Here is a 72,089-nt window from a genome sequence, read left to right on the forward strand (position 1 = left end):
GTATTTTGATGTATATTTGTTATGTAAGACATAACCTAACCCGCCTAAGCAGATAAAACCAAGGGAAGAAACTGGTTCTAATATATTTTATAATTACTTAAGTTTTCCCTTCACTTATATGACGCGGTACGTAAAGTAAATGAAATAATTGAAAGTAAAAACAATAAACCTTCAACATTTTATCGGCAACAATACGAGAAAGCACTTAAAAAACTTAGTGGTGCTTAAATAAGTTAGAACTCGCAACCTTCTTAGGATATCCACTTTATATATATATGATGTTTATGAAATAGAATATTTTGGCTGCTTTTTTATTATCTATTTTTTATAAATTTATTTAATGAAGGTAGATTATATCACACTATACCTGTGCTCGATAAAATGTATACAACAAACATCGCGATACTCACACAAGACAAATACAAATACAACGCATACATACATCCTCTGCTTAGAGTGTGGAGTGTCTATTGAAATCTGTCCGGGGTGAGGAAAATCCGATCAGGGGGAAAGGGGGTAAGTGGCCATTCTGTTTCTACTACTATTATGTACTCTGTATTTATTCTATTGTTAATTACTATGATAAATACGACCTTACGTTAGTTCATCATATAAATTCTACATAAAATAGTTCTATTGGCATTTTAGCTGACATACTACCAGGATCGTTCTTCAGACGATAATATTAAGCTTTTTTATTGGAATAAGTCGGCGGACGAGCATATGGGCCACCTGATGGTAATTGGTATCCATTACCCTTAGACAATGACGCTGTAAGAAATATTAAATATTCCTAACATCGTCAATGCGCCACCAACCTTGGGAACTAATATGCTATGTCCCTTGTGCCTGTAGTTACACTGGCTCACTCATCCTTCAAAACGGAACACAACAATACTGCGTTCTGTTGTTTAGCGGTAGAATATCTGATAAGTGGGTGGTACCTACCCAGGCGGGCTTGCACAAAGCCCTTCCACCGAGTACTTTTATATATCTGATGTATCTATTATATTCATGCATAAAACGAACATATTGCAAATATAGGATATAAAAATTTGAGTAGTCTATATACCAAGTGACACGGTTGATCGTATAAATAAAATAAAGACGTCGATCATCAATAGGTAAATCCTCAAGTATCAACCTGTTAGTTTGGGAGACAAATATTTTACATGATATGTAATATATATTAGTATACAAAATCAAAATACTCTCATATTCAAGTAAATTGAGATAGTTTAGAATCGAAATGCATGTATTGAATTAAATGTAAAGCTAACATTTTGAAAAGATTCTACCAAGGAGTACCAAGAAAAACCCAGTAATTACTATTTTCCACCATACAATTGCAGTTTACATAAATCCTGTAGAAAAAATAGACTGAATATTAGTACGGAGTTATTTTGATATAGTTTGTATATTTGTACAATATAATCATCTCTTAAGTAAAGGTGCTGCTATTATGGTTAGTTTTTTTTTTATTATTTAATAACTTGTGGATATAAAATAAGTAGACAACAAAATATAGATAATATCACAAACATTACATTCACCATTGAGATCAAACAAGTATTCTGATATTTTTTATGTTGGTAACATTTTAAAGTATATAAAATCGATATAAGATTTAAGCCTTCCTAAAAATGAACGTAACAATAGCCAAAGAAAAAATAAGCGATTCCATCGCTAGGCGACCCGTATATCGAAGGCTTAACGATTCTACAGATAGCAGACCTATTTGTGTATGGCGTATTTAGTGGCCGGTCAATGACCAGTGTCTGTGGGTACCTTGCACTATTTATGATCGTCTATGACGACCATAAATACTTGCCAAATATATTACAATTATAATTTCATATTATTTTAAAAATTTGATAATATAAAATACAGTATCATTCCTTTTAACTAGGTCTTATAAAAAAGTATAGGGTAGAGTATATATAATATACGGCATAGTACTCAGTACAAGATTATATTTATTATTTCATATGATTTAAAAAGGGGGGGCGGAATTAGTGTTTATTGATTCCCAGGCAGGTTACATAAAATGTTATTGTACTTACTGACTCTTTAGTAAACTTCCTCTTGAATTAAAATGGTGACAAATGGTATCTAACTGACTTTGTTGTTGGTTTTGCTCGGTAGTATCTAATTTCCGCTTAACTTATAACAGCCGGTGTAACATAATGTCCTTCGTCACATACGAAGATTGTTGGTACAACATTAATAAAAAATCACGTCTTTATTATGTTGTTTTTTTATTGCTGTTATAAATAGATAAACTGTATTGTTCTTAAACATTTCACATACAATTTTAATGCAAGATTAAAATAAGCTAAGTACGTCAGTGAAGTGACCTGTGACGCTTACTGTGGCTGGTCAATATACGGTACCAGCGCGTGCCAGGCACCGGCTAGGGTAGCTGGCTTTGTAGGCAGTAGCAATATTAAAAAAAATAGTTTCCATAACATTGCGTGTACGTTATAAAATAATTAATTATTATAATAAGGTTGAGGTTATATATTCATTTTTATTCATAGTATGTGTCATTTGTTGTGTTAAGTCACGATTCACGATCGAGCTAATTACTTGCAGGTTATTATTAATAAAAAAAAGTATTATAATTCCATAGACATAGGACACGTTTTATAATCTATTAATGTGTTAATATATAAAGTTGAAACGACAATTTCACTTCTGGGCATCATGTCATGTCTAATGGCACTAAAATATATACATAAATAGATACAATTGTTATACCGTTTAAATATTGCTGTTATTCCTTTTTTGCATATATCTTACAATCATTTTGTTATTACTTGTGCTGTCTAATCATGAATATTGTATCAGTCCACCTCTGGTTTTTACATCGCCAGTCTTGGACATTTATAAACACAGAAAAGCATTGCTTTTCTTGGCTATACTTAACATGGTTTTGAAATATGTGGGAAAAGTGTAGTAGTGTAGTGTTTTTTGTAACATTTACAGTTACATAGTGTAAGTGTCCTACTGTATGAAGCCTTACACTTGGACAATAAGTCTCTTAATAGACGATCCAATGTGTTCTTCAGCATTCGATAAGACAGACGTCAAAAAAACTAAACAAATGAGCCAACTCTATTATCATGGTGTGCGTGACTGCTACGCGTAACAGTCGTCATTCTTTACGCAAACTAGTTGCGTGTTCTTAGTGGCCAGTTCACAGCCACTATTTTTTTTACGGGTTCACAGATTATACAGAATAAACACAGACACAAAAAATAATCAAAGACTGGACCCATGATACACATAAATAAGCATGTGAACACTCAGTGGTGTTGAACCTACAAACTTTGCCTTAGATCTCCGACCCAACTGTATTACCTGGATACATTGTCGATACTAACATTTTCAACATTGTATAACAATCGTAATCATTAATATTCCTTGATACAGGATAAAAAAATAACAATTGAAAAGCGTACTCAGAAAACAAACCGTGACATTTAGAACCTCAAGCCATAGTTCAAGCTCATTATATTAAAAACATAGTCGCAACTAACAATTATAGAATAACAATGTGCATCCAGACAGACAAATTTATAGGCTAGATGGAATATTATACAAATAATGTTTCGCAATGATGAGTCAGTCTGAGAATACGGCATACGTGTGGGAGTAGTCGGATGCAATGCGAAGTCATTTAATATGCTAATTTGGCATTTATAATCCATAGATCAATGGGGGTCAGTTCCCATCATTGTGTTTTTCTTATTATTAATTATATTTAAAAAATATATTTATTGGGCGCAATACAATTTAAAAATAGAATTTATACATAACAAGTTACGAAATTATAAACAGAATTCGTTCTTTTTTAAATCTTTATTTAAAAAAATCAACGAGGTTTCATATTTTTGATTGTACATACAAATACGATTTATACAGGAAAATTGTATAAGTAGAGTAATGTTGAAATAATTATTTTTTATTACTTTTAGTTTATTTTTTATTATTTCATCGCCACTTCTATTTGGCAATGAATGTTTATTCAATACAATTTATCGTTTTAACGTTGGCGGTAACGCATTAGCTACCGTGCCCTGAGAAACCTAACTTTGAAATATACTGGGGTCATACAATGTGAATTATCTCGGTAAATAATTTACTAGAGATCTTGTAGCTACGCCAGTTTAATACTAAATAATACCACGCCTTCCCGGAAGATTGTAAAGTCTAAGTATTTCTATTCTAAGTATTTCTATATTTTTTATTTTATTTTATAATAGAGACTATGAGAGCTTAAAAATATGTTGAATCTAAATAATAATATTACGCTGTAGTAAAAATGACCGTGTATCCTGAATCGTGAAATGATAACAAGACGGCTTGCTGTAATTCCTTGTGGAGTAAATGTTACTAAAACTTACTAAACTTTTTTTATGTTACATTCAATGATTAGTTACAAATTTATCCGGCAGAGATGAGTCTATGAGTTTAACTTCACCGTCAAATCAGTACAAAAAAAAATATAATTTATAGGTTACTATGAAAACTATTTTTGTTTCCTTAGAGTGTATTAATTTCTATAATAAATCATTGTTATGTAGAACGTCTGCAGATGGATCTACTGAGATTATCTCCTGCGTGTTTGTAGTACCAGGATGACATAAAACGGCCGAAGTCCTTTCAAATTATGACCGTTCTAATTATACCCCCTCAGTGGCGACCCACCCTAACGTTCCTAATTTATTTTCGTCATAGACCAATTCAAAACATAAGTGGCTTAAAAAGATTCGGAAATATTGATTTTTTTTAAGCCTTTGTTTCATTACATTTAAAGTTTAATCATTTTTATAAATAAAGTATATCATACAAGATTACATAGATGTTAAAACAGGTTTGTAAATACTATACTTTGATACAGGACATATACATTTAATTGTAGTAGTGTTCATGTATTGATATGCAGATTAATATAACTGTGTATCATATTTATATAATACTGAGATTTTTGCTGGGTGGCAACATTTGTCAAATGATTTTAAAAACAAGTTATATTGTACCGTCAAAGTTATTATATATACAAATTTATTATGTATTAATGTATGAAAAAGACATACATATTTACACATTTCAAAAAGTACTGCAGAACAAATACTGTGGACTATTTTGCGAAAATATTTCAGTTAAAACAAGCTATGACAAGAATAGCCTTGTATGGTGATTACTTGAAAGTTATAGGAAATAAAATATTTATTGCGTCTACATTTGGTTAATTCTTAACGTATTTGTAACTAAAAATCAGGTTAAGTTACATTATAGTAAAATAAAAGCAGCGAGGGATGTTTCTATTTAAAAACCTTGTAACCAAATATCGTATATTGTAAAATTTTTGTTTACGCTAATTTAGTTCTTCCGAAAAGGGAATATAGACTATATTCATAAGACGTAAATGTGTTAATATCTACATGTACCTTGGCGACATCAGTTTCTGTCGGACACATGTGTGTCCTTGAAAAGGGAGTTGCATAAGTTAATCTATTTAAAGATGATGGCATTCCAAAACGTTCCTTAAGAACTGTGCTATCTATAAGATGTGTGTTTATTTATTCGCTAACAACAAGCGTTATACAGTGCTACATACACATAAAGGTATATATGTTATAGCTAAAATTGATGTTATGTCTTGAATTACATTCTACGATGACAATGTTACAAATAGTATAACTGTACGGTAGTCGGTAATTCAATCTTTTCCTGATAATGTATCTGTGGAGACATTATTTTAAAAAAAGTTACGACAAATCCGATACTTTCTTTTTGACGTTTCGTGTATGAATTCGAACGATTTTCTGTATCCTGTCGCCACATCTGTCGCGCTACAAAAAATATTCGTCGCGACATTCAATTATAAAATTAAAATTTAAATACTCTTAGAAACATAAAACTAAAAAGATTCCGTTAGTTAATATGAATGTGGTTAAAAGGGAGACTTTAAGATTTTACTTAAATTTCAGTGTTGCGAAAAACAAATGCCCAAAACTATTTTCAATAATAAAATACGTTGTCAGGAATGAAATATTTTTGTGACAATTAAGTATCCATACTAATATTATGGAAAGGTAAAATTGTTTATTTATATCTAAGGGTTATCTCAAGAACTTGGTCCAATTAATGTTTTTACTATTAAGTAGATAATTTCATTATCACATTACAGTTGCACAACGTCTGTCCCTATGTATGCTTAGATCCTTAAAATTACGTTACGGATTTTGATGCGGTTTATTTTAATAGAAAGACTTAAAATTTTAGAAGTCTTTAAGGTAGCTAATATATTTTATAGAGAAATCATAATCCTAAGTAAGGAATCAAAATAATGTACTCAGCGACTAATATTATTAGTAGCATTATACCGTACCATAGATTGTGTCGAATCAATTATATGACGACTACAAGTACATGTCAAGTATCCTGAAATATTACAACTAATTTTATCCAGCTTGACTGACCCATTAGAGCTAACATTTTACGTATATTTACATATGTGTTATTTTATCTAAAGATGTTATTTGTGTTATTAAAACAGATTAATGAACATTTCTGTATTACAAATCACATAACCTTTTACAATTATAATATGTCAATATATTTATGATATATTACATTTTAAACGAAATTAATCATTAAATTTACCTTAAAATTGATTACAAGCTTTTTTTTAAGCTCAAGCAATATCTTCATGTTCCGACTGCGAAACGAACCTCCGAGAGGGTTCGTTTAGCGCCCCCGCTTTTCACGCCGTCTAGTGACGAGTAGCGTCCCGATGCCACACATGGGAATCATCTATGTATCACTAACCATCCCCTTCACATACTCAACATATCCCTACATATGAGCGAGATGAGCATACATTGATTATTACCCTGTATTTTCCACTAGAGAAAACGGATAACCCTATCCATCTCTATTTTCCCCCAAACCGCGTTAACTTTAGAAAGAGACATAAATATTTCAAGCATAGCTTCGATGGATTTAAAATGACCGTAGTTGTCCGATTATTATTTTTGCCCAGCCTTCTTAAATATGTTTTGACAAAATTTTCTTTCCACGGATCTGTATTTTAGATAAAACAACTTGATAACATTTTTCTTACAGTATAACTTATATTACATTAACTGGTTAATACGAGTCAATTTTACTAATTTATTTAATATAAAAAAGCATATTTGCTCAAACAATGATATAAATATAATTAAAATACAATTCAAAAACAAACAATCGAAGTTTAAAACAAAATACAACCTGGTCGCAAATAAAGCGTGAAAAGTTAAAAATTTCAATAATCGAACGCCATTCTGTAAGTCGGCGAAGTCAGTTCGGAAACAATTATGAAAAAGTTCTTTTTCGTCGCCCGTTCGCGCCAGTCAAGTCTCGACTGTCATAAAACTTATTAAAGTCAAGGACCGCCGAGATAAGTTCCTCGTCTTAAGTAAAATAACGCGGTAAAAAATGCGCTCAGAAAGTTGTAAGAGTGAGAGTGAAATATCTCGGGTAACTACGTGTTGCTTTTAGCGATGGAACTATTTATACCGTTTTAATATTTATGCGCCAGATTTTACTAGGTTCTTTTTAGGTTGTTTGATTTCAAACCAAAAATATATACGTTGGTAATGATTTTGAAATACATCTTTAGCCCATATATTACAAAGATATTTATTAATATTAACATGTATGTAATTATATTGACATGCTAAGGTTTAAATATGATCGTTAGTGGATACGTAACCGTATAAAGAACAGTCTTCATTACGTAGCAATCGCTTCGTAGCGTTACGCTACGAGCGACAACTAACGAAAAAAATTCAGATTAAAATTTTCTATATATGACTGTGATTAATGCTCATGCTAATAATTATCGTTGAGAAATTTTCATTATGTAATATTAAAGAATAGTTTATTTTCTAATTTGTATGTGCTAAATATTAAAAAATCACATTATCATAAAACAAAATAGACTTCAGAAGTTGATATGAAAATAATGATGTTACAGTCATGTGTGATAGAGTTCAAATTTGTTTCACCTGAAAGTTGTCTTAATCCTTTTTGAAACTTAACCTTTATGAAAAGCGTTCATGAGCGGAGACTGACCGTGCGACACGGTCCATTCAATTAAAAATTCCATCTCCTAATCGAGTCATGAAATATGCAAGCAAATATTATCCCTTTTCTTTTGTACGCGCTGCATCTTCGCCCCACCCGCGCACGCACACCGACGCACGGCACTTATGATTTATGACTATCCCTTTCACTCCCACGCTTCGCGAATAGGGGGCGCGCAATGGCATCTCTGTCAAACAGCCGAGGCGGTGGCGACCGCGAGTAACCCCTGGCTACTTGGTACGGACTCGCACGCGCCGTCGTCGGCCGGCCGAGCGAGACGGCGCGAGTTGTGGACACGAGGCCGCGGAGCCCTCGCGCAAAGGGACACAGGACAGACGTTCTCGGACATCGGGCGAGAGCGGGCGGCCGGCCGCGCACCTGCCTCGCACCGCTCCGCACGCGACATACTACATCGCGAGACGCTACGATAATCACAAACAATATAGACTCTATATTTAAATAAAATTATCTCGTTTTATTTTAGTTCTGCAAATTTTATCGCTATTCAGAAACTAAATTTGGACTTTCTAAGAAGAAGTTTTCTCATTATTTTTCGGTAGAGACAGTGGTGAAAAACGGACTATCAAGTGTAAAAATATTTATGAACAAATTTTGAGGAAGTGCTAACGTATGTTTATTTTTCTGAATTACAAGATCGCAGTTTGTTCGGATAGATTAGATAGAGCACTGAGACGTTCATTCAAGTGTTGATAAGACCTTATGACCAGGCGAATATTGTAAGTAAATATTGGAAACTGTGAACTGATTCATCGCAGCATGAAAAGAAAAAAGTAAGAATAGTAAATGTTTCGATTAAATTAGTCATGATGAAGAAATTAGAGAGATGACTAAAATAATGATTTTATTTAAATGCCGTCGGACTTTTATTGAGGATTACTGTATGACACCTCGACCTTCCTTATCGGAACTGTTTTGAGAATAGGACGGACGATAAGTCGCCGGACCGACGGCGGCACATGTGAAGTGCGCTAACATACTGATAGCGAGATATTAAGATAAAAATTCTAAGGATAAAAGAAGTTGTTGAAGGTCTAAAAATAGGTGACCAAATCAAGATGAGAATCAAGATGCCAGCTGTACGCATCGCGCAAGGTAAGGTCCTAAATATTACTGGTAACATGATAACAAGGTACAAAAAACTTTGTCGACCTGACTGTATACTTATCTTCACGTCAATTTAAAGGCTTTCGTTCATGAATATTATAGTTAGTCTTCTCTTAATATATTCTCATATGTAAAAATTGTCTAAACAATTAGGAACGTAGTGATAGATCCAATATTTTATGAGTACACAACATTTAACAGTTACTACAGAATTATTTTTAAATTAAAAAAAATCATAGTAGGTAATAGGTTTATCATGAAACATGCATCTTTTTAAATTTACGTAATTTTCGACTGATTAAAACAAAAGAAAATTCTCGTGAATTGTTCGTAAAACATCTCATTAGCAAAAAAATCATCATCTCCTTACACACACATCAACAGACTCTATTCAAAGCGAAGCTACTCAATACCCCAGCGGAGTGTAAATATTTGCTTAAGACCGTGGTCAGTCATAGTCCGAGGAAAATGTATGGCAATATTTTTTTTTAAAACCGACAATGTTTATGCACGTAAAAAATAATGCAAATTTTGTATAAGACTGTTACATTTTTTGTGTGTATGACTCTATCTAACTTATTTTAAATAGTAAGGAGTATGTAATCATGTAGGTATTTTCCGTTTTCTTTTTATTTTATATATGTAACCACGATAGTGTGAAAAAGTCATAAAGACTATTACAATCATGATAACATAAATTTAATGATGTCACAGTTAAAAGTCGATAATTTTTATACATAACGTAAAAAAAAGTTTTAAAAATAAAAAGGCTTCATTTATACCTATTAAAAATATAATAATAACACTCACATATAATTTACAAGATTAATTATAATCATATAATGTAACTACCTAACGGTATTATAATTATCAATTAATATTTTGTACTTGAAATTCAACTTACGAAAGACATGATATCAATTACAACTATTATAATATTACGATATAAAGCGTAGTTAACATATTTCTTTTAAGTAAATTAATAATCGAATCCACACAAAACAGTAGATATAACTTAGTATATAAGTCAGGTTAATTAACGTCGTTTAAAATCCCAGTCATATTATTTTATTACAAATCTCTTTACAAATATCATATCTTTGATTTTCTCCTTTTTCTTCTCTGTCTGACAAATTCTTTATCTCTTTCATTTATGTATTCGTCGTCCAATATTAATATACATAATTCATATGACAAACGCAAGTAATCTTGAACTAAAGCTAAAAAAGGACTATTCTAAAAATATGTACAAAATACATTTTAAAAAAAAGATCTATGAAAAAGGAATTAAAAATATTAATTTACCCATATAATGAGAATATATATAATTAAATATAAAATATCTTAAAACTGTTTCATTAATGAAATGGCATGTCTACTTATTGTTCTAGCTACATACTTTCCCACTGGCCAAGAGCTAGTTTGATTTAATTACGTATTTTATTCAAATGCAAGTCCGAAATGTTCTCATGTTTTAGTTTAGTTTCAAAAGAATAGCCATTTGACATATTTGGAATTATTATGATAGACCGGTGAGAATTATGGAAATTTTAACTAATTTTTTGTTGTACCGGAGATTTAATGTAACTCGACTGTACGAAAGATAACGCTCTATTTCAATAAAATCGTAGAGAATACGGACACACGCGTATATAATCAAAGAAAATATAAAGCTATAAAATTTGCGATTAAAACTGTATGGAAGTAAGCAATCATTCAATGCATGCGTGTGCGCACTTAAGCGCACTGATTCTTCTCAAGCCTAGTGTTATCGCACACATGGGCAATTAGTGCAAGTTGACCGGAGGCGACAGGCCAATGCGATTGGTCGGTGGCAGCGTGACGTCATCGACGTCTGCGGCCTTCGCGCCCGATTGGTCGACACGCGTCATTTCGTCGATGACACGTTTGTTCTTATTTTGAACGTAAGAGGTCTGAGGTACTTGCTTTTTGTTATACGTAACAATGGTAGCCCCCTTTGTAAAAATGTGTACGAGCGCGCGATATACTGCACTAACGATATTTTTATTTTAATTCAGCCTCACTAGTCACACCTAATTGATGGATTAAGCATTAATAACTGTTACTTTAGGTACACGCTATAAAGCAAGAGAGACAACGGTCACAGATTAAAAATGCACGGCACCAAAAAGTTTTAACACAATCTCAATTACGGAACTGAAACTGTCTCAAACCTTTTTGGTTTTTAGGCCCTCCTCAAAAGTGTGAATTGGGGAATCGTCAAATTACTTTATCAGGTGCGAGGCTAGACGGCCTGAGGAAAACGTCGACTAAACTTTTGAAAAGTTTTAAAAATCCAAGTTAACTTTGCCCGCGCTTCCACTCCGACTGTAAATAAAATATTAACTCGCTCACCGATTTGTTTTTGAACGAACGTATACAACTAATTGACACGGGCTTTTGTCCCCTTAATAACTTTTTAATTGATACTATGTTTTAGCCGTTTGATTATTATAAAAAAGTAATTGCAGTAAATCGATACTTGACCTTAATACTTAATCTCAGATTGCATTTCTAAAATACTTTTGCCTCATTTTATTCATTGTTTTGTTTTCAATTGTTTATTTTTTTTTTATCGAAAATGAGCGGATGGTACATAAAAGGGCCGATGTCAATTTAAAACATTGCCTATATCTTGTCTTTTGCCGCTTAGCGATTCAATATGTCTTCATTAAGCGAATATCGAAGCATCGCATTTGCAAGCGGAACACTCAATCTTGATCCTTGTCCAAGAATTATAGCTGTAACAATGGTCTTAATACTTCGATCTAATTCTTGCTTGTTACTCAAAATTTGTAACGATATATATACCTTTATATATTTAAAAAAAAATTCAATACAATCTTAATTTTAAAAAAGCATTGAACTATATTGCATGTAATGAATAAAACAAAAAGTGACCAACTTTCTAAAATTGTTATTACTTAACAATATTTATCAATAGGTTTTATCAAATCTAACACAATTAACTGAATTAGCGTAAATTACGAGATAACAAAAGATTTTCATAATTGTTAAATGTCCATTTTGATGGCACGCCCTGCATAATTATCCTTGCAATCGTGAGAAAGAAACAGCCTCCACAAATGCTAACCAAGACCGATTCCAATAAATTGAATTCGTCAAATGAACGTATAAATTCGCCAATTGACATCATCCGTCCATTAGAGAAGAATAAAAATAGAGAAAAACTCTCTCTTTCGTTGGATTCGGATAATTTATTTAGATGAGTACAAGCAGTTGATATTTAAATTATGGGAATAAAGTTAATTTAGTATTTAGAATAATGTTATAGCGGACGGCGGCCACCCGTTCGGAGTAACCAACTGGACCGGCAAGTGGTTTTTCTCTTTTTAGATGTCCGTATCGATCGGCGTTTTTGCGATTCTTAAGATAAAGATGTATGGATTAACATATGTTATATCAGCGGAGGTCCAGAGCATATTTAAATTGGATTTATTAGTCCGTCCCTATTAAATGATTCAACGTTGGGGGTATTTAAGGGAGTGATACGGTATTTTAAATTAGTACGGGATACACAATTGTGTCGTGGACAACATCCAGCTTTCTTTTTGAAGATGCAAAGCAAACAATCCGTTCTGGAAGAGGAGATTGGACAAAAGGATTATTTTTTTTCAACAATACAAGTTGCATTACAAACAATGGAAACAGTAGCCAAACATCTTTTTTTTTGTGTTCAAGGTGTTGAACTAAATATAATCTTTTAAGAAATATGTAAAGGAGACAATTATGTTTCAAATAGACTTATCAAGTACCAGTAATCTTTGTTGTTTATTGATGTTTACTGTCGTTAATGGGATTTGATCACAATGGAATTATACTTATTATCTTTTCTTTATGTTCATATTATATTATATCATATTTTCAATATCGTATCGTGCAATTTGTTTTAAATTACTGGCGCAAGACTAAAGTATTCTAAAGCCATTTTAATAGCGAGACAAATAAAACAACGGACTTTGTGGAGTTTCATTCAATTTTTTAATTCAATTCATAAAGAAATTCAATTCAGTCTTCATTGTGAACCAAATTTCCTTTGACCAATGTCCGCCCATTAGGCTCTATTACGTCTAGTAAAATAAATACTCGGTTAAACACAATGGGATAAAAAATGTTCATAACAAGAATTAATTTATTGTAAGCCACGATCAATAGACGGCGAGTGGGTGGACAGTTTCTCAAGAGTCCATCTTTGTCAGGCTTTGATACCAATTTGTTAGTGTCGACGGTTCAACGCCAGCGATTTAAACTTTGGTAGGTGTAGGATTTTCGGCTTATAAAGGTTCAGGTATTATGAAAGACCTGATAGTATCTGTACATGTTCTGCAAACAGTTGTGATAGAACGATTACAGAAGAGTTTAAAATAAACAAAGTTATATCAATTATGATGAATAGCATAACACTGATGCCCAAACAAAAGGTGAAAAGATCGTATCGAGATTCAGAATACAGGTTGACAATGGTCTCGAATTCGATAGAGGCACCTGAACCTCTAATATTTTCCCATGGTCAACCTTCGATAAACACCTTCACAAAAAATCATACCTTTGACAAACAATTGGTCAAAGAGATTTTTTTTTTTCAAACAGGCTCAGAAGTTCGCACCCACATGGTCGAATATCGATAATATTGTAACAATAACGAATGGGGTCGGTTTCCATAGAGTTAGGCAAAATAACTATTGTATACTATTATAAGAATCCTTTCATCGTTTCTTGTGGAAAAGGGTTTAGGAGTGTCACTTTCTATTATTGTTGGTGTACTTTTTCTGTATGGTTATTTTTGTTATTTAGATTAACAATTGTTTATTAATAAAATGATTAAGATAGGCTCAACATTAATAACAGATTAATAGACGTATGCCTATAGTAATCTTCGATTTTGGTCTGAAAGCATTAAGACATATAGGCTCTATATGATGCAATTGATGAAAACAAAATCATTATTTCTATGGAAAACTTTGCAATAATTAGATTAACAGCATATAACTTACTTACATAACATTATAAGACGATTTATCTTCGTCAGTTAACTTAATATATAAATGATTTTTTTTTTTTCGAAAACATACCTTACGCCTTAAATATTTCATTTCTATAAAACATCTTAGATCGAACACATTTTGATTGACACGAAGATTGCAGTGTATCACGTTCTACCTGATCCTTTATAGAATTCGTCCCGACCTGTCTGTTCCGTGACCATTGTCCAACTGCCTTTGATTCGGCTAAACTTCGATTTGGTTTTTTTAAATGCCTACACGTCAGAATGGACAAACGCGGCTTTTAATAGAGCGCAGCGGTCGTAATGTATTGAATTACATCCAGTCCGCGGTCTTTTTTGCCAATATTTATCCCGTTTGCTATGATGATGAATACGATGTATTTAAAATAATAAGAATTTATTTACTATTTTAAATAATCCGTTGAAATTAAGGGGAAATTATTTAAATACATCGTTAGAGATTCAAAGAATGAGAATGTGTTAAGAATGCATTCATTTTGCAGTGCATCAAATCAGATATGATGTTTCAAAGTCTCGAAAGGCTTATTGTTTCTTGTAAAGATATTAAGTGGGTGTTAAAAATCATAAGATAGTCAAAGGATTGAAAGATAGCGATGTTCGCTTATGATTTATATTGTGTATTGCATTGTGTCGGAAGGTTTGTAGGCGTTTTGCTAGATTTATAATAGCTTGCCCTTTCCTTTAACTAAATACGTTGTTTAGTGAGAATTCAATAAGACTTACGCCGTTATTATATCGAACTGAGTATTGTCATAAACACTCGCGTGTATTTCAATCGTTTATTTGATATGTCTATTTGTTTTTTATATTCCTTTTATAAATTTAATAAAGTTTAAAGAATTCCAAATAAATTAATATTAATAATATTTTTCATCATATATCAAACTTGATACTGACATAACGTTTGTTTAATACTAAATTGTAATAAGACATTTTGTTATTCATTATACCATTGAAAGGAAAAGTAGCCCTATTCTGTAAAATCAAATTTGACGCTCACCGCAGAACTCGAACGTGAAATGACGTAAATTGATACGCAAAGTTAACTTAAGATATATAATATTTAAATAATCAATTATTGTACATGATTTTATTAGAAAATGGAATCACCGTGAATAGGTACAGATATTGTGTATACGTGATATACGAGTATACGTGAGATTGGAAGTGAGTTCTTACAGAATAGTTCTGCAGTCCGGACAATGTAGACCATAACATCGTATAGACACGCCAACGCATTCTAGGTGTCACAGCGGTTTGCGATTGCATTTCCGGACGAACGGTTGATGTGTATAAAGTCGTATCTGCATACAACGCTGGGAGCTTTCCCATACCGGGCAGTTCGTGACCGCTTGCCTTGTTAACGCGATGACCTGAGCCGAGATTATGCACTTACATCCGTTTGAATGATGACTGCTTAATTGAGGTCATGTGAATTGTGTACGCTCACTGTAAACAAAGCGTGATTTTTTTGCAATCCGCCATAAATGTAAAAGCGTAGAGAGCGCTATGATTAATTAGTTCCTTTATACCGCAGCGGAACATTGTTATAAACTTTATATTTTATATATTGTTTTAAATTTAGAACTATAAAATATAAATAGTAGACAAATATAAATGTAACTGCATACTAATAGATTAAAATTATAAAAGTACTATACGTCAAGATTAAAAAAAACTATTCTAGTAACAGCTAGAATACTCTCATAATTATAATAATAAAAAAAATTATAAGATAAATAATTAGAGAACAGGGCGTTAATTTCACATTCGATTAAACAAAGCACTCGCAACCACAAAGCATGCAAGTGCAATATCCTACGATTTGCTCCACTATGTTATTTAAGTAATGTAAATTAGACTCTATATTTTGATCATTACGGTTCGTTTTACAAATACAGGAGTGTCTAAGTAAAGACGAGCACAATAAATTTGATGGCGGCCGCAAAGATCGGTTTTCTTCCGATCAGCAGATAACCGCCGAGTGACCCGTGCGAGCCGTGGCCCATTGTCTACTATAGTTCAAACGTCAGTAAGAAACGATTAGAGTTGGATTAGGAGTAGATTCCCCATTGTGCACGGCTAGGTTAATGTCAGAGGTATAGGTACTTAGTACTTAGTACATACCACGAAAGCTTTGTGAACAATTACAAAAAGAATGATTTATTTTTTTATAAAATTCATATTTTTAATCTATATTTATAAATAATTTTAAATATAGATTAAGAATCTTCTAAATCTAAAGACTTCTTTTTTTATGAAATAAATAATCATTACAGTTTCAATTTCAATAAAAAAAGGCATTTAAATGATTTATTTAAAATATGCCATATCTATTTATACCTAGTTCTATGTCTACGTGTAAGCTATTAACACAATGTGATTTAATCTAACTGCAGATTAACAAACACTTAATTGGTTTTAACAACGAGCACCGGCTTAGCAAATTTGTAAAAAAAATACCTAGAAAAGTAACATTTACATTTAATAAGAGACCTAATATTTTAGGAATCAAACATTTTTTAATACGATTTTTTAAAAAAAATTTTACGATTTTACCGTAACTTTTTTTAAATTAAATAAAAGAAAATCCACCACACACATTGGAGGAAATTGAAGGAATAAGCTCCAAGCTACATCCTCAAAAGTGTAGGAAGCCTCTATTCAGTGGCATATAAAAAGAAAAACAAAAAAAAAAATTTGGAACACTACTTCATATTATAGAAAAAAAATCTGCCGAGTGTCCTCCTGCTTTTCTCTCACGCTGTCTGCGATTTTTTGTTCCATTAGTTGACATACAACCCTTTGGATTCCATCAATACACACAATAGGACGAACACTGCCCACAATAGATTCTTGACCAGATTTTAAGAATACGTGTGTGAATTTAACAATCATTCACGGTGCTTCCGTTTTCGCTTTAATCTAAAACATACATACATGTACATATTAGATCACATATGTACATCCAATGTACAAAATTACCAATTGTCCTTCGATATAAATATAACATGACTACTATCATAATATGACATAAGTTTTCAATTTTAGAACATAATAAAGAATAACCATCGCAAATACGCAAGGCGTAAAAAATATCACACAACCAAAATAGTTTAACGATTACCATCAAAACAAAAGAAGAGAACCGCGAAGCGTCCACTCCCGCGCAACATGCGTTATTGTCCGATTCTATAATTACCGAACGGAACACCGCAGCCACCTGTTTCGTTTTCACACGACCAGGTAATCCGTAAACTTATCTCGGACAACGGTCCGTAACTGTATCCTTTTTTGTTCTTCCTGCATTGTCACGTGATGAAACTGTGATTTGTTTATGAGGTTATGTATTGTTATTAAATTTTCAGTAGTTGCAGTTTTCACTTTTATTTTATTTTGAACTATCGTCGTGTTTCAGTTGTGTGTATAACTATTAGTTTGATGCATATAATTTTCCGTTATAAAATATAAACACTAATGAGCAACTGACAATAATGTAACATTTAGCAATCTAGTTATAAAATCGTGTTAAAAAGTATGATTTTTTGGAATTAGTATTACATATTAATGTTAATGATTATTGCTGTCAATAAAAGGTATTTGTTAATTAGGTATATATCGAATGATTTTAAGCGACTAAGATTCTAATGTTAAACTGCTTGGTATATTTTAAAAATCAAATGCATCCCTAATACCACATCCTAAATAAACGGCCGAAAAATCAAAGCTGATAGTTCTGATACTTTATTAGCAGTGCGAGTAAATATACAAAAATTATTCCTCTATTGCGTAACCTAACATCACACGCAATTTGTCGCGGTCGTAGGAAAATTGAATTATTGTATTGTTTATCACATCCCCTGTTATTTGTGCCTACCAGATGTACACTTAACGTCAATCTTCCATGTTTGTTTACCTAGAAATAGCAAACATTCTGTTCATTCTGCTACTGGGGTCACTACGCTCACGTTTTGATCACGATTCGGTTATCATAATTTCATTACAACGATAAAGACAATTTCCTAAAAAGAATAATAAAATTATTGAGATTATTTAGCGAATAAAATGTTGTTCGAATTGATAAGCGACGGTTACGGCTCGTTTAAAATATTATAAAGTTTTTTTCTTTCTTTGATTAATAAAAATCATATCGCTAAAGAGATCATTCGAATATCATCACACGAACTATTACGTTTACAATAGTTAAGACATTTAAATCAGTTGTTTAAATAAATAATATATAATTCATCAGTTAAATGTTCCAAAAATATGAATTGATTCAAAAGATAGGTCAGTTTCACACAAAAACCGAATCGAACCAATAATTCATGCTAAATATAACGTGGAACAATTACAAGTCAACCATCAATTCAGATTCCGAATAATGTTCATTCACAAAAATCCATTTTCGCAGTGACATGCGCTTTTTGCTATTCAAATGGGGGACAGTTGTATTTTTTCTATATGAAACTTTCGCCGTGGTCTCTTAGTCTGGGTGCAGCAGACGATTACGCATATTTTTGCTCACACGTTATTAGGGGTGGCGTGTGTGAAAAAAAATTTACTATTATAAATAAAAGGAGCCCAACAAAGGGATGGAAGAGCGATCGGGGTCACTAGGAAACGGCGGTTTTGATACGGGTTTTTTTTTACCTGGCGGTCTGGGGGTTTTTTAATAACATTTTGGGACTCAAATCGTTTTAACTAGCCAGTCAGTCTGTGTTCATCTGCGAAGATGAACACATGCTTTATGACTTCAAGGAGACTTGAAGTACTTACTACAGTGGCCAGTGGTCGTTCGGACTTATAAGATTTTAAGTTTAGTTTTGAGTTTACGTTTGCGGACTACTACAGAAATTTATTGAAGTGAACTTAAAGTGAAATTATCAAGAAAATGGATTTGTCGTCAAGGAGTAAGTCAAGATTTTTCGACTCTGGAATCTTCTTGAGACGTAAAGGTATTTTAGTTTTCCTATCTTATGATAAAATAGATAGAAAGCTCTCTCGACCATGTCTTGTTCAATCAGTGTATCGTAATTCATCAATTTACATACATGAGTCGATGAATCGAAGTTAATATAGATAGAGGGGTAGCTATAAATGAGGCAATAACCAATGTTGAAGACAAATTGGAAAGTAATAAGGCAGTGAAAATGATATCTGTCCCGAAACATATCTCTGTATGAATCTGAGCGAATCTGAAGCCATTTATATTAACATATAAATGAGTAAGTAAGTGGACTGTTCGTCGTAGGATAGTTTATAGATCGAAAGTTTTAGTGTATTGGTCATAAAATAAAATTTCTTTCTGCCATTCATCGACAATTTTCTTCGTGATTCCACGGAATATTTTTAGTACCTATTATAATTTCTCAGTGATTTTCTATTAATGTATCTGTGTGAGTTTATACTCATGTACACATATGTATATATGCATATGTGTAGACTAAATTATATCGACTCTAAAGAGCTTGAGGCTCATAACATAATAAAAACACGATTAAATTATCATTACGGTCCATTCAAGATTGATTACGTTCAAATAAAATAGGATATATATAATAACAGATAGGATGTTTGTTAAGTAGAATATGTTACTACAAATTATACAATATACCTAGACAATAAGATTCCGCAATTTTTTATAACTATGCCTATCAATATATAAACATGTAAATAAAACATGGCTAATTAGGACGTATTATTGGATATAATACTATGTACGAAGTTTAATAATACACATTTTTTGTATTTATAATTGATTTGCAGGATAAGTAATAAATTAATTACCTATATGATTTAATTGGTTGAAAACAGTCTACTGAGTTAATTGCTTGTTTTTCTTGGTATAATCAACATTATTTATAAATTGCTTAGATAGTGATGTTTTTCTAATTGTAGCCTAAATATTATACATTCGTTTGTGATATGAGATGAATACTTATTTCTTAAATTATATGAGGAAAAGTCAGATGCTAATGTTAACGCAGTAATAGCGCACGCATGCCAAGAAAGCAAGAAACCTCAGCACTTTATCAACATAAAGCGATATTTAAAAGTGTATTTTAGATATGTGCCTCGGCTGCATTGACCGCAAATATCTAGCTAGAGGGTCGTTTGTCAAAATAATGTCCGCTATGGCGTAGCGGGCGAGCGGACGAGTTCTAGAAATGCGGTCAGCTATATTACTCGATCACTTATTTTTATTAAATTTTACAATATAATTTTAGAGAATTAGCATTACGTACACACTTCTTCAAATCACTTATTAATATATTTATTTATTTCATTTTTAACCATCGTCATACAAATTTGTATTATAATTCAATTTACATTAAAAATATATCTGTTTAAAAGGCTTAATAAAGAGATATGAAGAGTTTTTAGAATCTATTGATCACGAGGATTCGTTTTGTTAAGAACAGTCACCGTTTAAATAATATATTTTCAGCATCGACAATTTTTAGCACCGTTCAGGTTTTCTCTTTCACAGAAATATATATGTCATCGAAATAACCTTAAAAATGCTTTAAAACGAAACAGCTTGCCAAGTCCGAATGACTACCATTTTACTCGCAGTGCTTTTGTACAGTATATCTGTAAACACGGTTAAGTTCTTAAGACCTTAAGAATAAGGTCCATTTTAATGTAAATAAATTCTTTTTGGTCCTCCGTACATCCTACAAGGGTTGGTTGTCTGGCAAGGCTCCCGACCGGACGTCGCTATGTAACCCTACTTTTATTGCTTTCGGAAAAACTGTATCTCTTGTTTCCATACTTGCGGGAAATTGTACCCATTAAGCAAAACATAAAAAAGGTGTTTCAAAAATATCCATTATTTCTTAAAATTACAAAACGCTAAACAAAAAGCAAAAAATAAAATATTTGTCAAATACGAAAAAAAAAATCCTAATACATTTTATTAAAATAGTTCGATCGTTTTAATTTTTCATACATTCAATTAGGTACGTCATTAAAATAACGAAAACATTTAAATTAAATTATCAATTACATAAAACGAGACATAATTCTTCTTAAGTATTAAATACTTTCCTATTGGTTGTTAAAATTTACCACCGACGCACACATAGACACATTGATATATGAGAACACACAGATAGCACTCGAAGTAATAGATACAGTTGGTGCCAATAATTAGAGTCGGGCAGTTAACGGCAGCGTTCCGAAATTAAGATTTTTCCCATAAATGCCCGTTGCCTGGCTAAACTGCCGCGCCAAGGATTAGGGGTTAAGCGCCGCTTAACTGGTGAGTCGTAGTCACGTAACTATGTCGATACTAATATTAATATTAGTTACTATTCATTTAATTGTTCTATATGTTTGGTTTATGGAAGTAATACTATTTCATTATATAACATGTTGTGCTTTGTTTAAATGGAAAATTGTTTAATAAATTCAATTTTTATGATAAATTAAATTTATACTCTTCATAAATATATATTTCATGGTATTTGAAAGACAAATAAAACATGTTTGAAAAGTATTCAAATATTACAAATATAAATAATGACTTATTACCATTTATATAAAAACCATAAGAATATCACGTGTCTTACGTTTAAAGTTTAAAAGTAGCAGTATCTTAGAATAATATAGGTATTTAAATTAAAAGCAATCAAAAAATTAAATAAAGAACATCCTAATACTTCATAACTTTAATTTTCATAAATTGACTAAAGCTGTTCTCTAAAAACCGACCTTTGGTTTTTTTATCGATAATTTTCCAAGGTTTTTCGTTTCTCACAGTGAATGCGGTCACAACACTAGTTATATAGTAAGTATGGGAGGTATGAGTCCGGTGTGGCGTTTTTATTGACACTTGTGCCGTGACAAACAACTAGATTCTTAAGACACTGGAGTATTACACTGAAAATGGACCCATATAACTGATTGATACGATAAATAACCTTATATTAAAGCGTAAATATTCTTAACTGTATTGAAAATACGTATTACTTTCGTGAACAAGTGCAGTATAATGTTACAATTTTTAATTTATTTTGAACCGATATTATTCCAAAATACTAGGATAATTTTTCAATTTTTTGGTCCAATATATTTCTATTAAGGGCTGTCCATCTCCCAAGGCGAAGTATCGTGTTACACACCTACCGCAAAAAATGTAAAAAAAAAGAATAAAATTCAAATCCCTCTAACGAACAGGCCAATACTCAGGAGGGCTCTGTTTTCTTACGGTAATTCCCAATGTTCACCAGTATTGGATATCAGTAACACGATTACTGACCCGGTCCTAATTCAATCACTATGGTCGACTTTTTTCCTTAGGACGAATACCTGTCAGTAGCAGCCGAAATCATAATTCATTTACGAGATTAAAAAAAAAGTTATCAGCAAAAACATCAATATTTTCTTAATTTAAAAAAAGAACAAATATATCTGATAGAACATCTTATTTTAATAAATTGTATTATCGTTATCACGTTCATTTTTTTATGCTAGCTCATATAATTTTTACTTGGAGATGTCATTTAATAGAAAGACATTTTGACACTGGCCACCGATCCCTTTAGTTCCCTTAGGCCGAAAAAAACAAGATGGAGATAATCAGACGTTTTTGTCGCTCAGAATTACGTCGGATAATTTGATTAGCTATCGGTGGGCGAGAAGCGTACCCTTAAGAGGTAATCCTATTTTATAGGTACGCCTCTTTAATTTGATAGTCTTTAGCTGTTTTTATGTTACCTTCTGAATTGTTTTGTATTTTTTTTTATTGATTGATATCGCCGTTCGGCTTATTTATTTGTTAACTTATAAGATACAAGATAAAATATAATAGTGTTTCAATTGACTAAAGTAATAAAAAAAACGCCATATAAAAAACAGCTATGTTGACAAACATAATTAAAATTATGCATATTCTTTTTTTTAAATAAAATAAATATTTGGAACATCATTGAGGTTCTATATTATATTGGTATATAGGAAAATAATCTATCGTAGCTATAATTATAAGCGTAAAAAGGGTGAGTAGCCATTCTAGTGAGATCATTAGCGCTCTGTTGGTTTAGCCCGCCTTACGCCTCAATGGACAAACCTGGGCGTGGTGTTTACTATGGTCCTGACAGTGGCCCTGCTTATACCTTACCTATAATTATAAACATTTAATGAAAAGAAAGGCTTATGTGTGAGTAAGGGCGACTCGAGCTGATGACGTCATTAACGCTCTGATAATTCTGACCTTATTACACGTCAATAACTAGCGAAGATTGATGTTACATATGAGTTTCAAAGTGACCTAACTGTTTATAATGTTTTTTTTTTTTTTTTTAAATATACAACCTTATTTTTTATTCTCTATAATTTTTTTAATATTTCAAACGTTTCGGATGGAACACCAGTAAACTCTTATTTCATCTATAATACGAAAATGAAAATTATATAATAAACTAGCAACACCAGCCAAACGTTCTACCCGTATAATATATTAAATGACATGGGAATCGGTTGCACTGTAGAGAAATTGATGTGTTGCAACGCCATCTAGTGGCGAAATACAAAAAAATGGTAGCTTTATCTAAAAAAATATATATACTTAGGTACGGTAGCATTCATAGTTATAACCAATCAACGTTGTCGAAGTCATTTAATACAACAAAGAGGTATATAAATAAGATTCAAATGACGGTAGCATTTTGCGTTGGGTTAATTGTTCTTAATTTGAAAAATAGAACTTGTTCCAAACATAAACTTTTATACAACTCATAAATATATACCTATTCTTAATCTGTGTATAATAAATAAATCTCCGATCAGTTGAAGCTGCAATAAGCCAAGTTGGTGTGTAAACATTCAAAAAGGCACGATGGAACCAAAACAAATTTTATTAAACAATTTAATAAGAGTAAAACAAGCTGAATGAAGCGAATCGGAATTTGCCGACAAGGTTTTATTTATAAAGGCCTTTGAACTGGATGTCCATTTCCGACAACTTGAACCATTGAATGAGGAGTTGTCAAAGACTATGATGTCAAAATTTATGCTTTGAAATATAAATAAGGCCTAAATTATTAAAATGAGTTTTTAGTTTTTAATAGTTTTAGTGCCTTCATTACTTTTGTTCTTCATGAGAACTCTCTGATCATGTTCCAGTTCAACATATAAAGTGACAGTGGTGTGTGAAAAATATTATCTTATTCTAAATTTAAATAAATTTTGGCTGTTATATTAGAACCTCTTTGGAGTGAATTATTTATTTTTGTTAAGAAAGAAAATAATTTCTCATTAACAACGATGAACGTAGGTAGGTACGTATGTGATGCTTGAATAGAAGAGTTGCATTCGAAATTTAAATTACAATATCCTTTGAAGAGAAAAACTAATATAATCTCTTAATTTCACTAAAATTGGCTTTAACTTGAATCATTATTGATAGTAATATCGAAACTGGAATTCGTAATAGACTTATTCTGAAACGCACGCAAATTACAGGGGCAAAGTAGTAACAATAACATTTGAATAGGACTCCATCGAGAATTGTAATAGAGTGTATGGAAACTAATGCTGGCTCCTGTCGAAACTTATAATAACTCCCTATTACAATCCCACCCCCGCAGAATTCGATAGCTTGTATTTTTATTTCGAGTTATTGTGGTGAAAAACGTTTGATTTCTATGGTCACAATGGGGTAGCTTCATCCCCTGCCAATTAATATCGGACACGGTGGTCGCGTTGTGTCTAAGTTGGACATATTTTTTTGTTCTTTGTCAAGTTATGGATAGGCCTATCAATCTTCCATCTTGCATTATGTGACCTACATTTTGTATTGCTCTATATACATATAAATTTCATAATATATGAGTAAATATATATAAATTTAAAAAAATATTAAGGCTCCATGTTTTTGACATAATCATAACTGATTTTTTACTTCCCGTTTGGAAATCGTTTTAATGGTTATATTTTTAGAAATTCTCACGTTTTGAGTTTGCTAGAGAAATGTTTCTGATGCAAAAAGGTTTCACCGCGTCACGTGTACTGAGTCGTGCCCGTTTAAAAAAAGAATATTAACCTTATATGAAATAAAAAGTTAATTTTGCATCTTAAGTCTTGGTTATTAATGATCTCATTTCATTTAATCTGATTAAAATCAAGTGCAGTCTTATATAACATATCAAATTGCGCTTAAACTATTTTTTCTGAGTATAATATCCAGTCATCGCTGTGATACTTTTAACTTGAACAACGTTCAGCAAATAAATTAGTGAAAAACAGTCGTGTCGCAGGAACGAAATGTAATTAATAATTAATGCGACGACGGTCGTCTCGTAACTTCTAAAACACAAGTTACTCGCACGGTGACCTTTTCTGTGGCGAAAAAACAATGCACAGATGTAACTGTCATGCCGATGTGGTAACGAGCTAATTTAAACTTTTCGGTGTGTCCCTTTGAAGGGTGGTTCCCCCTACGTCGTCACCTGAGGCGTTCGGCTAGACTAGACACGAGTTTTCAATAAATCACTGCTACCGAACGTTCTTGTCTATGCCTACATCTGAACAAACAAAAAACCAAAGTTGCTCTATGCCCCTTACTGTCTTCTTAGCCTTAGTAAATATCTGACATAAATAATATTGCAAAGTTTTAATATGATATGTATTTAAATATTATTTTCAAAATATACAATATTTCGTTTCGTTTTCTCGCAACTGAACTTTTAATTTGAAAAACTGAGTCATTATAATGAAAAATGAACGTATGCAGTAAAACATCTTGCACCTCTCTATGATTTTTGCGGATTACTACTAAAAGAAACAAATACATCAATACAAATTTCTTTTTTTCAATCAAACAGTTCTAAATTATATCTATAACATATATCGAAATATCATTTCTTTAGAATAGAAGAAAATCATACAATAATTGTCTCAAAGGGAGAATCATTGAGGAGCAATATAAGTATGTACAGCTATTTACTATTAATATGAAAATACATACGCAGTTCAATAGAGTAGATGAAATAAATCATTACAAATCAAATAGTGGGTGTAAAGTCCATAGCGCATGTGGTGACCACTGTCCAGTCGCGTGCGGGGGTGTGGCTACCTGCTTCGCTTTACGCTACCCTACACGGCCTATACAGCCGATACCGTTCGATTTGATAGGCGATTATCTGGCCATGTGTGAGATAAGGTTCGGTCAACTTAAACACTACAATTGCATACTTAACAGTTATTTTTTCGTGACCAAAGTTCTTTCCTTATATTTAAGTTATCGTTCAGTGTGGACTAATCTAATTCTAAATAAATAAATTAGGTTTTGTTAATAATTTAGTTTCAATTCAAATGTAATTCTTATTATTTGAAATGACAGAACGGAAGGAAAGTCAGAAGTTCGAAGAGGAAACGATTAAAAAACACAACCATTTGCCACGAGCCATGGCTGCCTAAATAAATTAAGTAAAAAAAAATCTACAACGACATGAAACATTTACATAATAAACCCCCTAAACAAACTAGGTAGGACATTGTAAACAGAGCGGTCGAATCATGTAGTTTTTTCGCTATATTAATTTAGTACTCCGGTTACAATCGACCCCTGTACATTATTCCGTAAGAAAGCACGGCCTACTTTCCTCACAAAGAGATTGAAGGAAAAATAATAATAAAAGCGTACGGAATGTAAGGGAGTCTGCATAGTACTTATGTAAAATTAGCTCGTACGGCTTTGATGTGCCGACCAATTGTGTGAGTCTTGAATATGAAAGTGCCTTTATAATTCTCGGGCGTCGATGCCGGTGTCGGCTTATTTATTAGGCAATTAAAGAGCTATGTGCTCCGTATGTAATGGGCGGTTTAGTACATAAACGTCGCGTTACAACAAGACGGGAGGTTCGAGTGAGCTTCGCGGTGACAGTTACGCGATGAAGTTACATTCAGTACTCAAATAAAAATAACATATTTTATAATCATTGTATTAAAGGAAACCTTAATATTAAATTGATATAAATAATTTATTTTAATTAACACATGACCTAAAATAATATTTTTTTAAAACGTCACTTGATATTTAAAAGCTTTGCTAAACTTCATTACAGTGTTATGATATTTAGGTCCTATTAAAATTGCGTACATATAACAAAAGATCATACAACAGTACTCGAAAATTGCGTTTCTATTAAAACAATTATATCGAGTCAAAACAGCATATAAATCGGACGCATCTGTTGAGACAGCGATTAACTTACCTGTCCATACAAAAGTATGAAATAACCCCTCGAAACACCGCAAACTGTTATTATCCATTGAAAGATAAGTGGTCAACACCGCATCTGACACCTTAAGTTTGACGACCGTGACTGGGACAAGATATAATTAAATATAATTTAGCACTTGAAGGGTTGAAAGTGTCATTGTCCATATGTCGCTTTAATATTTGAGCCGTAATTGGCCTTGGATTGAATGCCTTTTCATCTTGCGTCTGTCGAACACCAATCTTTTCTTTCGATAATTTCAACAACTGCTCAAATATTATTTACATTACGCTTCCTCATGTTACCTGTACACTGATATATTTAAACTATTTTTTAATAAGTTAGTTACTATAATATCAGAGAATTCGATTTTCATTTGTTTCTCTTTTGCAGCGGATGCGGACAGCGCGGCAGAGGGCGGTGGGTCGCCCACGCCCGGCGTGACGGACACGCTAACATGTGGAGCGTGTCGCAGGGCCTTCGCGCTGGCTGACATTGTGCGGTTCATACAGCACAAAGTCTCCTCCTGCGACAAGGACCTTACATCATATCACTGCTATAGTGCTGGTTAGTACATGAACACAAAGGATCGGCGATGGCTTTGGTTCTTTCATGTTTGAGTAATCAGAATCAAAGTATTCTTTATTCAGGTTTTACAAACAGTTTTGAATCGTCATTGTACAGTAATAATTCGATGCTTATTAAGTGTTTCTAGAAATTATATTTAATTGAATCGAATAACCATTTTAAATATGATTTTGTATTGTAACAAATTAAAAATTGGACAGAGATTTATGTATTCGATTAACTTTTGCATTTCTATACAATTTCATTCAGTACTTTTTACAATTCACTTAGAAAGTTTATATGTCATTAAATTTGATGTTTAATATGTAGTTAGTCAATCCGTTTTATTATATATGCTTGAATATTGGGTTAATTGTTACGATAAATTCATAGGTCCAAACTCAGACCAAGAAGATGGATCAAGACCTGAACAAATTGCAACAAGCAACTCGAGTGGGAGAAGACCATCACTCCTCACAGCAAGACGACCGCCAAGTAGCAGGGTTCATACCCCGCCTTTGGCGAGCCCTTCAATAGCACCACCAGATCTACTTGAAGACGGCGGTGCATCAAGTACACCGAAACGATTATTAGATGGTAGGTCACACGACATTCAAAATGTCTGATTGCTTAACAAAATATATATTTTTTTCCAAATATCATACAAAAAATATTTGCCATTAAGTTGCCAAGTCATATTTGTAAGAGCATAACTTTAATCAATGACTGTTCGCCAGTAGCTGATGCCGGAGTATCAACACCTAAGAGAAGAGCATCCACATCGCCTATGCCTTCAAGTTCACCAGATGAAGACATAAAACCCAAAATTAAACAAGAGCATATGGATACCACCGGATCTCCTGAGGACCAAAAGAAATCAAGAACTGAAGTGGCGGACGCAGAATCTAACACAATGCATAGCGGTAAGTTTCTAATATAGATGAATATAGAATCGTATTCACACGTACCTACTGCCATTCTTTAAATGAATAATAATCACCCTTAAATCAAAATAACCAAAGCAATAACAATATAACTATGTCATAGACCTGAGTATTAAAGCTTAGATCATGGTTTATTTAAAATGCTCATGTCATCGCATTTTCTTTGTACAACGTTTAGGATTTTATTAATGATTCCTGTCCACTGTCAGCTTCAAAGGATTTAGTCTTTGGAGACAATTTTATCGTACTATTCAGCTTTTGTCCTTTGTTGTGCAAGATGTTACACTATAACAATACCAGCGGCCATTTATAGATTGCTTACGTCATCATACGATCATACATTTTCGATAGGAGCTAATCTTGTCACACGGCATACGCACTGACCAAAAGGGTGTTCTATATTCAGTTGAACAAAAATATTACTCTTAGTAAAATCAATTTTAGTAATCAACTTTATAAGACGTAAAGCGAAAGTAAAATAGAAAACGATTAACAATAAATAAAAAAAAAAGAATCAATGCCTTTAAAAATAAAACGAAATACCAGGTGGTGACTTTTTATACTTTAAATCCGATTATATTGATAAGATAGCAGTTTTAATCCTTTGCTGTTAAAGCAAGCGGTAAAAGAAGCTGAAACTCGGAACATCTGTATAACCGAACAATCTTGCGGGGGTGGTTCGAAAAATAATCTATCCGAGCATAACCCTTTGTGCGAGCAGATGTGCCGTCATTTGACACTTTTGTATTAAACCATTGCACAACAAAAGCTTTCTTAAACCCGAAAATTGTGCACCGTTCAAAATTTTCGACCCGCATTTTGTCAACAGCTTTGTAAGCCACTACAACTTAAGCGGCAACAGTAAATAATGAGAACTCGAACGAATCGTTTTAAACAGCTGACGGAATAAAAATATCTATTTGGGTAACCTATCCACGTATTTATGATAAAAGATCAATGCACGCAAAACAATTAAAATGCTTCGCAAATATCTCTGTCACAATACTATTTCGGATTGCGCTATCATCGAAATGTCAATTGCAGGTTCTGCTTCAACACCAGTTGTTCGGCTTATTGAGTTTATCCTAAACGTTCATATTAACCCCTTCGAGTGAGCTGTCAAACCAGCTATATTCAATAAAGCATGAGGGTCCCGTTTAATAAAATATTACATTATATTAAATTATTGATATCAAAGACAAAAGGAACGCACCTATAAATCTATTAAACATTGAATTATTATGACAATAATAATATAATTCTATTGGTGACAGTTAAATCCCGACCTCGTGCCAACGTAAAAAGGGATCTTAATTCATATTGTATTATTTTGTACATATTAATTAACCCTATCGCGTTATAAACAGATAAAGGGGATGCTTTGAAGAAAAAAATTATTTGCATGAACGCACGATTGACGTGCGCGCATTGTTATCTAGTGCCTTTTGTGATGACCCTTATGTTAACCATGACTGCGATATATACAAAAGATCCAAGGACTTGTGAACCAGCATTTGAATAATCAGCGGTTATTCTATACTCTTAAAGTTCAATATTGTACGATATGTCTATGTCATTAACGTCATTTCACGTGTAAGTTAGATTGTGATATTATAATTGTCAAAGATGCTACCGAGGTTCCATTGTAACGGGCGGTCTTTTTATACATTTTTCAAAGATAAAAAATGTTTGGCGTGCTTCTGACACGTACACGTTCATGCGTTCGCCGTGACCTACGGAACTTCTTTGACTGTGACACAATGGTCGAGAATATTTTTAGTTTTTGTACTGACGGGAAGGTAGCTAAGTGGCGGGTTTTAAATAAGTGGGTTTTAATTTTAGCTGTGACATGTTGGTGTTGTAAAGGTAAGGGGAAGATAGTCTCGTGCCCGTCGCGTGTCCTTTGACTTACTAGAAAGTAGCTATATTTAGAAAATTTATGTAATAAACGCGCTTCGGTTTACCCAGTTACTCCTTCATGAAATATTGGTTGTACAACTAATTCTGGAATTTCCATATTTGTTTTTGGTTTAAATGATATCAATGTTTCCACAGTGACACTTTTTCGACATATACTTTATGTTTACAGAGTATCTTTTCGGTTATTATCATTACAATAACCCGCGAGAACCGATGGTCGTCATGTATTATACTAGTGTAAATATTGTATCAGGTGAACAGTACGGTCCAGTGTATTTTTACCTATTGTTCTACAAATTAATAAAGGATTGTTGGGATATACGTATTTTGAATTCAAATGATGTGGACACTTGCCTCATTAAATATTGATTGTGTACAGATTCCCTTTTTGGGATGAATTTATAAGTTGAAATTAACCTTTTATTTTGATTCGGAGTTAAAGTTCCCCTATCTCAATGTTCGCTTACAAAAATTATCCTTTTAAACTCCAAAGTGCACGGTCGACCGCATCGTAAAACGGTCGGTCAGCGGAGTCTAAATAACAAAGCTTTTTACTTATCCTCTCATGCAAAATAAACGTTACCACAAAAGCGGGACAACGGGTCTCTGATTCAGATAAATCTCTTGTATTTGTACACTAATTACGCATTCATAGACCGTTTCCTTGATCGCCCCCGTAAATGATTTCTCGCTAAGTCCCGTCTTAGATATTTCCATATCAAGACATGTTTTCTTAAGGGTCGACCACAAAAGGCCATCTCGACGCCCAATCTTTAATCCTATCTCGGGACCTTTGCGGGCAAATTTAAATTTCTTTAGAAATATCGTCCTTATTATGTATGTGCGGGTTTCTATTCCTTGTGACATTCGTGGGCGAGATAACGTAAGTTAAGTCCGAGACGAGATTGTTGAGAAAAAACTACCGCTAACTTCCAATAGATTCCATCTTCAAAATTTTCGTTGCTGAAAATTGACCTTAGTGCACTTGGTTTTAAAATAGATTTTTCGACGAAACTTTTTGGATTAGTACAACCTTATTTTGTATATGAGGTGATAAGTCTTTATGAAGGGTCAACCTTTTCTATAGTGGAGCTCACCCTTTTAGTGAAAAGAGTCCGTTGATAGCTGATTTAGGAATAGTGATAATGCATTCACTATGTGTAAATATATCATAGGTTTACTCCATGATAGATTGCCTTGCAGCGGGCTCTGTTCTCGGTACTATTGGTATAATATTTCCGTTGATAATTTTGTTATCAAATATTAACATCTCATAGGTCCCCTACGTTAGGCATTTTTGAAGGATTGTTGAATGCGAATGTTCTGTATGGGTGTATTGAATAGCTGTCATAGTTGCTTTGTGGTTCGGACATGGGGTCCGTCTGATTGACCTGCAGAATTCGTTGATTAAATTTTCAATTTTTTTATTGCATTCTCTTTTACGGCGTAACATTTCCTTGTACGCATTTTCAATCATCTAAGACGTAATAGTGCAAATTTTTAATTGAATAGTAAATTAATACGCTAATAAATTGTTAAACTGTTGTTTAATTTACTTGATTCAAAATAAGTTTCGCTAAAATTTGATATTATAAATGTACACGTTATCTTAGTAGATACATATAACGTATCGAATGTTTCACGAAAAGTTGTCGTAATACAAATGATCAGCGAGATAATGGCCAAGCCATCGCATTTCAAAATCAATTTTAAACCGCGTCCACTTTGATGTCCCTCACACTCCCCTTCACATTTTATTGTTTTTCCTCCATTTTTTGTAATATGTGGTAATGGTCGCTCCACACGTGTCGACAACGGTTATTACGAGTTTAAAATAGCCCCTCACATCTGGGTAAAGACGGTTGCGGACCAATTTTGGATATCACGTGTCTCATAAGATTTTGGATTGTTTATTTTTTCACTTATCAATAAAAAAAAAATTCAATATATAAGCCACAAAAAGAATTGTATATTCGTAATCATTATTGATAACAGAATATTTTCGATTATAATATATACTCGTAATAGTAGTCCTCCTCGGCTTTGTTTTAGGGTGTCTGTCATATCCTTTCTTGGAGTTCGATTTCATACCCAATTTCATCAAATTCGGTTCAGCGGTTTGATCGTGAAAGAACAACACACAGACAGATAGAGTTACTTTCACATTTATAATAATAATATAGATTAAAAATAAGTTTTTTTTTAAATACTTGTCAATTTTAATTTTTTTTTTCACTTTTTTTAATACATACAAATTCAAAGACAACAATCATATATTTCTCTAATATATAAAAACTTAATTAAAAAAAAATTCGACGAAATAATATTTCAAAGTAACTATGAAATCACGCCCAGTTAAAGGCGGAACTGATTTGCGGAGGGCGAAAACAATTTGTGGAGTAAGGCGATAGTTTACTAAAATCACGTTTTTACGAAGGCGCGGTGATCACAGGCATATTGTGAATTTACGCCCTAATTGGTATAAAATTAGGCTAACATTTTGGTGTTTCGTTATTACATACAATGTAGTGTTAATTAGTTTTGTATACATATACCGTTACTAGGCTAATTCTTTTTGCTGTTGCCTGGAAGTGATCGCTCTTGAACTCTTTGTCTGCCTTCATACATTATTATATTGTTTTATTTGTTGCTACAACTGTTTTGTGTTAGTGTGTGTCTGTTATAGCTACTTATTACAATTTATATGTTTTTAGTATTTTTAATAAAAATCCTAATTAATTGTATGCGTTACATTGTGATAAACCAACAATTAAAAACTCTTTGGTGATTTATTTTTATGCAACGACAAGTTGTCGGCGGCGTCTTCGCTTGCGTTTTAAAGGTTTGGTTGTCATGTGTTAAGCAAAAAAGTAGCCTATGTCGTTCTTTGAAGTTCAAATTTGCTTCATAGCAAATTTCATTAAATTCGGTTCAGCGGTTTGGTCGTGAAAGAGTGACATACAGACAGACAGAGTTAATATATAATTTATAATATTATCGTATAGAAATATAGATGAGAGTGAAATTATCAAAATTGATAGCAACGTTGCTGACAGGTATAATTTTTTCGCGTATAAGATTGTCCTTAATTTTTTTTTGCCTCACATGGAAACAAATTATTAAAAAGTAATAATAATACATATCTTTATTTGTAATTACGTAGCATTCGCTTCACATTCCGTTCAGTGTTAAAACACTTGTGTACTCAAGATACGCTCGGTCGAATCGGTCATCTTATTATTTTAGTTAAATGACCTGGAGGACGGCGACTATAACTTTAAATCATGCGTCATATCTCAGGAGATTCTCTGCAATTAATTATGACTTTTGATTACGTTAAAATAGTGACCAAAATTGAAAAAAAAATAATTACCTTTATAACTTATATATATTCAAAGGATGGGAGGCAATAAGTAACTTATCCGATAATAATTAATTAGACCGTTATGATAATATTATTTTTTTTTGCAAATAGTAGTGTATCATACACTTATTAGATACCTATGTGTATAATACGTAAATAAAATTTAATATACACATAATATTTTGATTAAAGCACTAAAAAATATATCGTGGGGCATAAATAAGCGTGTCGCATAAATTGCGTTCCATTTTACGAAATTTTTATTTTTCATACCGCAACATGTCGTCAGTTATGGGTCACAATTTGCACCATTCGGGTTACGGTGCGGGGCGGGGGCGGAAGGGGAAGGCGGTCATTCAGCGACGACGGACATCCGCCGCATAACAAGTCGATCTAGCCTCGCTTATAAATATCGCATGGCTTGAAAATAGGACGTCTTTTAAACGAGTAATTGGAGAAAGCAAATTAGGAATATATATATAAAGCTATGAGTATTTTATGTCAATATACATAGAAGAGCTACATATAATAGTAATATAATGTAAGATACACAATTTGCTCTTATACCTTTTAAATAAATTAAAAAAATTAAGTTTTATGTTAAAATGTATGCTTCTATGCATTAAAGGAAAATGAATAATGAATTCGAAAGTCAATAAAACTTGTGTACAGGGTTAGAAATCCAACGTTCTTACTGCAATCCTTACAAGGGTTGCACGTATAATATATATAACACAAGAGGAAAACCGTGGCTGTAGTTCGCTACGGTGTCCGCGAGAGGCGTCGGGAAGCTAACAACTGCCGTCCGGAAGCAGCGCCGGCGGCTTCCGGCCGAATGTTTTATACGTACTATATTCAGATTTTTCAAGAACTGCTTTAAATTTTATGACTTTATTTTCACGTACATGGACTAGATACAAGTGCATGTCATTTACCACTTTTGTTCCTTTTGAAGATTTTTCAACTTTCATGACATTTGTAGTGGTTTTGGAGAATTTTGTAAATTTCAGACTGGAATTTTATAATTTCTTTTATTTCATATTTTGGATTTATTATATACCCATTTCTCTACCTATATAATATAACGCTATTCGGGTTTGAGAATAGTAGGTCCAGTCATGTTTAGAATCGTCCGAAGTAGCCCCATTTGCGTAGTTAGTATATTTTAATGAAAATGTCTTAAACAACTCAATTCAGTTTAAAGAGAAATAAATTTTTCGAATTAACGTGGTTATTTTTATTACTACAGGTATTACTTAAGGAACAACCTTATTTTGTTCAATAGAAGAATAGATAGAAGAATATTTTAATAAAATTAAATTCAATCGATAAAATAAAAAAGGAATATATAATACAAAGTTTACACTTAAACACATAATACTTTTATCAAACTTTAAATAATTTGAAAAATAAATAAACAAGTATGTTTATTTTTTCTGTCTAACGGGACGTTAACGGAACGACTTTAAGTACATTTATTTCGAATTTTAAAACATAACAGTACTTACTTAGTATACATTAAAAATTAACATTTAAGCTATACTTGATCAAATCACTGCAAAACATTATTCTTGCTCACGTCTTGCACATTAAGATTCAAATCAATGTCATAAACATGATATATACAAAGAGATTAATTAAACTGTTATATATTTTATCAGCTTATTTACTTAGAAAGTAGATTTTAGATATTTATATAAAGTACCTACACTTACAATACCGAAAATATTCATAACATATAGGTACATTTATATTATACCAAAGTTTTTTTCAATAAAAGACTTTTAGTGTACTAAAAGTCTTTTATTGGACTTTTTTTGGATTATTGGATTGGACTTATTACCTTTTAGATTATATTCCAAATTTAAATTAGTATTATTAAAACTACAACAACGTTGTTATTCGATTTAGGGAAATGCGTAGTCTTTTAAATAATCCAATTATTCTAGTCAAATTTGTAAATCACATTTTGACTTCTCACTTTCGTGTTCTGTAGTGAGTTTCGAGTTTACCGAAACAGACTGCACATTTATAACAATCGAACGAAATAAATTTTATTACATGTTCATAGTAGTCGTTCGAAAAAAATAAATGTTCGAAAAAAAGCAAAAACATAATGGTTAACACACTGTCCGGGGTTAAGCCACCCGCTAAGGGGGGGTCCAGACGGGTGGCGTTTAAAAATTTCACCCCCACTGATTCCCCCACAATGTCCATAATCAACGATTGCCTTTTGAAATCGAAACGGTTGTTAAACTCGTGCTGGGACTCCATCTTTAACCGTGGCTCCGGTCGCTCTGACTTAAGAATTTTCACGGTATTTGGAGTTTATAATGGATAATAATTTTGGTTCATCTACTATATTTATATATAGATATCGATGATCTATACTGATGTTATAAATTCGAAAGTAACTCTGTTTGTTAAATTTGAAGTGACATTCACATCTTCACATCTTGAACCCTTCGGAAGAGCAAGAGTATTGCATTTTTATCTAATCCTTGACAATCATACTCTAAAACGCAACTCCACAAATTTGTTTGTTAGTTGTATGTTCTAAATTCAAAAATTAAAAAAAAATGACATTCGTTAAAAACATTTAATATTCATATATCTTAAGTTCCATTTAAAAAGCGTCGCGATGCACCGAAGTGTTCCGATCATTGATTCCAAAACGTTACCGTCAACAAAAGCTAGACAAGATATGCTAAGCCAACTAAATCCCATACACAAAGCGACCAATCCTTACCCACACGGTTATTGTTTAATTATCGCCATTATCACGTCGAGAGACCGATGTTATCATAATGAAATTACTCGCTTCGTAACCGCGTAAGCTGGATATCGGTGTTTGTAATGATACGAAAGAATCGTCAAAATATTGTATTATGAAATATTTGTTTGTATTTAAATTCTATTTACGATATTAGATACTTTTTGTGTTACCTTTTACGACTTGTAACCAGTGAAGATATAGGATAAATTACCTAAACTGTTAATATATAACTCTGCAAAGATTCCACCTATATATGAATGTATATACATTTTTATTCATAATGTCATAAGAATAAAATAAGTCGAAATTAATTAAATTATACGTATATCAAAAATGCTTATTATTTTATATTTTTATTGCGTTAATAGAAACAATTCCATAGATGTTCGTCCAAAGTCCACACTCAAACGTGAGCTATAATATTTTATAACTAATTTAAATACTATTTAATTTCACAATAAAAACATCTATGTTTTTAGTACTAATAATACCCTTTATATTGTTACTGTATGCGGTTTATTAACGACATATAATATATTTTTTGACACTGACAGATATCTAAAATAAATTACTCAATTAGAATATGAAAGACTAAAACAAATCTATGTTAATATTAAGGTATCATCGATAATTACCAACGATAAAAACTAAATTCATGTTTATGTTTTTTTTTTTTTAATTTATCAAGGGTCTTTATTTATTGTATTATTTATAAAAATGTAAGAAGTGTTTAAACTTTGCTAAGAGACTAAATATGTGTCAGCTAGATTATACGGATGTATGATGGCTAAGATCGATACAATGAACAATGCTTAAACAAAAAGGTCAAAATGTATAAATATAGTTATGTTGTATCTTATACAGGACTGAACAAAACGTTTCAAATTGTATCCTTAATTCAGGGTTCAAACGAAAATAAATGAAGATATTTATTTTAATATTAGTTCACAGTTTATCTTAAATCTATTCGTATCTACTTTTTATACGTAAAACTTCTCATTTACGTCATCGACATATTATTATATTATAGAAAATATTTTCAAAAAGGTTTTATACTTTTTTATTTTTTAAACATGATGTACATATTTTTTCCGGTCGGTCACAACACAATCTGACCGTTACATTTCAATAATCGTCTTAACATTCGAGATCGGTTATCGCGCCGCGCCCACTACTCGTAGTGATGATCTCTTCTTATCGATAACATTTTGCTTTTTAATCTTTCTCAGTACGTTACTAGGGTATTAGGTCTGAATCTATTAGTTCCAAACCGCAGTAATCAATACCGTTAGTTCAATGTTCTCATATCATTGCATAATATACAATCAGTGTATTAAAATATACATATTAATTTGTATGTGTTTTATATGTAGAATTCATATGTATAAAAGTTTGATGTGGCGACTCAATCAATCAAACTTGCATTCGTATAGGAATGTCTATTAAGTAGAATTTGCCTCGTTTCCCATCACTATAGGTGCGTTGAGACATAAAATAACAATAGTGACCACGATCAAATTTGTCTCAGTCTGACAATGAGCAATCAAATTACTGTCAAAACCAGAGGCACAGCTTTACCTCGCGATCAGACCACCGATCAAATTTACATACGACACTCATATAATTACTTTTCAATATTCGACGTACGCACGTTTTTTAGGAAACATATTTTTTCATTAAAGTCAAGTTGTTTCCTAACAGCGATTTATTTCTCTCGTGCCGCGATAGTGTTACATATAGATTTCAATATCAACATTCTTAACCCAAGCGTGTGTACGTGATTCCGTCATGCGTATATTTCATAAGATTTTAGAGGTGCATGAATCACCCTAGACACGGAGGGGCTATCAGTCACGGCTGCCGACGTACCGGGCCCGTGGACCTCCTGCTTAGCATTCGTACCGCGCGCCTACCCTAGGCCTATACTACGATATGTGAGAGCTATTACTAGACACTTTGCCCGCGTTAATATTGCGGTATATCTTCCATCGGAAAACATTTACATTTTTTTTATTTCAAAGTTTAACATATTCTTTTTCCTTGTTTCAGAACCTAGTAACTACGTCTGCTCTACTTGCAAAGCGCGAGTACACTCGGCCTGGCGATTAGTTCAACACGTACAACATGTGCATGGCGTGAAAATATACGTCGAGAGCATGCCACAGCACCCACCGAATAAACAAAATCATTCGTCCTCCAGTACTTCCTCTTCGAGCTCAGGCTGCTCCTCTAGTGGTGCGCCTCTCCCGCCACCTTCACTGCGTCACCATCCGCTGTTGCCACCACCTGATCTACATTCGCCTTTCGGAGTTGGTGGTCTATTGCGGATGCCACTACCGGGTAGCTTACCCCCGCTAGCTCACCCGTCAGTACCTCCGACACCATTATTTGCAAGACCAAACCATCATGATCATCGATTTCGGATGGAACAGCTAGTTTCTGAACAATTTCGTCACCACGGTCTAAACTTGGCGGCAGCGGCGGCAGCTGTTGCAGCTAATTCTCTTCCTCCGCATCAAGCATTTCCATCGCCTGCGGATCGACCACCCGTAGTTCCCACGTCACTCACGGGTCGAGAACGACAACCACCGGTATCGCAACCTCTCTCTTTAGAACCCCAGCTGGATTTTTACTCGCAGCGCTTGCGGCAACTGGCCGGTACGACCAGTCCAGGGGCGGCCACAGGCAATTCGAGCTCTCCTAGCCCCAGGAAGCATTCACCTCCGTTCGCTTCCCCGTCGCCCTCCCGAGTCGGTCAGACTCCACCGGCGGGCGCCGGACCCGGAACGGTGGACACTCCTCGAGAAGCCATAAAGCCGCACAGTTCGATATCCCCCGAACGTCGTATTGAACCACAGACCGCTGACGCGCCGCCACCAGAACGGCCTTCCTCGACACCTCCAGCAAAGAGGAACAACGATGAAGCGATTCATACTTGTGAATTCTGTGGTAAGAAATTCAGATTTGAAAATAGCTTAATAGTGCATCGTCGCACACATACTGGTGAAAAACCTTTCAAATGTAATCAGTGTGATGAAGCGTTTGAAAAAAACTCAAAGTTAAAAAAGCACATGAAAATGCACCGCCGAGCGTCTGAAGCGAATCCCGAAGATGGTGATTCGGCTGGTGATACTGGCGAGGATGACTCTGAGGATGATTTAGAGGACGAGGAATTAGATGGAGAAGAGGAAGAAGAAAATGAGGATGGTGAGGAGGTCGAAGAAGCAGAAGACCTTACAGTATCTAATAGTAGTGCACCTTCGGCTCCACCACGAAAGCAAACTCCTGCTATACCTGCTCATCCTCCTTCGGCTTCTGTCGTTGGTGAGCTAATGGATAAATTTGGTTTATCAAATATTGCTCAATATAGTGAGGCTTTTAAGCAAGCACTTCAAGAATCTGGAAATTCCCTTAAATGGCAACTAGCAAAAGACCGAGACAATAACAATGGTCCACCTGCTGATAAACCAAACGGTATGCCACCTACCGCGGCGTTACGTTTGAAGGAAGAGTTCGCTAAAATGCCACCCCAACCACATCCACTGTTCAATCCATTTGAAAACCCATTTGAAGCTTCTAAGCGAATGAAATTGGATATGGATAGAGGCGAAGGTTGGTGGCTGCCGACATTACATGCACAGCGACCTCCCGATAATATTTTTGATGGGCTTAAAAATAGTAGTAATGGTCTGCTACAGAATCCCCTTTTAAAATCAAAGGATGGACGCCGCAACGATACCTGTGAGTTTTGCGGAAAAGTATTCAAGAATTGTTCGAATCTGACAGTTCATCGGAGATCGCACACCGGTGAGAAACCATACAAATGTGAGCTATGTTCCTACGCATGCGCGCAAAGCTCAAAGCTGACGAGGCATATGAAAACTCACGGCCGGCTCGGCAAGGATGTGTACCGTTGCAGGTTCTGTGAAATGCCCTTTTCGGTGCCCTCAACGCTCGAGAAACATATGCGTAAATGTGTTGTGAATCAAAGTAATGGTGCTCCTCTTGCTTTATCCGATGACTCTAACGCGTGTCGTGATGAGGCGTCGTGACTCTACCCGTGGGGTGGCCTCCGCTTGCCACCGCCAGCGCCACCCAGCCAGATCTTCTAGGTCTAATTTTCAAATACATTTCGTTATTCGTACCTCTTAATTTCGTCTTAAGTACGTTACAAAACGTTACTGGCGAAATATTAAGAGGCATTTGTTCAATTTCTAGTCTTAAGGAATGAATGTAACGAAATTACTATTTAATATATCACGCATTGCAATATACGCCCAAAAATCCTAGAATCAAGGGCATTAATGTAAGTTATAGATACCTTTAGTGACATATCTTTTGTGTGAGCCAGTGTTAAGAGTTTCCGTTGTGTTGTTGGTGTTAGTCGGTGAGTTTCGGTTATGTTCTTTCGAGGCTGTACTATGATCTTTACGTTACGTATTTTCGACTTTGTTTTGACATGTTTATTGATTGTAAAAAGAAACCAATGCCAAAGTTAGCTACGTTGATTTATACATTATAGTACATTTAGTTGTTAAGCTGTGTATAGCGTCAATTAAAACAGTTTTTCAGTATTTTCTAAGATCTTATCTAGCATTGTGTATTTAGATAAGTTGTTTCGTAATTTTAGGATATTATGTAAAATACAAAGCAAATGTTTCCTATACTAGTTAGAACTTGTAAATACAAACATATTGTGTAATATTTAAATCGAGTACCTACCTATTGATGTTCATATAATTTATAGACAACAATATTTCGAAAATTATAAATTCCTTTTCGGCGAGAACGGTGAGTTTCCTTTAATCGATAATTAGCGTTGTAGAAATCAAAATTGGTATCGTTAATGGTAGGTGTTATTACCAACAAGGTACTTCTATATTTAACTAGTGTTAAAATTTATTAAATTAAATATCTTGTGACGCATTTGATCTTTATTTCCACGCTTTTATTTCGACCGAATGAAAGCAAGTTATTTTATTAAGACTGAAAAGTATTCCAGTTTTTATTTTATTTTTTTATAAATAAATTATTTCATGTGATTTGTGGAAGACCTGTACCTTAATTAGTCCAAGCGTGAAATCTTTCAGTATACGTACTTAATATAAATTATGATAGAATTTATATTAGATAATAATAAGTAAATTATAATAGATAACTCCATTTTGTCTCCTGAATCGATCTCCTTTTGTTACTTCTATTATTTGTATTTAGGGCCTCTTTGGGTTACGTAAACAAAGCAATTATTATATGTCACCTAGACGGGACCTAGATATTCTTTCAAACACTTACTACCCTTAGCTACGAAGCTGATAGATTATTTTAGAAGTATGTAATCGCTTGAATTTTCGATTAATAATTTATATTGTAGCTAAGTGTATAAGTGTATTATTATTAATAATTAAATTAATTCTCATCGCCTTATTTATTTCCAATTTAAACATTTAATGTATGTATAATAGTATTTATTAATAAATCACCTCTCTACGAAACGGTAGACGTAGTTTTACTAGTACAAATATGTAAAATAATTGTTTAAATTCAAACTGTGGTAACTTTATACTTTCTTCGTGGAGGGGAGATGTAGATTTAAGTAAAAGGACGAAAGATGGAGACGAAATAGAAAAAAAATTACAGATAAGACAAATTTTATTGTGTAACTACGTGAAAGATGAACTGTTTTTATTATTTTTCATTTTTATTATTTTTATTTCAATAAATATCCACGATTTGTTAATCAGACATGTTTTTGATTTACCCTTTCCTTTTGTAAAACAATAATTTTAATATTGGTATAATATGAAAGTTTTAAATTTGCAATTAACGTATACCTATATATAAGTAACTACTCCAATGGAAGTAGGGAAAAAGATAAATGAACCGTAGATTTGCGTTTTTCATGCAATTTATTTACAGCTCTACTATATACTTACTACCAAGGGCTTATGAATAAAATATGTCATTATTTATATTAAACTAAATATACAATTAAATAAACATTTCTACATTAATTTTACTTTCGAGATTATGATAACATTTTCGCAAATCCACAGTGAATCCCATAGATAAATAAAGCTCTCGACCAATGATAAAGATGATAATTTGCCGTCAAATGTTGTTTATTTGGCTATTTTCCTTATGGTTAATGTCATTCTAAAGATAATAACAACACTACTATAAAATTAATTTAAAAAAAATGACCTGAAATAATTTTGATGTTGAAAAGTGTACATTCATGAAGGCAGATTGTATAATTTCAATCAATACAATGGCCGTCTTCAAAACAGTATTGGATTATTAAATATACTATTAAAAGTCTGTTTCCATTGACTTCGTTAAAAAAACAGTAATCATATATTTACCAAAATATGATTTATAAATATTTTAAAACAACAAAAACAAATTCAAAAAAATATTAGACTTTTTTGAAACTGGTTTCTGGTTAGGTTATATTCTATTAAAAATAAATCAATTTTGATTTCTGTATTATTTACTACATCAATTGACAGCGCTGATATTTTAATAACAAATCTTAATCGAACGAAAGTTTTACTTCCTGTTTGAAAATTCTAAATGGAATATTTATAGTATTGCAGATTCCTATCATATGAAAATATTATTATTTTACAATATAATTGCAAGTTAAGACATAGGGCAACCGAACCAATTATTGACAAATAAAAAGCTCGTGTAATTTCAAATTTATGCATCATATAGCAAAATATACATTATACAGCCATTAAGTTATTGTAATAATAAGACATTGTATTTCATAATTTTCACCAACACAAAATTTGCAAAAAGATCACTCATGTATCTATTATTACATGCTACATGACAAATTACATAATCATTAAAACCTAAATCAGCACGGTCATAAGTCGCAATATACGGATACACATTAAAACTGAACCTTATTTCCAGAAAATGATAAAGTTTAAAACTTTTTTAATGCACATATTTTCATGTAAGTGTACATTAAAGATTAAATACTAAAAACTACAGCTAGACCATATTACACTGCTATTTCTACGATATATGTGTATTGTTATTAATATAAGTATCTTTTAAGAGCAGCTGTGGATACTATGCAGCATATGTTTCACTATGTAATCGCCTCTATTAGCTTCAAGCAAGCGCTGCACCAAAGACTCTATTTTTATTGTAATTTTAACATTGTAATCTCCGATCTCGTAATTTGCAAATATTTGAACCAATTATCTGCAAGAGAGATAAATTGAAATAGCTAAAAATGTTTGGAAGACATAGGCCTTTGTATGATCCAATAAAATCTAATCTTAGATCTTAATCTACCTTTATTAAAGCAAGAAAATATTTTGTCTCCAATATTATCTATACCTACATATGTATATTAAAATTTGAGTGGCTGTGTGTAATATTAAAAAAAAAACGCTTTATTCTAAAGCTTTTATGTATACAGGGTACATATACAAAAACAACATTTCATGCCATTTTTGTCTGTGTCTATTTGTTTCGATTAATCTCTGGAACGGCTGGACTGATTTTGGCAGGACTTTCACTAGCACTTAGCTGATGTAATAAAGAAATAACTTAGGCTACAAAAATGTTATTTTTGAATTTTGCTAAATTCAATAATGCACGGAGACTCGGGTACAGCTAGTTTTGTTAGCTAGTTTCACCTGTAAGGTTAGTAAAGATGATTGAATTTATTTGGTTATGTACAGTTTAAATGATTTCTTGAATAGAAGAAACTTATACAATACGAGATGAATTTTTGAACTAAGTGTTGAAGGTGATGGCTTCATATGGAACTGAAAGTAAACTCCCTCGGGCTAAATTTTGATAATAATGTTTTTTTTTTTTTAAATAAATTCAAAAAAGTTCTCTTGAATTAAAAAAAAGAACATCTTATGTACAGAACTCGATAGTGTTGCTGACAATAATCAAATTCTGGGAAGTTATGACTTATGGACAATTTAAGGAACACAACATTATGTTCTAATTTCAAATATCCTTATCATTGCGTTCAAATCGCATCACATTATAAAATTCTTTACTTAAAGTAATTTAAGGTACTTAACTTCATACTTTTCGCACTTTACAACGGTCTTATTTATATTGTGGTAGGTATTTAGAAGCGAAGTGATATCCATGACCAGGCATATTTAAAGCACTTTTATATTTTTTTAAGTAGGTTGTTATGTTGTTATATTTGCTAATTCAGGTATAACAGAGATGACGTCACACATTATAGATTTATTAATTGATGTCTTAATTAATTAATGTTACGGCAGCCCCACGTGACTGGAAAGAGTACAAGCGCATCACTAAAGGCTTTACGGGCTTTCCGAGGCACGGCGTAACTCTTCGAACATCTTAACCCCGAGGTATCAATGAAAATTACTTGACAGAAAGCCCTAACATATTACGATTTTTAATCAAGATTTCAGGATTTGCACCATCATATGTTAGAGGTCAAGGTCTCTGTGTCTACTACCTGTATTAAATAAGAAAAATCTTAAATCCTAGTAGATTTTCTAGTATCCTGGTAACACTGGACTAAGGAATATCAAATACGAGTGTATCCTACGATATCGCTGAATTTTTTCTATGCCATATAAAAGGATTTAGCAATTGATTTTAATTTTAATAAAACCTTAATCAATTAACATTTGTATTTTATTACCTAAATCATATCAAATAAAATTGGTCTCTATTCGAGTTTAATAAATTTAGTTTAATTTAATCATAGTTTTACTTTTGAACCTTGATACTATGGGTACTGATAAGAACGAACAAACTGAAAATATTGGCCCCACTCTTTTACGTTGATAGTTAATACCTAATTTTATTTTTTAAATCGCTTTAATGTGTTCAAGTAATGGCTTCACGAGAAAAACAATAAATGTAATTAAAACTGTTGACTTATTTGTTTTAAATTATTTATTTATCTTTTTAGATTCACATTTTTTTACAGTTACGTTTACATATAATAAATTCCACATAACAAAATTATCTTACATTAAAATGATTAAAGTAAAAATTACAAGTTTAAATGTTTATATTATGTATAAAATAGGCGGACGTGCAAGTTAGTTAATATTATGAGATCACCATAGCCCACCGACCTTCTTGCCGTAAGAAATATTAACCTTTCCTACTCTATCCTTAAATATTTCTTACTATTAAATAATAATTATTTACATACCAACAGTTCAAAGTTTACATTTTAGTGTGTTACTCCTATAAAATAAAAATTCACAAGTACCTACTTATAAGAACCTTCTTGGATGAAGCCTGCTTGAATAAAGTACATTTTAATTTTAATAATAATTTAAGAAATGTATTTTACTTAGAATTATTAAAGTGATAATGTTAGTAACTAAAATGTTAACTTATTTAAGTACATATTTTCAGTTGTAGGTACTATATTTTAGCATGCCTTTTATTTTATAACTTTAATTATTTAACGTCTTCGGAAGATATAAGTAAGTATCTGAGACACAGGCTCGGCCTAGTTTAGGCCATTGAAGAAAAATATGCGTAATAATTATACGATATAAAGATAAAAAAATTCAACAGTTTGAATCGTTGATGTTTAATATTTTAATTATGTAGTTTTTTAAAAAGGTGATATTTTTTTAGTAGGTACCATTTATTATTAACTTATTCCCCATGACCTTTATATTTACTTTTTTTTTAATAGATCCTGGTCTTTGACTATATTTCGGTCCAAGACTTTATTTCAGATATTTCTTTATCTATATATTACAATCGATTGAATGGTTTAGCCTAAGGTAACAGATCTATAGAAAAAATATACGCATTCATAATTAAAATCAAAATATTCTTTATTCAAGTAAGCTCACAAAACTTTTTAATGGAAGATTAGTCTTATTAAGCAATTCCAGATTTAATTTTTTTTTAATTGTTACCTACACGTCAATAAAAATAAACCTGAAAACAAAGACATATCTTTCATTAATGATAATTATGTTTATTGCTTTTATAGGCTTTGATAGCGTGAGGCTTGCTTACATGTTTGAATGATCAAGACGAGACTAAAAAACTTTACTAATATTTTTATGGCGCTGGTGGAAATCGATCAGGAGAGTCATCTGAAATGACTATCAACACCATGGACTTCTGACTCGCAAATACGTCACCAATTGATAATATTACAACGCTTACTAATTAATAATTTTCATAAAAAAAATATATGTTTTATTACAAGACAAAAAATATATTTTTTTTAATTACAATGATATAAATTAGTCAATGAACAAAATCGCGAAAAATATAAAATGAATAAAATTAGATTTTATGAGAAATAACTTATGGACGGGATAAAGGAATTTGAGATAGTACCCGATAGTTATATATATAAGAATAAAATAGATACTTTATTATAATTATTCAACATCGTGATAGACCTCAGAAAATTTCTTTTATTTTTTTTTCGACTAATTAGTTACTTTAGTTATGTATTAATTTAGAGGCAGTTTGAAAAATATACATATTCTAATTATATTAAAAGAATAGATAATAGAATAGTATTTTTGGTTTTAATTAGAATAACAAAAAAAAATACTTAACTATACGAGCAATGAAAGGTGGCTTAAAATATTTCCACTTATTAAAACTAAGTTCTTAACTTTTGAAAACTTTTATTTTTTCTTGCTACCCTTACCTTAAAAATTAATTTAAAAAATAACTAATACAATAATATTATTGTATAATTACAAAGCCGAAAATTTAAAGTTGGTGAAGCTACAACGGCGAGGGCTGCGACTATTCATTTTACAGCTAACGCCATCTGTTGGTGAGTAGCTAAAACAAAATGAATGTTGTATGTCATTTTATAATTTCTTTACTATGATATAATAAAATAATTGTTCATCAAGCATAATATTGTTATGTCCATAATTATATTAAATAAAAATATTTTTTGTAAATTGTTATTTTAATACTTCATTTAAAAATATTGTAAAATATAATTAAATGTTACATGATTACAAATTTATTTGGCATGATAGAATATCTTATAATAAATAATAATCGAATGTCAACTCACTAGAATCATATTACAGTAATTTACTTGTGTGGAGTACTGTACATATTCGAATCCAATAAGATTTTTGACTTTTATCGATCCTGTTGGATGTTTATCGGAAAATCACTATCGAGTTCTGCAAAAAGCCGCAAGATGGCATTGCTATAGCACAAAATGGAGTAAATTAGAACTTGTAATATAAAATTTAAACTACAGATGTCACTTTGAAAATGCTAATATTAATTACATTTCTGTCTATCTTATTATTTCCTAGAAACCTTTTTAAACGCAACTAGTTATTTGCAACCTAGAAAATAAGTAGACAGCTATTAATTATTTCCGAGACGACTATATTCCAAACAATTAAATTATTTGAACTAAACTGTTATTTCTTATGTTTAAAAACCTATAGGTATAATATAAATAAAACATTAATATTCTCAGTCAAAATAGATTTTTAATATCTTGTTATTTTATCGAATATATCTTCTACAATATATTTACCAAAACAGAAACTCGAATTTAATTTAACTAAATTATTTAACTATATTTATTTAGTAATTTCGGTAATCTAGTTATCAATAGTAAAAATAGTTACCGAATAGAGGCGATTATTTTTCGATCTTTGTTGACTTTCTTATGCATTTAAGTACATTTAAGCATATCTATAAGCATTTTCTTTCTATAAATAATGAAATAGGAGACTTATGAGATTGGTTGGTGGTTGGTGGTAGGGCTTTGTGCAAGCCCGTCTGGGTAGGTACCACCCACTCATCAGTTATTCTACCGCCAAATAACAGTACTCAGTATTGGTGTGTTCCGGTTTGAAGAGTGAGTGAGCCAGTGTAACTACAGGCACAAGGGACATAACATCTTGGTTCCCAAGGTTGGTGGCGCATTGACGATGTAAGGAATAGCTAATATTTCTTACAGCGTCATTGTCTATTATGCCATCGGGCCCATATGCTCGTCTATAACATTAAAAAAAAACAAGTAAGTTCAACTTATTATATTATTCTAAGTAAAATCTCCATACCAACGAACAATTTTACTAAGAAAAATATACCTATATAAAAATAGAATTACCAGATAATACAGCATGCAATGCATCTTTCAAGAACAATTGCGAATACAATTCTAAAGTTTTTTTGGTATATTTGTAAATAAGACTTATAAGAATTTATGAAAATGAAAAATCAACTCAGAAATTTATATTTTATTTCGACCTTTATGAAATTTTTCACGTGCATGCTCGTCACATATATCTTTAATTATTGACTGTTAGGTTTCCATAAAACCGTTGATCCCACGTTCGTACTCTCTCCGGATGCTTTGGATTGCCATCCTATCATTATAAAAGGGAATGAAGAGTGTCTGCGGTCACATTTACGTACACTAGAGTCAGCATAAGACAGGGAAATCTTAAGAGAACACCATCTGTAAGATAAGGTGACTTAGACAGTCTAATACAAAAGCCTAAATATATTATTTAAACAAAATGGCTTTGAGCAAATTAAACAATAAGTTTTTATAATTAAAATACAGATTATTACGTGTTTAAATGATATATTAATCCGCTGAGACACATTTGGTTCATCTAATTGCTGAAATTACCGGTCGTAATGAAAGTTTCGACGCTAGGCGGTCTCCCTTGCGTCTGACCACGGTAATATTTAAGAACAAACAGGAATTAGCCCTTTAATTATTCACTTAAGTCGCATTGCAGTTACTTAGTTATGGGACTTTAATTTCAAGTAATGAAATCGATAAAAAACTAAATATTTAATTTGAAAATTGGAAAAATGTTTGCTAGTAATCTAGTAATATATATGTATATATAAGTCTAACTAGACTGCTTTTCATGTCATATAAGAATATTACGATTAAATGTTGATTTCCAATATATTTATCTATGTAGGTATGTAGATGTAAAAGCTTAATATAAACTTTGTTAATGTAACATTAAATTATACTAGATTTTATTTAAGAATCAATTGTATTGCATACGATATAAAACAGCTCCCTTATCAAAGGATTATCGGCCTTATAATAAAGTGAATAAGAATCACTCATCAGTATCTACGTATGTTGCCCCTTATGAAATCTTATCGGAATAAATTTCGGCTTCAAATAAGAACTTCAATGGAGTACGTCCCTTCGTTGTTGACCAATGGGCATCGTAAGCCCCGCCCACTTTCGGACACCGGATATTTCACCGCAACACTGAAATGTTTTACAATATATTAAACTCTTTCTACAATACCTACAATCATATTTTATTGTATTTTTTATGATATTATTGTTGATAGTTGTTTAATTTTTAATTTCATAAATATTGCAGTAGTAAGTTTTAAAAAGTTATAAATTAGAGATTCGATGAATAGTGTGGATCACAAACCGCAATATAAAAGTGGTTTAGTTAAGGTAAGAATTTAATAAAAAGCATTTTTTTCGGAATACATCGACATACAACGTCAGACATGGACAACATAATTGTATGCATCAATCCGCATTGAAGCAGCATCGTGGATAAAATTTCAAACCTTTTTTGGTCCAGTTTTGGGCTACTCAATGTCGGTATAATATTATAGCTACTAATTTAACACAAATAATTTAAACATGATTAATTTAAACATAAAAAAAAATTAACAAAACATATACAAAAACAACTAGCGCAATACAGATAAAAAAAAAATATCTATGAAACTACTAGAACGATTAAAATAAAACTTACACTGTTCTCTAAGTTTAAGTGTACCTAACTTAGATTAAAAATAATCATCTCAATACGACTTTTAGTTTTCGAGAAATTCATGTACAAACATGGGTACTAGCACACACTTACGAAATTTAGCACACGTGCTTGAAAGCCGAAATGGATCATCATACTCAAATCTATTTCAATTCTAACAATTTCATATACATGTATATCGAACTGATAACCTACTTTTTGTAAAAGTCAGTTAAAAATAAGAGAGTACCCATCTGTCTGTCTTTAAACTGAATTTGATGAAATGAATTACCTATTAAGCTTTGAACTCCAAGGAAGAAGATAAACTTACTAAGTTGCTATATATACCTACATATAGCTATTAAACTAGCTATTAAACTTCATATAGTAAAGTAAAGTAACAACCTTAAATTTCCCACTGCTGTGATAAGGCCGCCTCTTCTATTAAGGAGAGGGCTTGGAACATATTCCACCACGCTGTTCCAAGGCGGGTGGAATGCACACGTGGCAGAATTTCGATGAAATAAGACACAAGCAGGTTTCCTTACGATGTTTTCCTTCACTACCGAGCTCGAGATGAATTACAAACACAAATTAAGCACATATATATGTATTGGGTTTGAACCTGCAATCATCGGTTAAGATGCACGCGTTCTAACCACTGGGCGATCTCGGCTATAAATATATACAATTATTTGCTTATTTCGTCTGATTTTATTATAATATTTTTAAAATATAAATCAATTATAAATATGAGCATCTGCCATTTTCAACAATGCAAATTTTTTTGCATGCATTTTGCAATTTATAAAATGGGGTATTTCTATTATAACTTGAACTGGTTTTTGGGCAAAGCATAACGGGTTTATTTAGTTTATGACCGTTAGGAAATTAATGTGCAAATGTGTATTGAAACTATTGCAATAATATTTATGTAACTATTTATTTAAATAAATATCCTACTGTTATGAGTTAAGTCAAATACTTAAATTAACTTAGTCATTTTTCGCCAGCGCCATAAATGTATACAAATGTATATGTAAGCGTGGATGAATTTATTAAAAGTGGTTTATAATTAAAAAGTTAACCCGCATATACTAACGGGCATTTTTTAAATTTAATTAAACATAGTAATAATTAGGTACTAGTCCCTGTAGATAACTGTTCTGGCTCTGGTAATTATACTGGCTCACGAAACTTACAAATAACAAAATCGCAGTGTTACTTTTTTTATGGAATAGGTTTGCGGACGAGCATATGGGCCACCTGGTGTTAAGTGGTCACCATCACCCATAGGCAATGATGCTGTAAGAAATATTCTAACAAGGGACATAACATCTTAGTTCCCAAGTTTGGTGGCACATTGACGACGTAAAGAATAGTTAATATTCCTTACAGCGTCATTGTCTAAGGGTGATGGTGACCACTTACCATCAGGTGGCCCATATGCTCGTCCGCCAACCTATACCATAAAAAATACAATTATAACATCTTATAAAAGCTTTTTGTTTTCAAGTGTAACTATCAATCTTATTTGAGGCTCATTTCGATAGATACCACGTATATAAATAGTGACTGTACAAAAAGGCATCTTAAATAAAGTACGTCGATGTATTTATATCTTTATTAAAATGTTCATAAAATAAAACAAAATAGAAAATCTAATAATATAAATAATTTAATTATATATTTAAAACCTCTTATATGAATGAGAAACAAACAAACATCTTACCTTTTTAAAATAACTTAGATTTATAATTAAATATAATAACTCAAAAGCATTAACCACACACTCATACACATAACGTTACATGTTACAAATAATACAATAACTCATCGCCACATCAACATCCGATGAATATTTAACGAAAAATAATAAATTATCAAGAATTCCCAACAAATAGCACGCGTAGGGTTATTTTATCTAAAAAATGGGGAAACGGGTCCATTAGGTCAGTTCGACCGGGGTCCGCATTGAAGGGTTAAAACGCCCTAATAACTGGCCACGGGCGTACTCTATATGCTTATAAACCGGTCCATAAATTGTCATATAATTGTGTACCATATATTATCGGGATTAAATAAGTACATTTAAAAAAAAAAACATAAAATATGTTTAGTAACCAAATTTTATTCAATGTTCATATTTTAACAAGAAATCTTGTTATATTGTATTGTAAGTTGTTTGTCATTGTCACTTTGATAAAATTAGTGATAATTATTGTATGTGCACTAGAAGTAAGGATAAGCTTATAACGCCAAGTTTCCGACTCCGCAAAGTCAATAAATCTTTCTTGGGGCAAGGTATCCGTTTCTATAATAAAATTCCGCAGACATTTTTAACTTTGCCGTTTCGTAAATTCAAATCGTTTGTAAAAATACATTGGTAAAAAAGGCATGTTATTCGATACAAGATTTTATAGATAATAAAAAAGCGTGGAGTTAATACCTGTTGACTTCCAGTCAGGAAATATTAATTTAAATAATTGTATTTAACTAACATGACTTTGTATTTTTTAAATGTTGAAAAAGAGTACTGAATTTGTTGCTGGTTCTTCTCGGTAGAATCTAAATAAATAAAATAAATTAAAGCTTCACTTAATTGTAAAATGACGATTCAAAAGTGCTTGTAAAAGCCTACTTGAATAAAGTTTATTTTAATTTTTTTATACTACAATTTTTTGTTGGTAACTGTCATATAGAAATAACATTAAATTCATAATATTTAAGTATAAAAACAATTAAATTAACTCAGACTTCAAACCAAACAAAAAATAAATAAATATATAGTTACAAATTAAATATATGATGGTAACGCGCTGTTATAAGAATACCAATACCAATGTTAAAAAATTATTGTAACATTACAGACAGAAGACCTTCTATTATCTACATTAGAAGCCAACATGGCTCAGTGGCTAGAACATGTGCAACTGAATAGCGGGTTCAACCTCGGCTCGAAAAACTGAGATTTCTTGAGCTTAGGTATCTCGTGATCGGAGCTAAATAAAAAAATCGTGAGGAAACTTGCATATGTCATGTGAAATTCTGCCAAATTATTTGTGTAAGCCCCAAATTTTCTCGTTAATAGCAAGTTGGTTCAGTAGTGAGATTTTTACAAGAAATACCTTTAATTTTCATACATTATCAATATTTATCAGGAAGCATTCACTAAAATCTGTTGACGCTACCACGGTGTTTAAAGTCTTCATTAACGACCATTCCGTGCAGTGTAATCAAAGCATTACACAAAATAGGTGTGCATAGTTGTCAACATAGCCACCGTAGCACGACCTCTAAAGCCTCTAACGTCTTATGCAATCAGATTAGAAAATACTCAACAAATAATCCCGTAGAGGTCTAATTTGAATGGCCAAGTTGTTCGCTACAATCCAAATCAAAATTCAAAACCGCGCGCTCTCTTAATCCGTGTTGAGGATCACAATAAAAGGTAATACATTTTAACTCAAGCGCAAATGCTAAAGTAATTCAGACTTTATTATAATATTATGTAGGATTAGAATGCTTTGTATGTAACAAAAATAAGATTATCCAAGCGAAAGTAGAAGGTGAAAGGGAGACATTTAGTCATAAGGCAGGATGTACAGTGAAATGGCGCACATAAATAAATCCTATTAAAGTATTTACATATTGTTCAATGTACATAATTTCGATTGATTAATTACATTGTTATTAATTTCGTATTGCTATAATAACGTTGTTACGTTTTTGACTGTCTTATTGGTTCAGTGAATAGTTTATAATGCCACAGATCTCAAGGCCCTCGATTTTAGAAGTCGACATTGCTTATTTAAAAAGAATCTGTTAAATGTAAGTATGTATTAACGAATAAGAACGATTTCTAAATTAGGTAACTATGAATAAACAATATTGTTTTAAGGAAATAGCATAAACGTGAAACTCCGAGTATTTTAATGTATAATTATTTTTCATATGAAATATGGGTAACTATATTAAAATAAAATTATTATCTTTAAATAATGTGCAAGGGTTGTAATTACTTTTAAAATTCCGTTTTCAAATTTTTATTTACTAACGGTATCAAAAGATATATATATAGATAAGAGAATAAGATAGAAGATATACAGAAATAACGCAAAGATAAACGTTTTTATTCACATTCGTTTTTTCTTAAATGTATATATAATTAATAAAAAGTTTTCAAAATACAGACTCAATTGCGTTTCTTTCTGTGATTTCAAATAGATTTATTTCGATAAATTTTACAAGAAGTTCTTATTAACAATCCACTGATATTATTTTGTCTACTCGCCTCTGATTTAAAAAATAACTTAAATATACAACGCATCATGAATTATTTTGTACCAGTGGTCATGGAACAATAGCGACACATAAAAAATTAGTTATGATCTAATTTTGAAGAGTTCCAGCCTTATTATGTGTAGAAAATTAAAGAGGACCCTTGATTGCTATTTACTAAATTATTATGATTAAACAAAAAAATAACTAATTTTAGAGAGCGCCAAAAAGTTACTCGCCGCTATAAGTCTAGTATATAGTCTTTATATAAAAAAAAAAAAAAAAAAAAAACATTTATAAAAGGTTTTATTTTGGCGCCAAATTTCGATTAATTTCTTGTCGTTTACATACACTCATACGTTTCGATTTTTCTGAAAATCTCTTGAATAAACGCAAAGATTAGGGGGCGATCCACCAGTCTAAATATTATATTTTAAATAGTAATTGTACTACCATATGTATATTTGAAAATTGTCGAAAACGTAGAACACAACTAATGAAAGGAAAGTGTTTGTATATATGTATATCTAATCGTTTCATTTACTTGAAATGGTAATGGTAAAAGTATATTTAATTGTTTATTAACTGTCAGCTTCTTATAGTTTATAATATATATTTTTTAATTAAAAAACTAAAAAAAATCATATATTTTTTTAAATTATTATATTTAATGTCTGTATCCGTCGTACCTTATCCCAGGTGGCGAGTAAGCAGTGTAGCGCGTCTCATTTGCGATTGCAATTAACTCGTAGCAATCGTGATTAGAACACGTGATGAGGACGAATGATGACCGATCTTAATGTTAATGACACATAAATAAAAACAACATTAAAAACTTTTTGCTTTAACTAAATAATTATTACATAAGTAATTAAGTAATAGTAAATTACTAATATATGTATATCTTATTCGATGATTTTAGAAGACTTTTAATTCAACTTGAAACACAGTTTTATAACAATAATTAAAAGTATATTTATTTATTAGGATCAATAAATTAGGACGTTTGCCTGTTAAAAAAAAAAACAAACAGCAATGTTTTTTATTTAATTGCATATCTTCGTAATCCGTGTACTTGAGCGGCAGGTAGGAGTGCGGGTGCGAGGTAAATAACAAAGAAATATGTAACACAAAAGCCTTTCTGGGAGGGAACGTGGACAATTTTACACGAGTATTTACAACCCCGCTGTCCAACGGTCTCGAGAAATTGTGGGGATAGGGCCGTGCCGTGCGTCATTAGGCGCTATCGATAGTATTTTCTTTTTATAAATTTTTGTGGAGGCATTTGAGCCACTTGATGGTATGTGGTCAACACTGGCCATTGACATTTGCATCGTAAGAATTTTAACCAATTTTTAGATCGCCAATGCGCAACCAACGATAATATACGGAACTATTATGCTATGTTTCTCGCTACTACTGTATTACAAATCTATGAAACTGAAACAATAGTAAACGTAACTCCCGGGCTTTAGAATTTAGAATACATGATGATTTGGTTTTAGTGTTAGTCTGGGTACCCAGGTGGTAGTCAGGTTACTACCCAGACTAACATGGGCAACGGAGTAAAAAATTTTTACGATATTCCATTTCTAAGCAGAAAATTTAAAAATACTGTAGTTAATCTTATAGTTAATCATTTTGTTGATTGATAAATATTTTTATTTATTTAATTGTATATCTAAAGGTGTTATATTAGAAATTTTACATTATATTTTAATACTTGGAAGTAAGTAGAAACAGTATTAATAATAACACTTATAAAGTTGTGTAAATTATTATACTAAGTCACGATATTCCGATACAATACAAAAGTCTAATATGGTAATTGCTTGTTTAGTCTTCTAATACATCGATAAAATAAAAATAATTTATACAACTTTATAAGTATTATTATATCTGGATTAAAACGATCAGGTAACACAGATGCACTGATACAGATACAAGACATATAGCACATATTGGAAATAAGTAAGCAATGTGAATCGTCCGTATATCTGGAACATCGATCACGTAATTTGGCTCTCATGACGCCTAGCCATTCTATTCTCTGAAGAATAACTTATAAAATGCCGCCACACAATGCATTTTCTTAATATAGTTTATTAATTAATTAAATAAAAGAAAATGAAAATATATCGATAAATTAATTTCAATCACTACACAACCATCATCAACACCGCATTCGGAAAATCTACACTTAACCAGAAGAGCCAGCCCTCCCATTTATCCTTACACTGTCCTGTGGGGTGGGATGAGAGTTGGGGAGGGGGGTTAATTCGGGGTGCAAAGGGCAATGGGCGCTCGCGCAACTTAGCGCTTGTAGCGATTTGCTCTTTGACTAAGTTTTATGTTTTACTTTGGGTTCGGAAGTTTTTGGAACAAACTGTTATTAATGTGTGCAGTGTAGCTCTGTATGATATGAGCTCAAAGTTTAATTTGTTCCTGATTTCAATATTAACTTTCAATTGATATTACATTACAAAAATTTTCTTACATTATTTTTCGTAGCAACAATATTATTCGTCACCAATCTTAATATAAAATTAACAGATAAAATCGTCTACATTTGATGGCTGTATGAAAAATACCCACACATACATAGAAGCAAAAAAAACAAGTAAAAAAAATACCAGTATCATTTGATCACATATAATAAAAGACAATAATTTACAAAGTTCAAGAAATTACAATCACAATTTAAAAACTCCATACGTAAATCAGAGCGGGCGAGGGTGTCCCTCCCCCTGGGGTTCCGAGCCATCAGTCTGGCCACGGCAATTCGGATGATGAATTAATCCAGCAAATGTGACGCTATCACTTAGCCCTAATGTAAGGATATAATGTTACCAAGAAATTTTCGAGGCTCGGTTACAGTTTGGTTAAATTTTCTCGTATTTATTTTGATAAATTTTACGATTACCGTTTTGTTTAATAGTTTTAAGTAATATTTTATATATAACACTAGTAGCCGTCCGCGTTTCGCTCGTGTTTAAGAGTGTTGGTTGTCATGTGTTACGCAAAAAAGTAGCCGATATCCTATCTTGGAGTTCAAGTTTGCTTCATAGCAAATTTCATAAAATTTGGTTCAGCGGTTTAGTCGTGAAAGAGCGTCAGACAAACAGACAGATAGAGTTACTTTCACATTTATAATATTAATAATAAAGATTGATATTGTATTTAAATTTTTAAACACAAGTATTTGTTGGTTTGTTCTTATTTTACGCAAAACAGTGAACGTGATTCCACAAAGAGAAAGTAACAAGACAGGAAAGTGACATAGGATACTTTACGATGAAAAATTATATCGAAAAACCGGTAATAACTAGTAAGTGAATTGAAGATAGCATGTCTTATACCATTTCATACTCTACATACATATTAAGTTACAATCGAATCCATTAAGCAGTTTTGGAAATATTGATTAAGATATCATTTCAATTGAAATCATATGTTATATATCAAAACATAATTCGTTATCTCCTTTAAATCTCTTACTAATCATAAAAAATATTCAGACCTAAAATTAATCAATTATGTCGTATATACGTAGAGACGTATTTTTTTTATAATTTAATATTTTTTTTTATAAAAAAAGTCCATTAGCAAAAATTACGTTACGATTCCCTTAAAACCTACATACAAAAACAATGGAACAAACTTCGTTCATCGTGAGCATCAGGCGTGACAGTCGAACATAATCAAAACTTGTCTCTACCATGTTCAAATATTTCACTAACACACAATCCATACACGCAATTACATGCACTTATGTTAAAGAAATAAGGGTGTTTATTGCGTGAATTATTTTATATATATAATGGTCTAGAAGGCCGCCTACATATCCACTTTTCTCCAAAGACTATTATTTGAATGTCTTTCAACCCGTGAGAAGGGTCCACACCCCAGTTCCCTGCGTGTGCTCGCCTGATAATGTAATTAAAACAACACCTTTATTTGGAACAGTCACATTTTGTAACGAGTTTTAGTTTGATGTAGGTTGGTTGGTTCTTTCGAAATTTGAATTTTCTCATTATAATCTCATTGTAATCAACGTTATAGGGTAATGATTAGTATATACTATGAAGAGCAATTATTAAAGGTATTTCAACAGGTAACCGCAGAGCAAATCATTTCTGTGCTTCAATAGAGCTGTAACTCCTGCGAAGTCTGCTCAAGGTTGAGTTTATTCCAACTCACTGCTCGATTGTGGTTTGTTTGATATATTTAGATAAATATAAATGAGTGATCAATAATAACATCTTACAGATATAAATGATGACTGTGATTTTTCTTTTTATCACAAAGTGTTACTGAACTAAACTGCTATACCTTTCGGGTGGGTTATAGTTTAGAATATTAAATTCTATGGTAAGGGAACAAAAATATTTTTTTCTATACATAATTACAAACGTATGAGGGATAAAGTCTACATTTAACATTGGAATATCTATTCATAGATTGTCTTGCTTGCCAAATTTTCAACGTATAAAGGTCATTACGTATTCTAGACCGCAAAATCATGAATACACTAATATGAAAAGTTTCACGCACACATACACAACCGAACCGCCTGAGGGGTTCGCGTTGACCAATAGCATGCATTTAACCCTTTACGAGGATTAGAGCATTGTTTCAAATTCAAGTTTGTTCGTTTGAATTTGGAACGCCGCCATTTTGTTCATTTAAAATGGACGCACGAACAATAGGTCACCATTGTTCCGGGAGGGCGCTAGACGGACTGCGTCTGCAAAGTGAACGAATGTTGCCTATTGTTTTACCGTTTTCTAATTTTGAATTTTTAATAATGTTCCGTTTCGTATGTCGATGGCTGTATTCCCTAGCTCGCTTGCTCTAATTTAACCCTTTATATGTTGAAACGAGACAGTAATTTCTTTCAAAATGACAGAATGAAATATTCTGTTTGGTATACTCTAGAAAGTCATACGCTATACAGTAAGAATATACATTGCCAATAAAATTGACGATATTAATAAACGATAAATAATAAAAACATCATTGTATTTTTTAATAATTTAAAAAGAGTATAATATTAATAAACAGTTAATAAACGGCTTTTGTAGCACTGGTCATGTTTAATTACGTTTTATGATCGAAACTCCGATGTTATTTGAACCAAAAAATAATACCACGAACCTGATTTTCGTGTTTCCTTTGTCCCACGTGGCAGCATTTTGGGGTCAAAACTAGATCATTTTTTCAATAGACCGGTGCACGACGGGTTAACAAAAAAGCGCGCTTTGGTACAATATTGTCCAATTTTCGGTAATAAAGTTTTGTCAACAGGAGGCGCGTTGCCACATACGTTGAAGGGTTGTTTGACAAATTATCGAAGAAATAATGGGTGTTGATATGAATTTGGATTACATCTATCAAACTGTGTGGCTTGTTTTTGTGTTACATTTATGTTACACAATAATAAAAAGATGAAACGATAAATTTATTACGTTTTAAACGTTAAAAAAATCATGTTCTAAATTTAAATATTTTAGATTATTAATTATAATATAATGTTGTGCAAATTTCTACACATTATTCAAATATTATTATGAGAAACGATTCAATAGTTATGTGTTTATTTAAAATTAAATATGTCTATCAATCTAGATGAGTGAGTATATAGTATTAGTATGAGTGCATACACACACAGACACAAGACATTTATCTTATCCCAAGATCGTGTGCTAAAACCCACAAAACATGAAAAAAAAAGATTTTGATTTTTCATTTGTTTAATCTCATCTTTTATAATTTATCTAGTGTTCTTGTGGTGAGGGATAATATACTGGAGAAACAAAACCTTCTTAACGGGTGAAGGATACACATTTATAGGAACCAAAATACAGTATAGATATTTTATATGTTGGTATTATATTAAATGTTGAAAAAGAGTAACTACTGAGTTTCTTGCCGGTTCTTCTCGGTAGAATTTACTTTCCGAACCGGTGGTAGCTTGACTTAATTGTTAGTTGACGATTCAAAAGTGCTTGTAAAAGCCCACGTGAGTAAGTTTATTTTGATTTGATATTAAAAATAAATATTTAAAGACTATTTTAAATTAAATTAGTTATTTTTATTATAACAGTTATACAAAACGTGATATTTACAATGTTTTTATTTTGATTTGATTTGATCATTGTTCATTTGGTTTATTAGCTGTAATCACTTATGACCTTCTAGCAATAGAACAGATCTATATACATAAGAGCTTAGTTATATCCTTATATACCTACGTTACCATCTAATACGTCGATTGCAGACCCTACAATTCCTCAGCGAGGACGCTTCGCTAACTGCACCTGTGTTCTCTTTGTCCTCTTGTTCATATTGATTGATACCATTATGTGATTATTATACGCCATTAAGCAATTTACTAAATACATAACGAAGTTTATGCATGTATGTATGTTTTGAGAAGTAAATAGAGATATATTTGGAATTTTTGTACGTACTTAGAAAATTAGTTATATTATGTAAGTCAGATTTTAAATTAAAAAAATATTAATATCTCTCAGCTCTCGTGAACAAGACATTCGTAGATAATGTCGAAATATCGAGCTCTACGGAACAAAAATAAAAAACATAGTAAATATCCCGAAATGAATAACTTTAATTGTGTATATTGTTATGAAATATCCATTATATATGAGAGTGCTCATATTTATTACATAAGTCGGAAATTTGATTTTATGAAAACTCATTAGACATTAGATTACATTATAGTATCCGGTAGTATATAAGTATGTATATATATAAGTAGGTATATTGTATGTGTTATCTAGCAAACGAATGGCTGGTTAGTCTTTTAAGTTAGTTAAGTTCATTTTTTATATATTTATGTCATGAAATTACTATAATATATATCCGTAAATTATAACAAAATTTGAAACACGAACAATTTTAATCAAAAAAAAAAAATAGTTTGTTTTTGGTATGAATAAAATTGTTCAAGTTACATGATATAAATTAGCAATGCATTGAATTTAAATAAACTATTTATTGTGTTGAGAATCTAGAAATCTAACTCATGGGCATTAGGGTTTAGTATTACCATACAAATGGTCGTCGTCTGACTATCGGACAAAGTGTTAGATTTAACACTCACTGTTCAGCTTACAGGTAAAGAGTGCCAACTGGAAAATTAAATGATTTATATTACGACAATATTACACTTTTAAAATTAAGAAATCAATCTAGTCACTAGTATCATTGGTTACGTTTAGAAATAAAAAAAAAACCTTAATAGCCTTAATATGATAGCTACTATGATGGGCGTGTATGTTGTGAATAAGTGTTAAGATTGATCAATTGTACTCCCAATACTAAGTATTTGTTAAAATAAAGTTTTATCTAGTGTACGTCTAATTGAAGAGTTTGACAAACTCAAACTTATGTGATGAATTCCGAAAAAAATAAAATAGAACAATATTATAAATAAATGTATTACAATAACATATGTACTTGTTTACTCAAAACAGATTTAACACTAACTTCTTATATCTATATTTTATATGTATACAGACTATATAAAAAGTCTTAGACAGATAAAACTTTTTTTAAATTGAATTTATTAATGTGTCTTATTTCAAGCATCTCAATAAGTATGAACATAAAAAAATAAGTTTTCCAAAACCGACTAAAATCGACATATCGTCGTTTTGCCGCAGTATTCGTGTAATCCACATCTGTCCACATCTTGTACTATTTAGAACTGGATGTTATCTGATTTCCCTGTATTAATGTAACGAGCGATTAGACGTGAAATTCCTAAAAGTAGACACAGTTTGATATTTTCTCTATAAACTACAAATGGTATTTGTATGAAATTAGTATTAAATCGCTTGCAAAAACACATCTGCCTGAAGTCATTCCAAATGTAAGGAAAGAGATGAGAGATCTTTAAATGCAATAATATTATATACCATGATATAAATATGTATATTTGTAAAGTTATTAATTTTTAGTATGAAATTTAAAAATAGTAATAATTGTATGCCTTATCTTATTATAATTTCACGAGACAAAACAAACTTTAAATAGAGTAATTGCAGTTAATTTTTACTCGAAAACAACACGTGTATTACCAAATAAATAAAGTTAAAAAATATAAACTGATTTATTATTATTGTCTAAAAAATTGTATAGGTATATTGTCTGTAACTTATCTATATATATATATTTTTTTTTTTAAATACTTTATTGCACAACAAACAATTATTGAATACATTAGAGAAACGAAAAATCTTATAACGATCTTTCACATATATTTTTGAATTAAAAAAGCTTCTTCTTCTCTAACGCGCAAGTAGAAACCGATCTACGTTTTATTGTACAGCTGTTAATTTACGAATTAGATATATCTAGATTTATTTCCAGAAGACTATCCAGCACCGCGTAATTTAATATCAAAGGGCGTTAACACAAAAAACGAACTAACACTTATTTGATGTTTTCAATCGACGTCGGTCGTTAGTCAATACCGATCACTTAAATCCTTTATGTATTTGAAATGAAAAAAAATGCTCTCGACTATTTTGTAATTATAGCCCGCGTCACCGAGTGCACTGTTGAAATATACAACACAACAACAACAGTCGATAGAATGAGTACTTTCGACGGCTGCAGTGTAAATTACCAATTAGAATTCTTTTCATTCGGTGCCAACGAAAATTGTTTCACGAGTGGCTCGCTTTTCGATCTATCGGTTCCGTATAGTGCGACAAATAAATCTGTCTCTCTAAAATTAATCTTAATGACTACCAATAACAAAGGAATAGTGTTGTTTGAAATTTGATAAAAAATATTTTTTAATACTTGAGTTTACTGGATATTTGTAATATGTAATTGATCTATGAAACTATTTATTGCATTTATTTTAAATATCGTAACCACATTAAAACTTGCAATTCTCAAAAGATCCAGTTATAAAAAATGTGCACAATAACGTATGCGTTTCATGTAATAATTATATACGTCGTTGTTTATTGCAAAAACAATTATTACATTTTCAAATTCAAACATAATTCATTTACAGAGAGCTATTAAAAATATAAAACAATTATATTATAATATGCATAATTAAATAAAATTATATTATAAAAAATCCGGGGAACCCAAGAGAATCGCATCTCGATTGTAGCACCTTAATTAGCGCAATGCAACCGAGTGGTCGGGAATTGCCACTTTTTTCCCTGATTGTACCTACTCTCACCGATTGTACTGGCGTCACGTGGGGTGCCGGTGCCAATTACGTTGATGACTGTACCTCTTTTGATGTTCTTAGATCCTAATTAGTTATTACCTGCCCTATCATACCGGATACGATTATACAGGAAACGAGTATTAGGTAGGTACGGGTGGTATTAAATTTATAATATGTATGTTTTTTTTTATAAACGAAATAAATCGGCGAAGATATAGATATACAAGTGGAATATACATAATTCGTAATTAATTTGTTTTATGCTTTATATATAATCTTCTTATGGTAAAATAAAGCCACAGTATATACCAACACGATGTGTTCATTTCTTTCATCTTCCGTACAATACCGCTTTCCCATAACGAATGGCATGTCTTAATAGCTCATGTAAATTGCAGGGTCACAAAAAGGTATATTTATGTAAGAATAATCGTCATTGATTGTATACGGTTTGTGTTCACTGCTCGGATAAAACATCTATGGTTTTAAGGGAACAGCACTCAGGTGGACGGTGTTATGCAATGTATAATACTTGTTTCAATTTTACTCTCGTTTCATTTATTATTTGATTCAGATTACCATCAAATTAATTTATCGGATCTTAAAAAAAATCGATTCATTTTATAACTTGCAACTACCGTATTTTTATTTGGTAACTGTTTTATATTATATTCATGATATATTTATGTTCGATAAGTATATACGTATAATATAGTGACATGTACAAAGAAATCAAGTGGGTACGTCAATATAACTACAAAGTCAAAATCGAGGTTGTTTAGCCATTTATTTATATATAGGGATAAGCTTTCCTTTCATCATCATCATCATCATCATCAGCCCGTACCCGTCCACTGCTGGACATAGGCCTCTCCAAGTGCACGCCACTGTGGTCTTTCTCCGGCTACTCGCATCCAACCTGCCGCCTTGCGTATATCGTCACTCCACCGTGCCTGAGGACGTCCTACACTACGTACAATATTACTTTCCTTTACAATACTTTTATTTCTTTTTTAACATTCCTAAATTATAACAAATCATGGTATTTTTATTTACCATTACAGCTTCTCATTTAAATATTATTTTATTATCTATCTATTAAGTAAATAATCATTTGTTACACATATAAATAAAAAAAATGCCGTAAAAAAAAAACACAGTAAAAATATGTAAAATACGTTTAATTATTTTTATGATTGTATTTTTTATTTTATTGTAATAATATTTAATATTATAACAATTGTTTTATTTATGGTTACATGTTGCATGACGTCGATAAAAGTTAAAGGCACGGAGCTGCTATCATTAAAAGGCTTTTAATTCTTGATGCTTTCCCCATTCGTTGTCGATATATAAACCTGAAATAAATAACTTTGTAAATACGTTTTTTTAGACATACATAGACACGTTAAAATTTGGATACATTGACTGAAATAAATACTTTAGAATTTGGATTTTTTTAATTAATATATTTTGTTGAATAATATTTAAAAAATACAGTAAGTTTTTTTGGACATACATACACAGTACGCTAACGTACGTTACGAAGGAGTTATTTATGAGTACTCAATACAAATAAATTAATTAATAATTTTGTAATGTTTAATTAAATCATTGCTCGCTGAAATATATTTTTTAATATGTGCTAATAAGTAATCGCCACTTTTAAAAACCTATCTATGATAATATTATTGCTAGTAAAATCATATTTTAAAAATAGAACAACAGCAATAAAACTCCACTTTTCTCAAAGAGTGTAAACAAAAAAAAAAGTATAAAATATTAATTTAAAAATAAAAAAAGCATTTCGTTTATTGTTGTCATTCATCACGAACTAATTGGCAACGTTGGCACAACAAGAACTCTTAATTATCTCATTCCACGATCACAACAATGTCGCGAACTATTGCCGTCTACATTAGAACGCCTAACCCGTATTTTTTCCCTTTGAAAACGAACATAATGTGACCTTTGTTGACGTATACTGTCGTGCATGCACAGTCGAACCAACTCATTATGGCATTTCCTTCGTATCATTTCCTTCAGACATCTTGTTTTGAATACACATTTGATGAGAGAGTTGTCAACATAATTCTTCATAATGCGACGTCTTGCGTACTGTATGGAGTAAAAATTATATTGTTATATGAGAATGACATCTTTTGTACGCGGATTATAACTACCATTGTTGCCTGTTCGCGTCGATATGTCATGACTTGTTAGCTTTTGTTTGCTAAAAGAATAATTACGTCATAAATTTAAGACATATTTATTTATTTTACATTGCTTTAATTTATATATATTCTATTATGATTTACGAAATTATAATTCAAAGTAATAAAAAAATTAGAAACAGAAATAAATGTTTCAAGTTAGGATTATTATTTTCATGCAATGTTTACTTCCCACAGATTCTAAGTGAAGACTTGAATGGCGGCGCTTTGCAGGATCCACGAGGGTTAATTCACAGCCATAGACACGCTAATTGGGGAAACAGATATAAATGAAAGGATATATATCTGAAACATTAAAGATATTTCAAAAAACGTTACTTAAATCGACCGTCTCGCTGTATACACACCTACATACATAGTATAAAATAAAGTCACTTCCGCTGTTTACGGTTAAATCTTTTAAACTACGCAACGGTTTTTGATGCAGTTTTCCATCAAAATACAGATTGATTCAAAAAATATATGTATTATGTTTAATTTTCATGCCCGCAAAAAAAATTTATTTTTCTTTTTATGTTTGTTCTTCAATAGAATATATTGTATATATGTGAAGTCGAGGCAGACAGCTTGTTATGTTTGGTCTAAAGTTATATTTGACAGCATTTATGTTAAATAAAACTTAAAGGCCAATAAATGCCTCAATGTCACGCTTACATCTCAAGCTTATAGACTAATCTAAAATATATGATCTTTAATAACACGTAAAAATATTTACTATTAACTATTATTCACTTCATATCATATATTATAAGTATTGTAAATAAAATTGAGATATTGGATCATGACATTTCAAATTTATTTACAAGCGATTGGCGATATGATTCGAGATAATTGTGCAACATATTACATGATAAAGTACCTGAATAAATAAGTCATGCGTATTCACTATTAGAATTCATTTCAACTGACCAAAAATCTTTAGATTTTTTAATTTTAACAGATTAAAAAGGCTTGTTTAAAAAGTAAAATACTTCAACTAGAAAATAAATGAAATATGTTTTACGAAAAATAATTGAAAAGAATAATTTTCACGATTACCTTCTATAATGTTACATTCAAAACAAGCCTGAAGTAAAACTAGACTTGAATAGCAGCGTTTTGCAGTATTTGCGGAGGCTAATTCCCGGTCACAGACGGACTAATTGAGAAAACGAAGGCTGAGGAGAGAGAAAAAGAAATATTACCGCCGGCCTTTAAGACAAGCCCGGCTTTGAGGTTTAAGTATGTTTGTAAGTGATGAATTTTAAAAGAATGATCAAAGATCTTGCAGCTTTTCTAACGCACATTAACAACATTTACACATACATACGTCACTACACGTAAACACTCCTCTCCTAAGAAAAAAATAGTAATAGATTCTGCTTTGTTTTTTCTATCGATATTATAAAATCATACTTAAATGAACTAATATCGACGATGATTAAAAAAAAGTTTTGTCAATTTTGTAACTTTTTATGCCCAACTTGGAGAAATAATACAGTATTTTTATCGTGTTCTGTTTCCCTTTACTGTCCCAGCTTAAAAAATATCGAGTAAAAGACATTCAATTCCATACATTTTCAGACGTGCCCCATTCAAAAATCAATCTACGGGAGAAGGAATATTCATTCAGAATAGCCACTTTTGTATTCGTCGAAACTAAAAAAAAAACACGAGGCAACAGACGAACAAAAAAACTAGCTACACGAGCACCGTGGAGTAATTTGTTAATGTTCGCTCGAAAGCAGGGCAACGCATCTCTTTGCAAGTTTCCACACGTCACCGGCTAATTTGCGGGCCGCTACAAAGAGCGCTAATTAAAAAGAGACATCACAAAGTATAACAGACACTGAGAAGCCGTCGCTTGCGCGTTTATTGATACGACTTTTAATTTGGACTGTGATGTGCCTTTTCAATCTTGCTGAGCTTTGATTATATGACGTTTTGAGTCGTGTTTGAGCGTTCCATTCTGATAGCTGATGTGAGAAAAATTACGACGCAATTAACGATGTACAAGACGAACTGAGTGCGATCATAATTAACTTAATTATTAACACTTGTTCAATTCTGTAATGTATGCATTTACATGTGCCAGATGAAATTATTTTGCATATCAAACAAATAATTCGCAATGAAGTAATGCAATCTCTGATATAGCTAGTCTGATAAAGGCTTAATTAACACACTATTTATATAAGTATATGACATTTTGCAAATAAACTAAAATTGTTTCTTTATACTCAAAAACGAATCAAAACACACGACGAAAAAAAAAATTTTTTTTTCTTTTGCAAGTATTCATTCATTCATTATCCGATATTGCTAGTATGGAAATATAATTTAGTTTAATAAACGATTAATTACATTTTTATCACACGTTAATTGAATTGAAATTTAAGGATCCAGGTATTCTGCACCGATTTGCTCTATAATAGCTATTACACATTAAGAGTCTTCTACTAAGCAAGGATGCCTTGAACCAGAAATGAGACATATGTATTTGTATATAATTACATTACACAAAACAACAACAAAATAATATTACAATCTACTTAAGTTCGTTTGTTTTTAAATATATCAAACTAATAACATGATATTATCAATAATAATTAAATTATAATTATAGAAAGAGGCTTATAAAATGAAGTAAATAATTGTTGAAAATTTTACATGATATATAAATAAAATGTCATAAGTAATTCTTTATATATATTGTCAGCCTATTATATAACTTTTAGCTTTATTGGATGATACAAATAGTTACTTATTAATAATAATGTCGTTAAACATCGAAGACCTTAATGAGTTAGTAGAGTATGAACAAGGATATCGCTATCAAAAGCCTTCCGCGTCGTCGCTTCATCATATATAATATGTTTATTATAACATGTCAAAATGCGAATATTTTAAACGACATATTAGGTACTTAAATTCACTATTATTTATGTTATTAAACTTTTTTATTTCATAAAATCATTCAATTTATGTAATAAATTCTAAAATATTATAAAATAAAAGTATTTTTAAATGTCATTACATATGTAGCCTATTTAGTAGCTGTTATTTTCTGTAACAAAATTTTGGTAGGTAATCCTGAACTGTACAACACATAAAGTTCATTGACACGCATGGAATTATTTTCGAGTAGGTATTAGCAAACAATATTAATACTATAAAATTTATCTTAATTATAATGTTTTTAATATGTTCTAATTTGGTTTTTAACATTTTATCGTATGTGTTTACATAAGTAGGAAAATCTAAAGTATGAGATGTTTTGAAATGAATTTGTCAATATTTCATAAAAAAAAAATTGAAATTGTTTTAAGGTTCATTAATCGCGAAATGAATGAAAAATTCGTTCGGAGAAAGGAAAATAAAAAATAAAAGAAATTACTCTGCAATTGTCGAACGAAACATACTCGTAATAATTAAAATCCTTCATACCATTGTAAGGAGATCCGTTTCTGTTAAAATCTTTACAACATGCATAATTTCAAAAAGCTCATCTCTCAATTCATCACGTATATCATCCGATCATTAAACGCACGAGGCGCTAAGCGTCAGACGCCATTGAAGCTCAGCCTTTATGAAACTATGAAAACGTAATGACCATGCGTCACATCGTTAAATACCAAAAACAATGGGCGCTCGCGACAGAAATTAATATATCATTATGTCAGACCCATGTAGACGCAACCCTAACTTCGTCCGTTTCACTCTAACATACGTTATACGTCATCCGTCTCGCTCTCGTGGGCGGCAAAGTTGTACGAATTCGCGAATCTCTGATCGGGATTAGTTAATTCGCAGAACTGCTGCTAAGTTAAAATTCTAATGTGTTATAGTGCCTCTGGGTGGTGTTTGTAAGTTTGTAGAACTTATAGGCATAACTAACATTATTTGTTAATTAATGGTTGGATTGTGGGCGTTTCATTTTGATAAAAAGTTTGCCTCTATTCCAGCAAGATGTATGTATATTATTATTAACGATTGATGTAATGATAGCGTTATAGCAGAAGTTCTTTGACAAACGTGTAAAGGATGTAAATTAAAAAGTTGTTAAGAACAATTAATTTTAATCAGTCAAACTAGTTATGAGTAATATTTTAATATAAATAATAGGAATTAACTTCAATTAATATTAAATAATATTATCATTAAACGAACAAATATATTTTTCGTCCCAATGATAAATTTCGCAGCTTATCTTCTTACCTTGCTTGCTTTTTTGGTCACACTCGAAAACCCCATTAACCCGTTTCTACTCTTCGGGTGATCCCTTGCATATTTTCCACGCGGACTGGTCAATCATGATTGACCCCTGATGATAGGAGGTAACAACTCTAAAAGTTTCCTCGGACACTAATGATGAAACTTCATTACGTCCAGATGATTCCTAATCGTAATCTTTATACTTGTTAAAAAATTTAATTATATTATAAGTTCGCCATATTGTTGGACTAGTAGTGACATTTCAATTTAATATATCACACGCTTATTCTACAAGTATTTATCTATCCCTTATTTAATAAAAAGTTCTTTTTCAAAAAGAACGTCTTACGTTTATTTTTCATATTGCAATTATAAAAACGTTACATTCAATTAGATTTTTAAATGTTACACATTCCAAATACAAATTCAAATTTAAGAGCAGGCATTATTTTCTATAACAATTAATTTTCATCTATTCTAACCCCAACCCTTTACTTTAGTATTATGTTTCCATCACTAATAAAAACTAACAAGCAATTTAGATGATACTGGCATTTGAAGTAATAATTAGCGAGTCTAATCCGCCCCCGACATATGGCGTTATGCAAGTCATCTTACGAGCCCTATGTAAGACTTCACCGCCTACACAATATACTTATAACTATACAGATAAATAAAATCACTTATATACAAATTAATAAATAAAAATTTTAACAAAAAGAAAAACCGACTTCAAACAAAACACTATTTTAAAACAAGTGAATATGCACTAAAAAGTAATAACAATAATTGCGTAAGTATTCAACATATTTTTTAGAGTCCTTCTAAGTAAAATGAAACGAAAAACATTAGACTACTTAAAGGTCGATTTACGATTATATAATGTAGTTATAATTATTGCTATATTTGGAGCCGGTGGTTTGAAAAAAAATATCAAAATCGGTCCACCCAGTGAAAAGTTATGAGGTAACAAACATAAAAAAAAAATACAGACGAATTGATAACCTCCTCCTTTTTGAAGTCGGTTGATAAAACAAAAACCAATGATAATTAAGTAGTCTATTTGATAAATAAACAAGGATTTTAAGATAAGTTTGAGCTGATAAGAATGTGTATAGATTTTTAATAATATAATCTGAGGAATGTTTCAACACATTGTTACTATTTTCAAATAGTACTCGTAATATATTTGTCGGATTTTGAAGATTATTTTATTTATTACTAGCGACCCGGCCCGCTTCGGTACGGGTGCAATT

General features: G+C 31.6%; 1 protein-coding gene across 2 annotated transcripts; it reads left to right on the forward strand.

Moving 5' to 3' along the window:
• Positions 1-8,365: 8,365 nt before the first annotated feature.
• Positions 8,366-42,875, forward strand: LOC124535661 (B-cell lymphoma/leukemia 11A). 2 transcript variants are annotated; one of them, XM_047111948.1, is made up of 5 exons: positions 8,366-9,255; positions 27,958-28,131; positions 28,525-28,728; positions 28,869-29,054; positions 39,185-42,875. In XM_047111948.1, the coding sequence occupies exons 1-5, from the start codon at positions 9,219-9,221 to the stop codon at positions 41,185-41,187; spliced, it is 2,604 nt and encodes an 867-aa protein (XP_046967904.1). In that variant the 5' UTR covers positions 8,366-9,218; the 3' UTR covers positions 41,188-42,875. The 2 variants fall into 2 exon arrangements, with proteins under 2 accessions (XP_046967904.1, XP_046967906.1); XM_047111950.1 differs by having other exon boundaries at positions 8,379-9,255; positions 28,872-29,054.
• The last annotated feature ends 29,214 nt before the right edge of the window (positions 42,876-72,089 follow it).

The sequence above is a fragment of the Vanessa cardui genome, chromosome 15, assembly GCF_905220365.1.
Source record: "Vanessa cardui chromosome 15, ilVanCard2.1, whole genome shotgun sequence".
Lineage (NCBI taxonomy): Eukaryota > Metazoa > Arthropoda > Insecta > Lepidoptera > Nymphalidae > Vanessa > Vanessa cardui.

What these genes read in the sequence shown, in the direction of transcription:
- LOC124535661 (XM_047111948.1), top strand. Translation starts at nt 9,219, where the DNA reads ATGAGAATCAAGATGCCAGCTGTACGCATCGCGCAAG. An exon ending in AGCTGTACGCATCGCGCAAG is followed by an intron (nt 9,256 to 27,957) that starts GTAAGGTCCTAA and finishes TCTCTTTTGCAG; the next exon opens with CGGATGCGGACAGCGCGGCA. An exon ending in ATCTAACACAATGCATAGCG is followed by an intron (nt 29,055 to 39,184) that starts GTAAGTTTCTAA and finishes TCCTTGTTTCAG; the next exon opens with AACCTAGTAACTACGTCTGC.